This window comes from Ixodes scapularis, unplaced genomic scaffold, assembly GCF_016920785.2.
Source record: "Ixodes scapularis isolate PalLabHiFi unplaced genomic scaffold, ASM1692078v2 ptg000035l_1__unscaffolded, whole genome shotgun sequence".
Classification (NCBI taxonomy): domain Eukaryota; kingdom Metazoa; phylum Arthropoda; class Arachnida; order Ixodida; family Ixodidae; genus Ixodes; species Ixodes scapularis.
This window is the reverse complement of record NW_024609896.1, coordinates 641328-713416: the sequence shown is the minus strand read 5'-3', so window position 1 is coordinate 713416 and position 72089 is coordinate 641328. Positions and strand designations below refer to the sequence as shown.

Below are 72089 nucleotides of genomic sequence, written 5' to 3'. Positions count from 1 at the left end.
GTTAAACTAGTGTACCTCCGCTAGCCCCCGCAGCTCCGCTTTTTTTCTCCTAGCACCGGGCATGGGCAGTAGTGGAATTCCTCTAGGTGACAGTAACCAAGCCCTCAAGGTGCCGTCACCGCCTTTGAGCATGTTCGCGGCGGCAGCGGCGGTTCGACCGCCGCTGCTGCCGCGAACATTGGGTTATTGGTATACAACAGGATATTGGAGCACAATATCCCGATATAACTTGCGGTTATTGGTATACAACACGATATCGAAGCACAATATCCCGACAGAACTTAGGGTTATTGGAATAGAATACGACACCGCGTGCATATTGGTGACCGATATGGACATACTGTGCGGCCACACGATATATAAATATCGATCGTCGATCACGGGCCCAAAGGAAAATACAATATCGGCTGGATAAATCTCAGAACGAATTCCAAGTTACCAACATGAATTACGTCGGCATATACCGCGGACTAAGAGGATACGTAACACAGTATTGATCGCCCGTGAAGCAACATGTGGATATCGGTACACCCACATATACGACATCGCGTGAACGATATCGTAGAACAGCAGGAGTTACCATACGGCAATACGAGAGAGAACGATATTGGAGGTGGATACACACAGAGCACAAACGTTCCGCGTTGGAAACACATTCACATTGATCGAAAGCGCAAGTGTACGTACGGCACACAGTACACACAGCCTCGAGCGCTTGAAAAGCTAGACAACCACCAAGCCATTCAGAATAACTAGCTGGGACACCCGCGACCTACCTTTCAATGAGAAAGCCCAATAACGAGGTGCTCATTGGAGTGATCGTTTTCAAACAAATGTTTATTGCAGTTTTAATGCAACAAAAGTTAGGTTACCGATGTTGGAACCCAGATCGAACACGATACGTGACAATGTCAGTTCGCACGATAAAATAATGGGGATTAATGGGCTTGACAGGTCACGTGCTTCTTACCCGCACATTTATCGATATTGACCCACCTTTCTGGGTAATCCTACGTCGTACACAAAATTCACAACCACACACGAGCACATTTCACCCACCACTCTTCGTCGCCTGTTTCGCAAGGTTCACACACTGTAAAAAACGACGGGAAAAATACGTGCATTTGCGCCATCAAACGATACGTAACAGACTCGTTTTATGAGAAAAGTTTCCATCGTCATCCCGCCCGCGCGAAAGCTCGAGCGCTCGAGCTTCGGAGGCAGTTCGAACTCCGAAGGGAGGCGAGACGAGCGAGCCGCGAGTAGCCCCAGTAGCCCATCGAGACAGACGAGCGGCCGAGCGAGCCGCCGTGTGGCCGAATCCGCCGATCCAGCCAAGCCTAGCCGAGCCGCCGAGATTGCGCGATTGCGCCATTGCGCAGCGAGCGCGACTGCCGCGACCGCGCCAACCCGGCGAAACGGCAGCGATGGCGGGACCGACGGATGACAGCTCGTCAAGTTCGTCGCGCTCTTTGCTTGTGGGTTCCAAGTGAAACCAACGCATTTTCAATCTCTTCGAAAGGTACGTATTGACGACTTTATTACTTGCACCATTGAGTGCTTTGGTATACACAGATCAAAGTGAACACTGAAGGACAGAAGGGAGACATAATATTTTGAAATCGCAGCTTATTTGAACGCATGCGTCATCTGCTGAAAGCGTCTGGCTGTGCTCTGTTGCAGACGTCATTTCGACTGCGTGTACTCTGATGTAACGTCAGTCAGTGTTTACACTCGGCTAGCTTCGCTATCTTGTTATCTCTTGTGCGAAATAGACGTAGAAACCAGCGCCTCGTCTCTTTCGGATATTCAACCTCCAGCCCCCTGGCTCCCAGCGTGCTTACCGGCGCAAACCGTTCGACGTGTTGGATTCGTGGGCTCGTTGGAAGAGGCGTTGTTTAACGCTCACGTGTCGCCGAAGTGTTACCGGAGCTTCTCTTTACGAAAGTCGCGATCGGCGCTGGGCTCTGAGCTCGTACTTTTTTCTTCCCTGGTAGACTAAGAGTGCCGACCATTCATCTGTGGTGCCGACTGGCGCCGTACGAAGTTGAGAAAAGCTAGCGAGTCTGTCAGATTTTCGTGACGCCGAACAACTGCTCTGCTACCTGCTGCGCTCAACGAATAATGTAAAAAAAACACGTTTTCTAATTTTCAAAATTTTTTTTTTGCCATGTTTTCTTTTAGTCGCCGCAAAGTAAATCGCGGCCGTACGTCGGTTGACTCCCGATTACTGTCTCCACATCGTAGATTGTCTCACCACAATGGTGCCTCGTTGGTGTGATCTTATTCTGATATCGTTACATCTTGCTTTTTCATCTTGGCACACTTCTAGACGACCTTCTACACGTTGCACTCCTTGTCGACATGTCGCTGGTGTTAGAGACAAATCTGAAGTCGCTGTTTGCTCACTCCTTGGTGCACATATTTCATGTTCAACATCAGGTATCTGAAGGAGGCGCCATGAAACCCTGGAGTTTGTTTAGAGGTACCTCAACATACTGCATTCAAGTGTCGTTTTGTGTGTTATAGTTTCCTACAAAACCAAATTGCACTTTGTTCGTAATATACCCCATAACTGTTCACTACAATTAAAGTTGCTATGAAACATTGGCCACGAGAGGAGACTCGGCCAACGCAGCCTGAAAATTCCTCGCATAATTTTCTTCATGGGTCATTGTGGACGTTGACAAATTTTCTTGTGAATAATGAGTGTTATGCACATGTGTTCTACTTTTCGTACAGGTACTTCAGTTAGATAAACCCCAGCAAAGGCAGCAAGACAGTCTCATGGGGTCACACCAAGGATAACTGCATTCCTGCTCGAGTCCCGAGTCTTGTCACCAAACTTCACTGAACATAATGGTACATTGCGTTTCCTTAACTTTTTCTTCTGAAACGTGTTTTTTTTATTGTTGCTTTTTTTCTATTGAAAAAAGGGTAGTACAACGTTTAAACACCCAATGTTTCTTTTTTTTTTTCTTTTTGTAAAATGTGTATTACATCGTTTAAACACCCAAGCGTTCATAATTGGTCTCTGTACCAGACAATAGGGTGTCTTATACTCTGTTTCACACTTAGCGTGCAACGCTGTCAAAAGTACTAAAGTTGTGCGCATGAAAAAATAGAAAAAGTGTTACTCCGCGCGTTTCGTGGACGAGTGGTAGAAGGCGCTGCTCTGGCGATATTGACGTCTCGGTGGCCGGTGTTCGAACCCATTTTACCCGCAAAGTTTTTTTCTTTTCTTTTTTAGACATACTTTTTGTGCAAGATTGTGCGCATTGACGAAGTGCATAGTTCAGTTCCTCCTTCTTGATCTTTATTTGTAAGTCGCCGAGAGGCCAAATTTCTACCATCTGGTCTGCCGCTTTGCAAGTGTTATTGCCTCCAGCACCGAGTTTTATTTTTCTGTCGTGCAGCTTGGAATGAGGAATAGCCCTGATACCGGCCTTGTCCCAAAATTTATAATAAGACGTTAATCGACAATAGTTGTGGCCTGTACAGTTTATTTTGAAATAGCTGTCAAGGGTAGGAATCTCCCTCTCGGAGCATTTGCGATGCACCTTCAGGCGAATGGCGTTCTGTGTGAACTCCTCATGCTTGACGGTCCCCGTGCTCGAAACTTTCACGTTGCGAGGTCTTTGCTTCGGGGACGCCACCTTGCCAGATAGGCACTGCGCCTTGCACTTCGCGACAGTACAGGGCACACTCCAGTGTCGTTACTGGCCGTCTCCAGGACTTCACGACCGAATTCTCCGGGGAATCTGTTCTTATACTCCCGTACACATTGGCGATCATCTGCTTGCACTCTTTCAAGATTTTCGCACAACGAATCTTCGAAAACATCCGAGCAAGAGAGGTACTAGAGCTTGCTGCGTAAGACGCGATCTTCTCAAAACCAGCCAGTGCCACACAACCCGAAAACCCACAGCGGCTGCCACACGGATGAACACGAAAACAATTTAAGGTGGTTTACATTATCTTTTCCTTTTTCTTGAAAAACATTTGTGCTCCGTTGAAATCATAACGCCACGATCAGTTACTAGCCCCGAGGAGGCACATTTTCCGACTTTTTAAAATTTTTTTGCAGGGGACGCACTATCTTATGGGGCGAACGTAGGCACGGTCAGCAATGCAAACCGGTGCGCTAGCTTTGACCGCGTTGCACTCTATGTATGAAACAGAGTATAGGATCGCTTCAGACGGGGCAGCCTTTTAAGCAATTTTGGGGCTGCTGGCGGGTTGTTCCCTAGTTTTCCCTAGATCGACACGAATTGCTGAGATCGGGTCCGGCTCGAAGCGGGCGAGCAACTCTGACTACTCGGAGATGTTTGAAGCGGCAGCAGCCAATCAGGAATGCAATATTTTCACGTGACACCCCTGTGGTCATAATGATGAGAACTGAGGACTTAGTTCTGGTTTGAAATGGATCATTTTTGAAAATAAACTGTTTCAAAAAGACGAGTTAGTATTTGCAGCCCAATTTAAAGATATAAAAACATGTTTTTAGGATATAACTGTGTGTCTAAATACTGTAAGAAAATTAAAATATCATGATGATGATGGCAAGTCGTAGCAATTCGGTTGCTGCATGTGAACGCGGGCGGCCCGTGTTGCTGGTGTTGCGACATGAAGTTGCTGGGCGAAATTGTTCCGTCTGAAGCGGGCTTTAGGGAACTGAATTCAAGGGCCGTGGAGCTCTGGGGGCAAACCCACCTGGAAAAATTTTTTTTCTTTTTTTGCCTTTTTTTAATATTTAAATATATATATATATATATATACATATATACTTTTTTAAGTTTTAACATATAGATGCATAATTTACACACTAATTCATTTTCAGAAGCGCTTTCATTCACACTCAGTGGCTTTCTAGTGCTTGCAATAGCTTCTCGGTGAGCTAATGCCAGCTCTGCAAAGGGAGAGGGATCTTCCCACGCTTTGCAGGCTGTAAAGCTGTGGCTTGCACAGCTCTAGTGTGTCACACCTCGCTCACTGGCTCCATCGCGAAGCATAGCTGCTTCATGAGTCGCGCCGCACCGTAAGCCCCAAAAACGGTAGGGTGACAAACCTGGGACCATTTGTCACCGCACTCAGCTATGGTATGGTGGCATGGTCGGGGCATGAAGCAGGGGTACAGCTTGGAAATGCTGATCTTCATGACATTTTAAACACATTTTTCATTACTTTTGTGTCGAGTTGTCAGCATTTTAAAGGTGACAAAGCAAGCAGCAGCGACAGCAAGAAAAGAAAAATTTAAGACCGCTTTCACCAAGAATCAATTACGAGCACTAGAAAGGCATGGAGTGTAATTAAAACGCTTCTAAAGGTGAATTAGCATATAAATTAAGTACTTGTGCCTCAAAAATACAAAAAAAAAACAATGTAAATATGGTTATAAGGATAAAAATATACACCAGGCGGACTTAAACCAAAACTACAGTCTGTAAGTTTAAAATTTGACACCTTAAACCACTTGGCCACCACCCAATTTCATTTCCAGGTCGTTCATCGAGGTATATGAATTTTGTTTGCAGCTGTCGGCTGCAAGAGAGATTGCCTTCTTTTCATTTACTTTACTATTCCCACCAAATATGACAAGTGATAAAGAATAGAACCTCATTTGGTTCTATTCTTTATCTCGCTCGGAGTAACACTTTTAAACGCTCGGAGTAACACTTTTCTATTTTTGCATGTGCACCAATTTAGTACCTTTGACAGCGTTGCACGCTAAGTATGAAATAGAGTGTAAGACACCCTATTGTCTGGTACAGAGACCAATTATGAACGCTTGGGTGTTTAAACGATGTACTACACATTTTACAAAAAGAAAAAAAAAACATTGGGTGTTTAAACGTTGTACTACCCTTTTTTCTAGCAACTTTAATTGTAGTGAACAGTTACAGGGTATATTACGAACAAGTGCAATTTGGTTTTGTAGGAAACTATAACACACAAAACGACACTTGAATGCAGTATGTTGAGGTACCTCTAAACAAACTCCAGGGTTTCATGGCGCCTCCTTCAGATACCTCATGTTGAACATGAAATATGTGCACCAAGGAGTGAGCAAACAGCGACTTCAGATTTGTCTCTAACACCAGCGACATGTCGACAAGGAGTGCAACGTGTAGAAGGTCGTCTAGAAGTGTGCCAAGATGAAAAAGCAAGATGTAACGATATCAGAATAAGATCACACCAACGAGGCACCATTGTGGTGAGACAATCTACGATGTGGAGACAGTAATCGGGAGTCAACCGACGCATGGCCGCGATTTACTTTGCGGCGACTGAAATGAAACTTGGCAAAAAAAAAGAAATATTTAAAAATTAAAAACCGCGTTTTTTTTTTGTTGTTTTTTTACTTTATTTGTTGAGCGCAGCCGGTAGCAGAGCAGTTTGGCGGCGTCACGAAAATCTGACAGACTCGCTAGATTTTCTCAACTTCGTACGGCGCCAGTCGGCACCACAGATGAATGGTCGGCACTCTAAGTCTAGCAGGGAAGAAAAAAGTACGAGTAAGCACTTCTCTCGACTTTCGTAAAGAGAAGCTCCGGTAACACTTCGGCGACTCGTGAGCGTTAAGCAACGCCTCTTCGAACGAGCCCACGAATCCAACACGTCGAACAGTTTGCACCGGTAAGCACGCTGGGAGCCAGGGGGCTGGAGGTTGAATATCCGAAAGAGACAAGGCGCTGGTTTCTACGTCTATTTCGCACATGAGATAACAAGCCGAGTGATAGCTAGCCGAGTGTAAACACTGACTGACGTTACATCAGAGTACACGCAGTCGAAATGACGTCTGCAACAGAGCACAGCCAGACGCTTTCAGCAGGGGACGCATGCGTTCAAATAAGCTGCGATTTCAAAACATCATGTCTCCCTTCTGTCCTCCAGTGTTCACTTTGACCTGTGTATACCAAAGCACTCAATGTTGCAAGTAATAAAGTCGTCTATACGCACCTTTCGAAGCGATTGAAAGTGCGTTGGTTTCACTTGGAACCCACAAGCAAAGTGCGCGACGAACTTGACGAGCTGTTATCCGTCGGTCCCGCCATCGCCGCCGTCTCGCCGGGTTGGCGAGGTCGCGGTCGCTGCGCAATGGCGCAATCGCGCAATCTCGGCGGCTCGGCTAGGCTTGGCTGGATCGGCGGATTCGGCCACTCGGCGGCTCGCTCAGCCGCTCGTCTGGCTCGATGGGCTACTCGCGGCTCGCTCGGCTCGCCTCCCTTCGGAGTTCGAACTGCCTCCGAAGCTCGAGCGCTCGAGCTTTCGCGCGCGCGGGCTGACGATGGAAACTTGTCTCATAAAACGAGTCTGTAACGTATCGTTTGATGGCGCAAATGCACGTATTTTTCCCGTTGTTTTTTACAGCGTGTGAATCTCGCGAAACAGGCGACGAAGAGTGCTGGGTGAAATGTGCTCGTGTGTGGTTGTGGATTTTGTGTACGACGTAGGATTACCCAGAAAGGTGGGTCAATATCGATAAATGTGCGGGTAAGAAGCACGTGACCTGTCAAGCCCATTAATCCTCATTATTTTATCGTGCGAACTGACATTGTCACGTATGGCGTTCGATTTGGGTTCCAACATCGGTAACCTAACGTTTGTTGCATTAAAACTGCAATAAACATTTGTTTGAAAACGATCACTCCAATGAGCACGTCGTTATTGGGCTTTCTCATTGAAAGGTAGGTCGCGGGTGTCCCAGCTAGTTATTCTGAATGGTTTGGTGGTTGTCTAGCATTTTAAGCGCTCGAGGCTGTGTGTACTGTGTGCCGTACGTACACTTGCGCTTTCGATCAATGTGAATGTGTTTCCAACGCGGAACGTTTGTGCTCTGTGTGTATCCACCTCCAATATCGTTCTCTCTCGTATTGCCGTATGGTAACTCCTGCTGTTCTACGATATCATTCACGCGATGTCGTATATGTGGGTGTACCGATATCCACATGTTGCTTCACGGGCGATCAATACTGTGTTACGTATCCTCTTAGTCCGCGGTATATGCCGACGTAATTCATGTTGGTAACTTGGAATTCGTTCTGAGATTTATCCAGCCGATATTGTATTTTCCTTTGGGCCCGTGATCGACGATCGATATTTATATATCGTGTGGCCGCACAGTATGTCCATATCGGTCACCAATATGCACGCGGTGTCGTATTCTATTCCAATAACCCTAAGTTCTGCCGGGATATTGTGCTTCGATATCGTGTTGTATACCAATAACCGCAAGTTATATCGGGATATTGTGCTCCAATATCCTGTTGTATACCAATAACCGCATACTATATCGGGATATTGTGCTCCGATATGAATTTCCATCGTGCGTATTGGGTTAATCGGATAACAATAGGTTTTTATTGGTTTCCATTAACTTCATTGGAATACAATATTTCCAATAAGCCGAGTTCATATTGGCCTTTTTCAATAGGGTACCCAGGCAGCACACCAGTGTTGGACCCCCGTTGGCCCGATGTTGGCAAAAAATGGCTCCAATATTGGTCTGACGTTGGCATTTTCGAAAGCGCTACCCGATCCAATGGTGGTCCAACATTGGTGCCAATGTTGGACCACTGGTTTGCCAACGTTCTAGCCCACGTTGGACCAACCTGGTTTGCGCTTTTTTTATCCAATATTGGCATAGAGGTTTCACCGTTGGCTGAACCAACATTGGCACCCACCGCCCTACACACTGGCTCTTCCAACATTGGCTTAAATATTGGCATCCAGTTTTATACACTGGCTATTTTTTTGCATCCATTGTCTGTGCCATCATTGGATGCCATTTTTCAGCCAGTGGTCTAACCAGCGTCACAAAAACAGTGCAGAGAACCGAGCAAGTATCTTGCCCTTTTTAATCAAACACTGTTTTCTTTCTGATACTAAAATCTAATAAATGCAGCCATGTTACCGTATTTGGACACTTTAGAAATCATTAAAGCATGCAAATGAATTGTTCATAACGTTTGACAGTTCATAATTTATTTAAACCGAATAAAAAGATTTATAACATTCTGCAACCAGGGGGGCCTGGGCAGGCTCGGTGGCAGGGTCGGCGGCAGGCTCGGTAGTGGACAGGGCAGAGGGCTGGGCGAAGGTCTGGGCAAGGGGATTCCACGCAGGGGCCTGGCCACATGATTCTGAAAGAGACAGAAGCGGGGGTTCGGATTCAGGTGAAGAGTTCCAGAGGCTCTCAGTTCTCTCTTACGCTTGTTAATAATGAATATCAAAATAAAACATAGCTTCAATATTAATCGCGATTTAATTAACAATTCCATTAATCGGTTCAGTTGCTCCTCAAGTATAAAATCTCGAAAGGCCTACCGACTTTTTTATGTTTACTTTTCCATATTATGAACTTTCTTTTCCAGCGAATTATTTTTCGTTATTTTGAATGTAAAAAACTGAGTACTGCCTTCTAAAATAAACAAATGCGCAGGCAAGACACCGGGGCCGGCTTGCTGGAATCAGTGTCTCAGCTGAGACTGGGTGAAAGAAAGCACTGTAAAGGCTGGGACGCGCGAGCGTCTTGAGTTGAGGTTTGAGTCACGTTCAGCTTGCACGCTGGCTTAGACAGTGCTTTCTTTTCCCCCGTCTCAGCTGAGTCGCTGTTTCTAGCAAGACGGCCCAGGCGTTTACTATTGTTTTGCGCGTCCGACTTGTCCTTACTGAGAGCTCGATCGACCTAGATTAAAATATTCATAGTGATTTAAAAAATTAATCAAATAGTATGAAGGTTATTTTATACATTGCTTAGCTCTACTCTTATAATGTCATGGCGTCCCTTAACCTTTCATTTAGCTTTAAGAAGTCTTAGGAATTACAATCTCGGTATTTAAGTTCACACCGATATTTCTACCATGGTGTAATACGCCAAAACAACAGGGACAAAAACCGAAGAGAGATCTAGACAGGACGCAGCGTAGGACGCCGCGTCCTGTCTGGTTCTTCCTTCGTTTTTTGTCCCTGTTGTTCTGGCGTATGACACCATGATGCAAGACCAACTAGCCCAACTAGCCATCCTTATCCAAGATACTTCTACGTTGATTTAAAAAAAAAAAAAACCTTTTTTAAGATTTACGGTTTTTGCGGCACGGAATTACGTAGTTATAGATGTACACATATTGCCTCCATAATATGTACAATTTATAAATCCAACCGCTGGCCTCCCCCTTCGGCTCACCAGTGTCAAACGCAGTACTAAATTAACAGTTCAATAAATACCCCGTTATACGTAAGAACCTGACAGTTGAACAGAACTGGATGCTTGAATCAATCAAGAATTTAAAAAAAATCACGCACATAAAATAGCTTATCGTTCAAAGACAATTACTGGAAATTACACTCGCAGAGCGCGGTGACATAACCGACTCTCCGCTCGCACCCAACAAGCCGAACCTTGGCGAATAAGGACTACTCAACGCTCTGTGGTATTCGGCTTTGGACCTACTAGGAGGACTTTTTACTGCAGTACGCATCTACCGCCAAAACGACAGCCACATTTTAACAAGAAAAATTAGATAAAAATGACTTCGAACACAAAAACAACCAATCAGAACGTCTCTCACGGTCTATTAGAATAAAGAGCACTTACAAATAGCGCTGTACAGGGCCTTTCTGGCCGATCGCTGTGAATTACAAGCTGAACTCGTCGGAGATTCCTTGCACAGAATTCGACACGGTTAAAACTCATCGGATAGTGACAAAACGTACATTGCGTAGCAAGAATACCTATGATTCCCCATGGTCAGGAGGACCTCTCCTTGTCACTCACATGGAAGAGAGAGCGGTCCGCCGTGTCTTCGGTCCGTCGAAGCTCGTAATCACATGTATGCCCACAACGTAGGAAGATCACCGATGTGCAGGCGCTGTCGAAAGAATATCCATGGTCCTGGCAGTCCGCATGTTGAAGATCGCACTTGGCACTACGATGAAATGCGCTGCTGGTGATCGGAACTCTAGAACCATGGCGGAGATGCCGAGCCGCCTCGCCCGATAAAAACAGTCTGCTAAGCAGTCAAATGCACTCAGACAACTTAGAAACGGACACCACGGTGTCCTGATATCCGCATGATTATCTTGCCGTTCTAATGCCTTGGAGAAAAGAGCTATTTCTGCTACAAAAAACAAAAAAAAAGCGTGCATAAATTACGAAGCGCATCTGCCAACTTGCAGTTCGCGGATGCGCGTGTTGGAAATTGAGGAGACCGTCCCCCCCGTCTTCCAGTCGCTACCTTATCCTGTGGCCTTGATGCAAGCGATCCCACTTTTTGTGTGTGTGGCTGTGCGTGTGTGCGTGTGTTTCGCAGTTTAGACTTCATCACCCCTAAGCTGAGAGTGCAGAGGAAGCTAAGAAGCTCATTGAACTAATCGCAGGTCTATTTTTAATCACGTGATCACGCTCTTTCCCGTAACCACGCGCAGAGATCGGTGCAGGTGAAGACTGCTCCGGCCGGCGCGTAGCTTCCCCGGCACTGTCAGCTTAGGAATGCGGAGTGCCCTCCTTCCTCAAGGTCGCCGAGTCCTCTTCACTTACTAAGGGGAGATTTGGAGAGATTAGTGACGGCGTGGGGAAAATGGGAGGGGAAGCCGTTCCGAGGCCGTCGCGCGACCCCTCCCCTGCATACTTCTCTCTCTCGAATTCTTTCGTTTGTTACTGCTGGTATTCGCTATCCCGGTTTCCAAAAACCAAGGTAGTAGAGATTCCTTAGACATGATAACCCTACAGCAAGAGGACGAAACGGGACTGACAGACACGAAGCTCCAAAATCAGCTCGGAGCCTAATGTCAAAATTAAAAAGAGACAATGATAAATCAAATGCGGAAAAAAGGGGCTAGACTCTAAATCAAGACCAACATCCGGCTAGACAATCCGGCTATACTCTAAATCAAGTCCAACATTGTCGTTTGCTGTCAGTGCCTTGGCGCCTTGTAGGAGGCATTCGGGCTCTTATTGTGGCTGTCAAGATCATAGAGTCAACATGATAATCTATTATCTTGACTCTATAACCAGGACATCGTTTTTCTTTCTTTTTTTTCCATTTGGCGGTCCTGATGAGCCCATATCGCTGGCGACTCCTTAATATGCACAGTAAAGGAGCAAAACTTCGCCATTAAGTTCTGTACCTTGTTGCTGTCTAGTTTACTTTGTAGAAAAGCACCTGAATCGCGTTTTGAAGAAATAACATAAAATTTACAGCGCTCGAGGAATTTTAACTTGTTGAGGTAAAACGAACACGCCTAAACCAGCTTATTCCAACATGCTTCCACAATTAAGCCAATGGTATTGTCAGAGTAACACACACTGACCATTATATGCCACTGTGTTCTTGAAATGGCGATGAGCCAATGGTACCAACAGGACAACAGTAACCATCATAAGCTCGTGTTTATCCAACATTGCCAAGCCAACAGTGCCCATTTTATGGCAGTCCCCCGTCAAATATTGGAATGCGAACGGCACGGACAGACCAACGTTGACCATTTTATTCCAGTATTCATCCAATGTTAGCAAGCCAACGGTACTCAAAGGCCAACATTGTCCGGTTTACGCAAGTATTTGTCCAATATTCGCAAGCCAATGGAATGAGCAGGCCAAGATTGCCCATTTTATACCAGTGTTCATCCAATATTCGCAAGCCAATTGAACTGACAGGCCAACATTGCCCATTTTATGCCAGTGTTCATCTAATATTCGCAAGCCAATGGAACTGTCAGGCCAACATTGTCCATGTTTTGCCAGTGTTCACCCAATATTCGCAAGCGAATAAAAATGACAGGCCAAGGTTGCCCATTTTATGCCAATGTGCTTCCAATATTGGTTTGTCATTGGAGAAGCTGGGCCATCACTGAAGATTCTATATAATGGTATAACCAATATTGGAAGCAGATTGGCTAAAGTGGACCATCATTGGACCTTTTTTTGCCAATGCTCTTCCAATATTGGCCCAACACCTTGTGCTGCCTGGGTATATATACACATATATACTTTTTTTAAGTTTTAACATATAGATGCATAATTTACACACTAATTCATTTTCAGAAGTGCTTTTATTCACACTCTGTGGCTTTCTAGTGATTGCAATAGCTTCTCGGTGAGCTAATTTCAGCTCTGCAAAGGGAGAGGGATCTTCCCAGGCTTTGCAGGCTGTAAAGCTGTTGCTTGCACAGCTCTAGTGTGTCACACCTCGCTCAATGGCTCCATCGCGAAGCATAGGTGCTGCATGAGTCGCGCCACACCGAAAGCCCATATACGGTCGGGTGACAAACCGGGGACCATTTGTCACTGCACTCAGCTATGGTATGGTGGCATGGTCGGGGTATGAAGCAGGGGTACAGCTTGGAGATGCTGATCTTCATGACATTTTAAACACATTTTTCATTACTTTTGTGTCGAGTTGTCAGCATTCTAAAGGTGACAAAGCAAGCAGCAGCGACAGCAAGAAAAGAAAAATTTTAATACCGCTTTCACCAAGAATCGATTACGAGCACTAGAAAGGCATGGAGTGTAATTAAAACGCTTCTAAAGGTGAATTAGCGTATAAATTAATTGTGCCTCAAAAATACAAAAAAACTGTAAATATAGTTATAAGGATAAAAATATACACCAGGAGGGCTTAAACCAAAACTACAGTCTGTAAGTTTGAAATTTGACACCTTAAACCACTTGGCCACCACCCAATTTTATTTCCAGGTCGTTCATCGAGGTATATGAATTTTGTTTGCAGCTGTCGGCTGCAAGAGAGATTGCCTTATTTTCATTTACTTTACTATTCCCACCAAATATGACAAGTGATAAAGAATAGAACCTTAATCGGTTGGCCGAGGCACTGTGATTGCATCAAGGGAAACTAGCCTGTCTTGCTGGGTTCATATTTTGTTTCATCACCTGTTTAGGATTCTGTTGTCGCTCATCAAAAGAAGAAAAAAAAAAAAACTGACTAATTCTGACTTATTCTGGTGTGCAGGTACCCTTGGCAGTAAACTCTGCTAAATGGGGCAAAAAATAGATACTTTTTTTAGCAAAAATGCATCGTTTTAGCAAAATGAGCTACACTATTTGACTAACGTGAAACAGAACGAGCCTCTCCACTTGGGTCTTTTTTCATCTCTCACAGACACTATTTTCTGCTTTTTGTGGTTTGTATCAGACTTTGTATTCTGTCCGGTCAAAGCATCTGTGTTACACTAAGACTGGGTTCTTTAGGATATCTACAGGTATTCTTCGCAGCAAATGGCTTCCAATCAGGAATACGAGTTTGTTTTCGGCCACCGAGAGCAAGTATTTTCAAGGTGAGCTGTTGCCCGCTTATATGAGTTTTGTATTTCATTCCTCTTGAATGTCATAACCTATGTGTAGTGGTCTTGCATTAGTATTTTGTTGTCTCTCTTCTGCAAAAACACCCAAGTTTGACTAAGACCGGATTCTTTCTTATACATGCGGGTCTTGGTGGCAAGCACCAGCCAATCAAGGCCAGGAGTTTGCTCTTTGCCGCGCAAGGCAAGTGCTTTCAAGGTGAGTGATTGACGCCTATCTGAGTTGTGCGTTTCATTCCTCACAGACACCCTATTTCCTGTCTGTATAGTATAGTGTATAGTCCGGCCAAAGCATCTGTGTTAGACTAATCTTTAGGATATGTGCAGCAATTCTTGGCAGCAAGTGGCTGCCAATCAGGAACACGAGTTTGTTCTGGGCCAGCAAAAGCAAGTATTTTCAAGGCGAGCTATTGCCCGCCTATATGAATTTCAGCATTCATCAAGGAGCGCAAAATCAAAGCCCGGGGGTTGGCCATTGCAAAAATGTTGACTCGGAAGCGCATAGGGAGGAAGCTTTATAAAAGTATCCACCTGCTTCTACAAGACAAACCAAAACTAAGAATGTGGGTTCCATTTGAAAGAAAACAAAACAACATTGTCAGCCCGAATTAACTCGGGGGCGGCACTGAGCAAACAAGCCACGGTACGAGTATGCTTGGTTCAGGCGTTTGTAGGGGTGGTAGATGACTCGGTGTTTTCTAAAAAAAATATTTTTTTTCTAAAAGTGTGGTGGTCGAATATTCAGGGATGGGCATTGAGTCGGGATGTTAAGGTAAAAATTTCATCCACATGCCGGGATTCATGTGCCTTGTCCCCCTAGCGAGGGGGACAAGGCCTTCAAAATTTTGGGTTCGCAAAAGGGGTGCGTCAGTATTGACGTCTCACTTTACATCATTCTTCTTAATTTAAAACGCACTATAAATGACATGCCTGAGATTCGTTTGGGTGTACTTCCTCTCAGCAAGTATATGGTTCTGTCTCAAAAAGGTCTAATCTGATGTTCACCGCTCCTCAGGTCTCCACCGACGATTCATCAGGACGAGACCCAACCGGGACACTAGGGAGGAACGGCTTAAGCAAGGGAGGCTACATATACGACACCTTCTTGCGGACAAGAAACGAAAATAGATAGATGGTGGGTGTTTCATTTGCTATGCCTTTTGGCGCGCACATTATGTTTGTTATGTTTCAAGATTCCTGCAGAGTTCGGTTTCAACTATTGTAAAATACCGAGCATGCGCCCAGGTCGCAGAAGCGCCTACCTTCTGATTCTGAACGATCCGCAAATAAGCAAAGGGCATACCAGACACCCATCCACCTGTTTTGAGCCGTGCTCAAAATATTGAAAGAGGACATCAAGCGCCAGGTGCTCTGGCGTCTTTGCCACAATAGCGCCAGTCGCAGAGCTGACAGATCCGTGACTGGCGCAGGCCATGGCATGGCCTTTGGGAACCAGGGAATCGAGATTAAAGAAGTAGCGCAGAAATTGGAGGCGAGTGGTGAAGGTGAGCAGAGTTAACAGAAAACAACGACGAAGGGAGTTCCGTCGCATGAGGCATCTGTGCCCCGTGCATGTAATTTTTAGTGTGCTATAGTTGGCGACTCAAACAAATTGTTATTTGGACGTAACTAATCGCAAATCTCTCTTGCAGTTTCCATGGCCCACAAGCCAGCCGGCGCCAGTTCGTTCTCGTTCAAAGGTGAGGATTCTAGATTTTCTAGATTGCTCTTAAGCAGCAATACTGAAGCCAGACAAGCGGTACGGCATATTTAATTGACAGAACGACTGGGGACGCTTTCACTGAAGCTTGTTTGGCTGCTATACAGGTGTGTATTGCAGCAAAACAAGCTTCAGTGAAAGCGTCCCTACTCGTTCTGAGCTCCGTCAATTAAAGGTGCCGTACCGCTTGTCTGTCTGGCTTCAGTGAAGCTGTAGGCGACAAAACGTGTGCCCAGTTTTGTCACAAGAGGCATATTATGTCACGCACATGTAATTTTGAATTTATCCGGCTTAGTGTGCTGTAGGTGGCTGGTCAAAGAAATTGATACTTAGAAGCAGCTCATCGCAAACCTTTCTGGCAGTTGCCACAGCCTAAGAGCCAGCAGGTCCCAGTTTGCTTTTCTTCAAAGGTGAGAATTCCAGATTCCCGAAGCAGGAATACTGAAGCCATACGACCGGTACAGCATTTTTAATTGACGGAGCTCAGAACGACTGGGAGCTTCTGCATTGAACCTTATTTTTCTCTAATACAATCGGGCGACATTGACACGTGCCCAGTTACGTCGGAAGAGGATATCTATGTCCCGCGCATGTAATTTTGAATCTTTCAGACTTAGTGTACTTTACGTGGCTACTCAAAGTAACTGATACTTGGACGCAACTAACCGCAAATCTCTCTTCCAGTTTCCACAGCCTACAAGCAAGCAAGCACCAGTTCGTTTTTCCTCAAAGGTGAGCATTCCAGATACTCTAGTTAGGTGCGAAGCAGGAATAGTGAAGCCAGACGAGCGGATACGTATATTTAATTGACCGAGCTCAGAATGACCTGTGGCAGTGGCATTAAAGCTTATTTTTCCACAATCAAACGCAGACATAATTTTGAATCTTGGTGAAGGATTGCTACTTGTCGCAAACTAATCACAAATTTTTATTTTGCAGTTTCTATATGGCTACAGCTAGCAGGTGCTGTTTTCATTAAGGTGAGGATTTCACATTCTGTTTTCAAACATCAAGTTTTTGAATGAGAGTCCTAAACAATTAACTTTCTTTTGCAGTAAATGCCAGATCCTCCAGTTCAGGAATATGTTAAATATATTTGGTATGGATAAGTCCACTGTTTTGCTTCTTTATTCACAATTTGACAACCGCAACATTTTTTTAATTTATCACTCAGAAATACACACAAGAAGAGACTGCGTTGCAGAGAAATGTTGCGCTGAACGTGATATTCCAACTCGTATATAGTTTTATTGGTAGCCAATATAATATATTGGATTCCAATATCCATAATACGCTGACTATATTGGAATCGTAAACCCTTATTGGATCCCCATACGACACATGGGGATCCAATAAGGGTTTATATTGTATTGGATTCCAATATTTTCAGCGTATTATGGATATTGGAATCCCATAACAAATCCTTATTGTAATACAATACAATAAATGTAATGTTTTCCAATACACTGTCTATATTGTATTGTAATACAATAAAAATATATTGTTTACCAATATCCATAATACGCTGTTCATATTGGGGTTTTCCATTAGGGATATTATGGTTCTTTTTTATGGTTTCTTTCGCTGTGCATGTGATGCATTTGCAAACAAACAAATGATCGGCACAACTGACTATACACCAACTCATGTTTATAAACAAACCTGAGCGCCCCTAGCAGACGCCACCGGCGCCGCGCATGCGCAATGGAGTTTGGGCAAGAAGCTCGCCTTTGCCCATAAACAAACCATAGAAATGTGATGTTGCCGGCGTCTGTGTGACTCCCCTTGCATTTTTTTGCGTTTGAATTGTTGACTACGTTTTCCTGGCAATGTCTGAGTACTTGAGCAGCCTCAGCGAAATTAACGAGGCTCGTTACACCGCAAAACTTCACGTGAATAATGTGGCATGCGGCGATTCAATCCGCGTGGACGCCGCAGAATGTACGCTAAAGCCTGATTCGCAGGATGAGATTTCGCTAGCCATTTTCAGTCGCGACGTCACTCGGGCTGCAAAAGCGTCAATAGTAGCTGAGATGGTCGACGCCGATACTGAAAATCGCAAGCAGAATCGGATTAAGTGAATCAGGCGTAACAAGTCGGTGATGGCCACTGGCAACAATGATCAACATCTCCTAGTATCTACTGTTTACATCGAGCCTGATTACCAACCTTCAAACTAAAGTCGTTTGAGGCCCGCACTAACTTCTTATCGCAAGTACTGGGCCAGCATTTGGTCTACGGGCCGGTGTCGTCTAAAAGAGCAGACGACAAGCAGAAGCGTTTGAAAGAGCAGACGACAGTTTGAACGATCATGCGGCCGTTCGAACTTGAAGACGCACACACATAGTCCGTAGGTGGTCTGTACAACTTGACGGTTTTCCGGCGTTCATGTTGGAACAAAGCAAATAAATCTTATGATACAAGTATACGTAAAAAAAAGTGCTTTCCGCCTAAGGTATTGTGGTCTGACGGCGTCTAGTTTTCCATTTTGGCGGCACATATCCACGTTCTCGGACGAACTGAGCACATGAAAACTAACATTCAAACCTTTCTCGACTCTTTTGGTACAGTCCCAGTCGCGGCGTTTTTACGAGAAGGCAGGTTTTCGTCAGGTTCCTTTCAAAACAACGCAGGAATACACGTTTCACATGGGGGCTTCCACCCACAGCCCCAGACCCAGACCGGAAGTGCGCCCGACGCGCCACCACCGCGCCATAACGTAACAAAAATGAGTTTGTGTATAAGCACTACGGCGAAGTGAGCTTGTATTGTATGCCAAGTGCAGCACAGGTGCGGACGAACACTTTGCTCCGGAAGTAGGATGCACCATCCGTGATGAGCCCTACAGGGAAGTTGAATAAGGTGAAGAAAGCAAAAAGGCAATCCAGGATTATCTGCGAAAGAAGCTTCCATAAAAGGAACAATTCAAACCTGTTTGTTAAATGATCAGTCATGAGAAGAATATACTGATTACCGCACGGACTATGAATAAATGGTCCCATTACGTCACACGCAACAATCTGCCAAGAGCGGCCTACGACTGGCCGCTTGAATCCTGGTGGGTGATCTCCCCATGGCTTTGCCTTCTGACACGCTGTACAACTGCAAGCATTCTTCGGTACATCCTGCCAGATTCCTGGCCAAGTCTCAACACGATGTAAGTTTTCGTAACAAATATTGCCGCTGCTGTGACCCACTAAGGCTGAGTAATGGAAGTAGCTGATGAATGGCCTGCATAGTTTCTGAGGTATTGCGATCCTAAGAGGGGCTCAATCGGTGTCATCGTCTGCTTGGGGTATGTAGGGGAGAAGTCCATCGTCGCTCAGCAAGTATGAGTAGTACCCGTAGTCGCTCTCGGCGCGGCCTGCCCTTTGTCTGGAAGCTCCTCGCACAGGTGTTGACAGAGTGCGTCCACTCACTGTGCCTTGTAAATTTCTGCTCGGAACGTGACTCCGATGTGTCGGCCACAATGCCAGTTATTCCCATCATTGCTGATTCGCCTGGAGTGGGAAGGACCTGCAAGGGAACATGTGACAGCATGTCTGGCATGACGTTAGTAGCCCCTTTCTTGCATGCAGCGGTGTAGTCGTGTGCCTGTAGTGTCGGAGCCCATCGTGCAAGCCCCGCTTCATTCTGCAAATTCTTCAGCCAGGAAAGTGCTTGGTGATTAGTGTGGATCTGAAAGAATGTGCCATCAAGATACGTGTTTATTTTTAGGGCAGGATTTTGTCGAGTCAATCCTCTGTCGCAGAGCAGCTGCGTTCGGCCTCTGTCAGCGTGCGGCTGGCGAAGGCAACTGGCCGAAGAACACCGTTGTGATCCTGAGGCAGGACTGTGCCCAGGCCAGAATTGCAGGCACACTCTAAGAAAAAATGACGACCCGGAATAGTCAAAATGGCGTTTCGGAGCCATTGACTACCCCAAAGGCCCTGTTACTAGCCTTTTGGCAAATTGACGGCCCTAAGCCGCTGAGGAATGACCACATCCCTCCCAGTGACAACGGGTGGGGTGGTCACTTTAGCATTATATAATATTGTCCAGGCAGTCGTACAATAAAATCATTGACTTGAATAACCTCAAAAAGTTTGTAAAGTATTTTATTTTAAGTTTTTGTAATCACTGCACAAATTTGAAACCGCCAACAACAGTATGTGTCGCGTAATTCACGTAAGTTGGCGGAAGCACGGCAGCAACCTGGCAACACTGGTTGGCTTTCTCCCTTCTCGGCCGGTGCGGCCTGCGTGAGCGTCTCGCTGAATTTCTACGTGCGGAAAGGGGCGAGTTGTGGCTTGACGCTACCGACGCTGCGCTTGGTTTGACATGAATATTTGCTGAAATGAGGTAAGCATACTCTTTTCACTGTATTTAATTGTGAGGTAGGGTTATATTTGATTGTGTTGGGGACTGAGGACCGACAGGAGGAACGTGCAGAAGTAGATATGACTGTTTCTCGTTCTGCCTTTCCCCAGTCTGAGGCTTTGTTCAGTATGTTTAACCTTCACCAGCTCATCTGGGACCTTCCTTTTTGTCGACGGTATTTGAAAAGTGGTTTTTATTTGTTATGGTTGTACACCAGACAATATCTAAGCTTGAATATCTGGGGGACACATGCGCCGATGTTCATTCTGTATTGCGCTACTCAGCGCTCTAGTTATGCAACAATGCCGTGGAACGATATCATGACGTCTCCTGTCTTGCCCAGAGAATGACACACCCAAGATTGCCTCTGTTGGCTTGCGAGCTCCCAACCAACATCGCCAACAACACACCAATGGAGTACCGTTTCCCACTATTGAGGGCGCTCGGTAAAGGCTTTTCTGCGACCCAAACGTCACTCACAGACTGCATGTGCGCGATACTGCCTGTGACAAGTTTGAGGCGCATGCCCTGCCGTAGCGAGGCGCCAGCAAAAAGAACGAGGTCGTTTTCATTGTTGCTTAAAATAAATGTTTCTTTTTTCCTTTTTTTTTTTAGAAAAGGAAGCGCATGGACAGCTCTTACTGGTAACAGTTATCTTGAAAGTTTAATTTTGGGTTGCTAAAAGGTATGTTTCGCTAGTTTGTTGACACGCATCTTCGGTTTAAAACCGTGACAAGACAGGGACAAAGTTAAGACGAGGGGCAGCCGTGACAAGCCAGGGGAGAGGCCCTGGCTACGTGCACAGGCACGTAGCCAGGGCCCCTGGCTACGTGCCCCTGGCTACGTGCCTGTGCACACCACTGTCAAGTGCAGCCTGTCCTAAAACATATACCGGAAGTTCGCTGCGCTGGGCTTGTCAGCACAATGCTACACTTTTCTGTACCATGCTACACTTTTCGGTACTATGTGCTGAAAAGTGTAGAATTCATCTGCTAACGGCAAATGAATGTAAATGCTATCGTGGCGTACAAGGAAACAATCGAAAGCAGACGGTAACCCTTAAAAATGAAGGAACAATTCCATTTTGTGTCGAAAATGGTTTTTAGTATATTTGGATGAAGAAACACTCACAGAAAATATTTTGTTTATAGACATAAGAAACACACACTAGAGCAAACAGAAGCAGACAGCACCCCGTGCTTCTGATCCAAAAGTTAATTACACTACCAGTCCTAACGTGACAGCAGCAATGCTATCAATGAAACATTCAAACTTACTGTACTTCAGTTAGGGCAGCTAAAATACATTGAACATGATGGAGAGCCATAATTGGATGCCTGTGACATGTTCATGCTGTGCTTTCATTCTTTTCAACTAAATTGCATCGCTTTCCCGCTTAACTTGATCTGTATCTGTCTCATGCACTGAGTGCCTTTCTACAGCCTTCTGCATTTCGTATTAGTCATTAGGCTGTTACCATTCATTTGTAATAATAGATGCTAATTCCCCAAGTGTCATGTGCATCGAAGCGTTTTTGAACAAATATGGATTGAATGAAGAGTATAAAAGTATATTGGGCTTTTCTGTTATTGTGCAGGCTCTGTGGTGTCCGCAGCTCCAAGGCATGGCTATGATCATCTGAGAATGGTGCTGTTCCTATCTGTGCACTTCTGCTGTGATTCTCATTTCTGCAAGTACATTAAAAAATATTGGTAACATTTTTACAATCTTTTGAAATATTGTTCAATTCTGTAGAATCTCCCTTTCCTACAGCATGCCATATCAGGAGCTACTGTAAAATCCCGAGAGATGCCCCACCCCCGAAAGGTAACCCCCCCCCCCCCCTATTTTTCGCTTGATTGGCTATTCTTTTAAACATCGAAAGTAATCGTAGTGTGAGATATATGATGACCTCGGCGTAATTACATCTTGTTAGCTATAGCGAGATATAAGCGAACATTGCTGACTGGAAAATATAGTCATATTTGCTTCATTGCCCCTTGCTTCGATAACAAGTTTGGAAGAAAAACATAATCTAAAAATAGTTTATTATTTTTTCCAAGCTTTCTTGATCGCATGCTGAAAGTTGACCCACACTTCATTTTTAACAAATTCTTTCTCGATTTCAGGGGGTATGTTTCTCGGGATTTTGCGGTAATAGACTGTCATAGTCTATGTGCTGCATACAACTTTTTTTTTTAAACAGGCATTTGTGTGAAGGGAAGAGAGCAGTTGAATTTTTTGTAAACTCTCCATATATGCTGAAAACTTGCTTTTTAAGACTGACACAGCAGTTAAAATGGTTTGTTATCACAAACCGAGGGTGTCTAAAAGTTTTAAAGACATGGTGGGCTGCATCTATTTCCCCTTGGCTGTCATAAGCGGTCCGCGTGCCTCAGTTCAGAGCCGTATATTGGGAGAGTCTGGCCAGTGCTTGTGGCGACGAAGGCACTGGAGAGGAGAAAAGTGAAGGAAAAGGAGGAGAGTGCAAAGGAGCGAAAGAGAAAGAAGGGAACGAAGGGGAGACGACCACCATTTTGACGCAACGCTATTGGCTCGGAGCACTGTGGAGGCTACGCGTCATCTGCTACAGGCTTATTTCTTTTCTGCCTGAATCCAAGTTTACGTTCAGACATGCAGAAGCTTAATTCGTTTGCTTTTTAAGCCACGAAGGAATAACTCTGCATCATTTTCTTGCCAGAGCCTGCCAAATAAAAGGAAAGAATCAAAATTTAGATGTCGATCCCATGCTTCCGCCGGGCGAATGAATGAAAATGGCGGCCCTCCCCCCTCGGCTGGGGTCCACGCGCATGCGCTCACGCCTCTCGCTCTGCGCCGCGAGCTGATTGGCTCACTCGGGATGGGGACGTTACGGCGGCAAGATCATAGACTGACCGAACTTTCCCCATATTCGGCTCTGCCTCAGTTTACTTAGCCGTGGTTCAGACAAGTTTTTTTTTAGCGGCACTCGTTTTAATGCAGACATTGTCGAGATATACTATTAAGAAAGCAGTTTTATTAGTATGGAACTCAAACTAATTATGTAAGCATATACACAAGTTAAACAGATTTCGGCTGTTTAAAACAAGATGTCATGACGACAACATACAAGTCCATCACTGTACAAGTCGAGGTGCTGATGTGATACCTCGAGTTCGGGACCACATTCTGAGAGTTGAAGCAGTCCTGTATGGGCCACCTTGTAGGCACGCACATGTTGCTGAAAGCAGTTGGTTGTAAGCATTTCAAGTAACAAAAACACATCATTATGAGACACATAAATGTTGCGAATCTGTGCAAATGTGGGGAGCTCTCCTTTCACTACCACAAGAATGTCGTCTTCTCTGTAATCTCCTGCATCTAGAGAAACACTTTTCGCTTCCAAGAGGCTTACTTTGTGCTTCAAGCTTTGAGCAGCAGCTGGCAAATTATCTCTGTTGACCTCTCTTGCACGCAGCATTCTTGGACTTGATTTTGCTTCAAGGGAATTCATTTCAAAGCTCTGCAGCGACTGGTGCCGTGATGCAAGCGTCTTGCAGATGTTTCTGAAATTTTTTACCTTTGAAGCCGTGGCTTTAAAATACTGATGCTTTGCTTCAAAGTGAAGGCACCAGTATTGGCGCAAAGGTCCAAGGGCAGCTGTCATCCTTGCGTAGTGCACAATGTAGTGGATTTTTGGGAGGATCCTTGCCTCAGGGTACATCTCTGTGAATGCTTGGATGAAGTCTTCCACTAGAACTTCGAGGTATGCAAGCCAGTCCTCGAGAATCTCTTCAGAGAGCACCAAATCAACAATGCCGTGCAGCTGGAGGAGCACATTCCAGTGTCTGTTTCCTTCCGGAATGGATGTTCCGAATATCAGGGGATAGAGTCTGAACAGGCACCGTTTTTGAGAGGCCGTACCTTTGAGGCTTGCTCCTCCCTGAATAAATGCAGCTGTCAGTGGTTCTGGACGGTTTTTCCTGTCATTGAACCCGTAAGGAAAAGTCTCCACTCTCTTCAGATCCTCCAGGCTCAGTGTGCCTTCGTCCATTAGACCTTTTGTGACATGCTTAATGATGAATGCAAGCGCACCTTCAAAAAGATCGTGCATGACGTCAGGGGCCATTTGCATCGTGACATCAAAATAGGTCAACTGTGATATTGGGGATGGGCCGACAACACCATACAGCTTGCAATTGACCTGAGGGTTTATCTTAACTGCAGCTAAGTGGCTGTTGTGGCTATCTCTTGTCCTTATTTGGCAGTGCTCTTCACTTGTCACGGTACGAAGGTCGCGACTTCTCACCATGCAGTAGCGGCATACACGCCCTTGTGAAAAACACGCCGAAAACCCTCCTAACTTATGTTGGGAGAGATTGTCGCCACACACTGCCATCACAATGACCTTCACATTTTGTGGAACACCATTTATAGCTGCAGTGAGGCCAGTGCTGCTGAGTTCTTTCAAATCATCAAGTAGTGGTTTCAGGATGGCACAAAGCCCATGTTTTTCGACATCCTTAAATTTTGCTAGAATGACTAAGTAGACAGACCTGAGCCTTGATCTGTATCGTGGGTGGATGTTTAGCAGTGTGAAATACACTGTTGTCAGCTTGTGGACTCCACGTTTGGCCCCTAGGGGGTTGGCAATTTCCACCTCGTCCATGTACAGTAGCACAAAGAGCGTCATTACAGATGCGTCTGTCACAACATCTCGTAACCTCTCATACGCGGATCCATCCCTGAAGTCTTTATAGGTCTTGTACCCATCGTCTGTCAAAGTGGGGACATGCTCATCAATTAAGAGTTCTGGAGCTGCCTTCAACTGGAGGATGTTTGTAAGCACTTTTCCAATCGATACATATTGAGATGTGTCACCTTCATCTCCGACTTTCACTTCATCTGGACTCACAAAGGGAAACATGTTTCTTGCGAACTGCTCTCGTGCATGCTTTGACCTGACACAGCTGAAAATCTGTTCAACAAAGGTGCAATGAAGTAGAGTTGCTAGTTCTCTGGGCAGTGCGTCGTAACTGAATGGCAAGGCCTGTTTAACCTGTCCAGCAAATTGTTCTAATACAACCTGAAGCATGAACCGCATGTCTGCAAACACCAAGTCTGCTGCACTGTGAGGCACCTTGTGCTCTTCTGTCAACTTAAAGAAACACATGCAGACAGTCTTGGTCATGGTGGAAAGGAACTCGTCAAATGTCTGAGGCTTGGTGGTGCTGGTGGTTGGTGGATTGTCACGACTTCCACCTGGGAGAACTGGGTCATCCTGCGCACTTTCATCTGGGAGAACTGGGTCGTCCTGCGCACTTTCATCTGGGAGAACTGGGTCATCCTGTGCACTTTCACACTCCATGGGGCTTTCTAGTTGCGGAGGTTCAGGTGGCGAAATGGCATCCTTGTGCTTCCGGTATAGATGTTTTCTGTACGACTCGACGTGCCTGTATGACTTTCCACAACTGTCCACAGCACATGTGACAAGGAAGTTGTGCTCTCCACTGTGCACGACCCCGAGATGACTAACGATCACAGTTAATTTTTGATCAAAAAATGTGCAACGGGGGCACTGAAAGAAGTGAATTTTCTCCATGTTGTAACCGCCTGTCAACCGGCGTTAAGTGTTCTGACAAAGTTTTGCTTGCTTGCTTCGATCACATCACGCTAAAAGAGAAAGGGAAACTCCACGTTTTTCTGTGTTTTTCTTTTTAAAAAGACGCCAGCATCTCTCGTGCTAGCATCTCTCGCGAGTTCGGGGCCCCTGATTGGCCTATTCAACGTCCTACTCTTTCGGAAGCAGCAGACGGCTTTTTAGAGCAAACAGAGCAGTGAACTCTGCGTGTGGTAAAAGTGCGCGAATGTGGTGTTGACGCGAGGCACCATAACCGACCACCCTGAACGCGCGTTGAAGCACTCCTGAAGATGGCTGGTTCTGATAGAACCCGAAGACAATCTCCGAAGCGGCATCTCTTATTGTACGAAGCATACCTCCGAAGCGGCATCCTTTGTATACGAGTCGGCTGTTTACCTAGTTATAGGGTTCCCCTCTCTATCGCGTAAACCCTAGGATTTAGCGCGATGAACACTACGAGCTACCCGAGCCAATTCATAGCACGTGGCATGTCATGTGACTTCTCTGTTCTGGCGTCACTCCCCCTCCCCCAAGAGGACACGTGACATTCTCCGAGCTATGGACTGGCTCTAGTGGTTCGTAGCGTCCTTTGCGAACCATCGTAGAGGAACAAAGTATAGCTGCGCGCAGTCTTGCCAAAGGTACAGGGCTGAAAGTGTAACCAACTGAAACAACGTTGGGAGCTACGTGCCCACCGGACCAATAGCCAAGCAGGGGCACCGGATTTCCCCATCGCCCGGGCTTGCCTGCGAGCGTTTTAGTTTCGCCTCCACCTCTTGTTCTGTACGCACAGCAGCAAATCGCTGCTCTAGAGCTGAGAAGAAATGAGCGTTACTTGTATAGTGAAGTACAAGGAGTCCTGCAAAAAGCTGGTTGTAGGCGGCGAGAAGGCTGCGTGTGATGTGAGAACGACCCTTCTCACAAGCCCCTTTAAAGATGTCGTGGACAACATGTTGATACAGGTGAGTGATATGCGCGCACACGTTTTGTGTGGTACTTGCAGAGGCGCGAGAGCGGCTTTCAAGATTAGGTCACAGAGGTTTTCGATTTCGATAAAATAAATTCTGTTCCGCGTCATTCATGAACAATTTAGGCTATCGGTGACCCTCTGGAGGGAAACACCCGCTCTGAAAAGATGTCGGTGGTCGCTGCAGGAGCGGGTGGCGAGTAATTGCGAGCCGATCGGGCACCGATGCACTTTCTCCAGTGCTTCCAATAAAAAAAAAAAGCCACGTCTCCCCGTGTAGAATTTTTTTTTCGAGTAGGTTTTGTTTTGTTTTGATGACAGGTTGAGTCTACACATCTCTGATTAGGCTGCGTCGAATAAGGCCAACATTTATTTAAAAATTGGTGTGGTTTAACTATAAGTTTGGTTATTACTTGCCGCTTACGGCCTGCCCCCCCCCCCCCCCTTTTTTAATAATTGTTTTTCATTGAAGCTAGTTAACTAAGCCCATTGCCCTACATGTCTACAAACCTTTAAAAAAAAGTTTATTACTTTAGATGTGATATGCCGCGGGTGTTCCAATAAAGATCGATTTAAAAAAAAGTTCCTAAATTATGTTGTACGGGATAGACAGAACCTCTTTCTGGGAACAAATTGACAGCCGCAGTGGGCGTCCGTATTCCGAGAAAATATACTAATTAACAAACCAATTAAAAAAAATAAAAACATTATTTTTTAATCGGCGCAGTTTGGTAGCCACTGCGAGTTTGATGCCGCAGACAGAATGACCCCATATCCGTTTTTAAAACAGAAGTTTTCAAAAACTGTAGCGTGAGAAAATCGCGAGCTTTTTCCGAAGGAAACCGAAACAACACGAGAAGCGCAGGAAATCACGTGCAACGGTACCTTCAGCTGGTGACGTGCTGTGACGTCACCTAATCTTCGACGCGCAGTTCAAAACGTCTACGTCATTTTACCGTCGACCTCGGCACGCAGCACGCGCTTCTTGCCGCATCACTCATAAAAAAATAAATAAATAAAAAGTTTGCTAATGTTGAAGACCATGGAGCACGGAATGTCCCGCACGAACCACTCTGTGCATCATTCGCGCAATGTGTTTCAATCTGTTTATATATATATTTATTTGTTTTGAAATATATATATATATTTTTATTTTAGTGTTATTTTGTTTTTATTCTGATATATTTTATTGCATTACATTATTTTTGTGATTTTATTTTTATGTTATCGGAATTTCATTGTATATTATTTTTTAATCTTTTTTTATATTTGTTGTTGTGTATTTTTATTTGTTTTAGTTATTATTTTTACACAAAACATGCTGCTCTCACTGGCGCATTTGCTTTTAAATCAAAATTATTAATCCCTCAAGGCCAGCTGTGTGACTATGATATCCAACTGGCCGCCGCACCGACCTAGCTTCGAGCCTCGCCGAGGCTCGATCTTTATATATCAACTTTATATGAAAGCTTAACATCTGTAATGCTTCCATCATGTATTCAAGACGCTCGCTATGACTGCTATGATGATACCTGTTCATGCAATTTTCTTCTAGGAAATGCCCCATAAAACACATTCTGTGTTTAGAAGAAAAAAAAAATGGAACTGCTACTTGAAATGAAAATCTGTGCAGGTCTATCTCTCTTGCATGGAGTGATGCGGCCAATGCAAGTGGCCGCCGGATGCCGAGCTGGAGAAAAAATAATGCAGAAAATTTGAACCACGTGCCGTAATTGGGTGACGTTTTAACTCGTCAACAGCGGAAGTTTTCTTTGCACATAATTCTCTGTGCTTCTCATTCACTGTTTCGGTTTCCTGCAGAAAAAAAGCTAGAGATTTTGTCGCGCTGCAGTCCTTGTGAGAAGGGATTTTTCCGTTTTAGAAATGAATATGGGATCATTGTCTGCATCATCAAACTTGCAATTCATACTGCCCACCAAACTGCACTAATTTACAAATTAATCGGTAGATATTTGGTATGTTTCTGCAATCCCAGGCATCTACCGTGCTTAGTTGACAATTTGTTTTCAAAAAGAGTTTCTTTTTATCCCAAACAGCATAATATAGAATACCATGCATCCTCCCATTCCGCACTAAGCGCCCACTCCCAAAACTTTAAACATCTAAAAAAATGTGCACAGTACATATATATATATGTAAAATTGATGACCTCACATGCGCCCATCCCCTATTTTTTCTTGATTATCTTCAAAGTTTGAGTTGGCACTTGCTCGGTATTTTATGGTATTTTTTGAGATTTTTAAAGTCATTGTAGAAACACTCGGTATTAACTTACCTTTTCACGTGCAGCTAAGCTGATTTATATTTAATATTTGTTTCAGGTGAAGAACAAAGCACTCAATGAGTTCTTTGATATTGACGACACAACTGTTGTCACGAACGGTGACATTATAAGACTGGTCGAAAACCCATTCCTGGACCTATTCGCCAGAAGTGCACCCTTGGAGCTGTTAGTACATTTATGGCACACTTGATCTATTTGCTTGTTGTGTTGAGTGTGTAAACACTTTCACTTTCAGCACGTATAAGAGGATGACGATGACATTACTGCATATGTATAATTTGCTTCATAACCGGGACAGAGCCCTAGCATCTTTGATTTTGTCATGACAGAAATTGATGACACTGCTTTTTGTACATTGTTAAGAAACTTTCTTATGGTGGAAAGACTAAGGACAGAATACTTCTCCACTGCAGCGATCCTGATTTCGCATTGAGCCCGGAGAGTCCTGCTGTTCCCAGCCCTGTATCCGTACAATCAGCACCTGGACCACTATGGTACAAGTTTCCTGACTTCCCGATCAACATTGCTCAGGAAATTGAAAAGACGGAAGTGGGCAAGGTGATGCCGGATTTGAGGAGGAACATCATCAGACAGATTGTCTCATCTTTATGTATAGAGACTATGTGAGTATCAAACTGTATTTAACATTAGTTCTCCATTGTTTAATATTTAATTATTTTCCAGCTAGCAATCATGATGAGGCATTGGGAGGGCACACTTTCCAAACGCCAGATTGCCTCGGGCAATCTGGCATTTTCATGTGGAAAATTAGTTCAAGGCATTTGCAACAGATGTGCAGTCATGTCTCCACTTTTTGCAGGGTCTTACATAATTTGTAACGAAACATATGTCTTTTATATGCACTACCCATATCCTGAGTCCCATAAATGCTGCTCTATCTGATGTGTATCCTGATAGACGTGAACAATTTCTGCGTGATCAATTCTGGTAGTTCAGTTTTAATTTGGGGTGAAGGCTCAGTATTTTTTTGCTAGTGAGTTTCCTTTGATGTATGTGGCATCACCACAGTCGAGACTGCAAACTCAAACATTAGAAGAGGGGAAACGTTTGTGATTTAAGCTCCATCCTTTACTATCATTAGCATATTAATCTTCCTTTCTTCTTTAAAAAATGCTTCAAAAGAAAAAAAAGAAAGAAATTACATGTTCTGGTTTATACAGCATGAGGCTGCTTCAAGACAAATAGAGCCAAAATGTCCTAGTAGGTGCTGCTCAGGGAATTTTCGATTAATGTGATATGAGCTGAGCTAGTTGGTGCATGATACTAGGATAGGGCCAGCTTAAACAAATAAGAGAAAAAAAAAGTGAAATTACCGATAGAAAAATAGTGTTATAACTGAACTACCAGCTAGACTACATGAGAAATGCTTGGAACTCTGGCCATCGAAGAAAACAAAGCAATGCATGTCAGCGTGCCTTTTATCAAGCTAAACATGAAAAAATATATATATATTTGCGGTGTTTTACGTTTCACTGAAATGTGGGTCACATTTCAAACTAAATTCTATCTATTTATCTCTTAGAAGAAGAAAAAGAATCACATACCATATTTGCCGGACTATAAGTCGCACCCTTGTATAAGTCGCACCTCTTCGCACGGTTCAAGCGATGAGTTCTTTAGTTTACGTGCATCGGTATTGCAAAATCAGGGTTTTGCACAATCGGCTAGATCGCATGTACTATCGGGGAAAAATGAAATGCGAACAGAGGAGCGCGTGGCTCGCGGTACAGGCTACGCCGCCTGGAAGTGAACCTAGGGGCGAGGGTGCGTGGCCTACTCCGATGTGTTCACGCCCCTCGATTGGCGCTCCCCCAGCTTCGGCAGCGCGCCTCGCAGTGCGCTGAAAGCTGTCACCGCTATCTTTGCCTGCTCGGCGAGTGCGGCGAGCTTCTTTGCAGCGCACGCGCTGAGCCAGCAAAGATAGCGGTGATAGCTTTCAGCGCACTTAGTGGCGCACTGCTGAAGCTTGGGGAGCGCAGAGGGAGGGGCGTGAACACGTCGGAGTATTTATTTTATTTATTTATTTATTTATCAATACTGTAGGTCATTGAAGACCCATACAGAAGTGGACATTAGTACAAACAAGAAGCACTACAGCGGTATAAGACATTCGATAAAAAAAAAAGACACAAAAAGAAAAACGTATAGGCGGAATGTTATGCTAGAGCATAGAAGTGAGAGTCTCGGCAAAAGACTGCGCTGATGTACTATTTACGATTTCTTCTGGTAACTTATTCTAATCATCAATAACGCGGGGGAAAAAGGAATATTTAAACGTGTTGTTTTTGGCTGAATACGGCCTGATCGTCTTGTTATGGTTGGTTCGCTTTGAGTGCACAAAGGGGGCCTTGAGGTATTTTTCTTGTTCTATATTTATTTGTTGTTGGTACAGTGCGTACAAAAACTTTAGGCTAGCAATTTTTCTTTGATCTTTTAGGGTGTCCAACTTTGCGTTCGCAAGCATAGCGGTAACGCTAGCCCTCCATGAGTAATTAGAATAGATGAACCTTACTGCGATCCTTTGAACTTTTTCCAGCTTATTGTCAAGGTAATCCTGATACGGACTCCAGATAATACTGGCATATTCCAAAACTGGTCTGACCAGTGCCTTGTATGCTGACAGTTTAGTTGCAGACGTAGAGTTTTTTAATTTTCTTCTCAAGAAGCCCAACTTCTTAAATGCATTACTGCATACGTTTGTGACATGTGTCTCCCACTTAAGGTTACTGGATATTGTAACTCCCAGGTACTTTATTTCATTTACTTTATTAATAGTTTTATTATCTAACATATATGAGAAGTCTAACGGGTTTTTCTTGTTAGTGATAGTGATCACAGCAGTTTTGTCGTGATTGATTTTCATACCCCATCTCTTACACCAAAGGCTTATGTTTTGCAATGATTTGTTAAGAATTATCTGACTCTCAGGTCCAGCTATGGTTGTATATATGACGCAATCGTCGGCGAAGAGTCTCACTTTCACAGTTGGATCAACACAAGCCGGCAAATCATTTACATAAATCAAAAATAGCAATGGGCCAAGCACTGACCCCTGTGGCACTCCGGAAAGCACATCCAGCATCCCAGAAGTACTACCGTTCAGTGTAACATACTGTTTGCGTTTGACAAGGTAACCATAAATCCAGGAAATCAAAGCATGACTAATTCCAACTGACTGCAACTTACTTATTAATTTCTGATGGGGCACACGGTCAAAGGCTTTTGATAGGTCTATAAAAATGGCATCAGTTTGTTGTCTATCGTTAATAGTAAGCGCAAAATCGTGGGTAACCTCTAGGAGTTGCGTTACCGTAGACAATCTTGCCCGGAACCCGTGTTGATGTGAATAAAGAACATTGTTTTCTTCTATGTGTTTAGTTATCGCCTTGCATATTATGTGTTCAATTAACTTGCATGTCGTACTTGTCAGTGAAATGGGTCTGTAGTTAGTGATTAAGTGTTTATTTCCTGTCTTGTGAATCGGGACAATCTTAGCACAACGCCAATCATCCGGTAGCCGTGAGGATCGCAGTGACTCAACAAAAATTAGACATAGATAATGCGAGAGCCACTCTGCATATCTTCTTAAAATTGTGCCAGAGATTCCATCAGGTCCAGCAGACTTTTTTACGTTTAGATTCAGTAGTAACGATAGGATTCCGGGCTGAGTAATCTCCAAGTTTGGCATTACAGGCACTTCAATATTTTCTGGTTCACATTCATCTTCGAGGGCTCTAGAAAATACAGACTGAAAAAAATAATTTAAGCCTGAAGATATGGTTTCTGGGTCAACTGTGATAGCGCCATCAATTTCGAACTGTGAAACATGGCTTTCTCGTCTCGACAGATATCGCCAAAACTTTTGGGGGTCATGTATAAGAAAATTTGGTAGGGTAATATTGAAGTACCTTGCCCTAGCCGAGTTGATTTCTAATGTAAATTCTCGTGATAGTTCTTGTACCTCGAGCTTGTTTCTACGTCTCCGCTTCAGACGGCGTTTCATGTGTATAATATTTCGCGTTATCCACGGGTTCATGCGGTTTATCGTTTTCTTTCTGTTAGGAACGAAGTTCGTTTCACAGTATGTTATTATATCTTTAAACTTGCACCACATTTCATCAACGTCGCACATATGGCTGAATTGATCGAATTGGGTTTCTGGATAATCAAGGATACATACATCATTGGCCATCGCATAATTTTTTACCGTAACAGTAACACGCTTGTTTGGTTTAGTATTACACAATGGATAAGTACAGACTAGTAATTTGTGATCGGAAATTCCATCTTCGACCGTAACCTTGAACTCTTTTAGGCAATTGCTCACAAACAGCAGATCTAGAGTAGAACTCGTTGTTCCGGATATGCGGGTTGCTTCCAGCACCAATTGGTCTAGACAAAAGCTGAGTGCGCTTTGCAATAGCTGTTCCGAGCTTTCTTCATCTATCTTATCATTTGTTAACGTGGTCCAGTTGATGCCGGGTAAATTAAAATCACCTGTCAATATCAGTTTAGTTCTATCGTTAACTTCTGCACAAAGGTACTCATGTAAATCAATTAAGTACTGAAGAGGAGCCTTAGGCTGTCTATAAATTCCGCCAACCAAAATGCTCGTTCCAAACATATTTACTTTGCACCAGATGCTCTCGTGATTTGGTATTCCATCAAGTTGTACAAAGGATATTCCATTTTTTATTACCATTGCCACACCCCCGCCCCTTGCCTCTCGATCTTGACGAATTAATAGGTATGCCGGTGGGACTATTTCTGAATCATGAACCCCTGGATGGAGCCATGTCTCCGTTAGTACTACGATGTGGGGATTATACGTGAGTAAACACTCTTCCAGTCTATCAACCTTGTTCACGATGCTTCGCGCGTTGAGCGACACCAGACACAATCGTTTTTCTTTCGATAGTGGTCAATCTTGCTCTTGCGGAAACATTCTGTAGGGGGTGTTATCTTGCTTCAGGCCACATTTCACGCGTTCACATTTCACAGGGTCCCAACTGTACAAGTCATTGTTAATCTTCAATTTATCAAAAATAAGCGTAACCTTATCTCCATTCGCTTTATTAACAGCAGCGCTTTGCCAAAGGTTTTTGCGAATCGCGCGCACATTATGTGAAAAATCTTCGGAAATTGATATTACCGAACCTTTCAATTTGAAGCAGTTTCTCAGAACTCGCATTTTCTCGTTAAAGTCGTTGACGCGTAATATCACTGGTCTAGGGCGATTGCCAATCTTTCTACCGATCCTATGAATGCGTTCGATAGTTTTTACCTCCACCTGTAGTTTAGCACTAAAGATACCTTCCGTTACTGTTTGCTGCAATTCCCTCGGGTCTTCTTTCTCATCCTCATGCAAACCATATATTACGATGTTGTTTCTACGGCTAGCATTCTCCAAGTAATCTATTTTCCCATCGAGCTTAACGACGTGGCTTAGTAGATTACGTATCTGAGTTTCGTTCTCGTCAATTCTTTCTTTGTTCTTGTTTAAACTTTCAAAGTTAGTCTCGATAAGGGAAAGCCGTGTTTGGACTGCTCCTAGAGAGTTCTCGAGTAGCACTTGTTTAGACTGAATATTGTTAAGAGTGACGCTCATTGTTTGTTGGTTGTCAAGAATTTGTCTCAACATTTCTTCAGTCGGACCTGGGTTTAACTCCACATCCCCACTAAGTTGTAGAAGCAACAAAAGCACACCCCAACACTCAGAGCATGTAACAATCAGGGACCGTGGGCTCGGCAGCACTAACAGTGTAAGAGAATAGTCTTTGACAGTGCAGTAAGAGGTTTTGTTACCAACCTGTACAAAAAGTAGCAGTGGATCAGTCATTCCACTCTTTGCGGTGCCGCAGAGCCCACTGAGGCAAACGTCGGGGCGGTTCCACTCCTTATAGGGAGGCACAGGTGGCGTTGCAGTAGACGATGTCCCATGACGATGACTTGGTGTTCGCACGAATGAGTGTGCTGTCATGTCGAGTTGGCTGAGTTGCCCTTCACTGTTGTTGATTCCATCTTTCAGTAGCGGTCCCTCTTGCGATGACGTAAGCAGTACCACCGCCTGTACAAAAAGTAGCAGTGGATCAGTCATTCCACTCTTTGCGGTGCCGCAGAGCCCACTGAGGCAAACGTCGGGGCGGTTCCACTCCTTATAGGGAGGCACAGGTGGCGTTGCAGTAGACGATGTCCCATGACGATGACTTGGTGTTCGCACGAATGAGTGTGCTGTCATGTCGAGTTGGCTGAGTTGGCCTTCACTGTTGTTGATTCCATCTTTCAGTAGCGGTCCCTCTTGCGATGACGTAAGCAGTACCACCGCCTGTACAAAAAGTAGCAGTGGATCAGTCAATCCACTCTAGGCCACGCACCCTCGCTCCTAGGCTTACTTCCAGGTGGCGCAGCCTGTACCGCGCGCCACGCGCTCCTCTGTTCGCATTTCATTTTTCCCCGATAGTACCGTTTGATGTGCAACATTGACTTTTTGACTCGCAAGAAATGCCCACAGCACGGAGCTGTCTGGCGGGGGCAGTCAAGTGTTTGTCAGCAAAAAGACGTAAAATGCTAAAAAAAAGATGGTAGTCAGTTTTATTCGAGGTAACTCGTGCCGAGCGAACAAAAGTTTAACGAGCTAGACACTAGTGAACCAAGCTTTGGAGCACTAAGCCTAGCCTAGGCCAAGTCCCGGAGACGACGGGACTCGGCCTAGGCTTTCTGCGCAGGCAGAAAGGGAAACCTTGACATACTTTTTTTCGGTACCTCTAAGAGATCGGCTAGGCACAATTCTTTCTGTTACATGTAGCAACATAGATGGAGCATGGCAAAAAGAAACTGGTCATCAAACGGAAACTAAGAGAGACATGAGAAAATAGTCTGTAATGCGTGTATGCCAGCCCACTTACCTTACAGTGTTATTGAACTGAAGGAAGCAAAAGAATACTGAATGAAGCAAAAGAATGCCATGGCTGAATTAGGCAACGTCGATAACATGCTGTAAAAGCTTTATTCTCACTGCATTGCATATCCAAATTGAGCCGCTCTGGGGAAACCTTAAAATTTCTCGCTTTCTGAGTCAGTTATGAAAAGTGTAGAAGAGTGCGGTGACAGCAGTGCCTCCTGGAGGGGGCAACACCACCTATGATTACGTAGTTACGGTGCTCTACAAAAAATGGCGTTCGGTGCATTAAAAAAATGGCGTCGGACCGTGAAAACAAAATCTAAAAACTCGTGTAAGTTGCATTGTTGTATGAGACACACCAAGAAAAATGTTTGGAAAAAACCACAACTTATACACCGGAAATTACGGTAGTCAAGGTGCACAAAGAGGAAGAAGTTTTAAACCATAGCAGATAATCCAGCTACTATATCTCTGTCTCTTTTTGTATCTTTGTATTCTGACACTTACCTCTATTAATACTTCATTGTGTACATTGAGTGTAGTTTTCACATTTCTCAAGTTAGTCTCCCATGTCTGCAAGAAATTAAGTTAAGAAATTGAAGACAGGATGCAATATTTTAATTGTACAATCAACGTATTAATTTATGGCTTAATTATTTCTGTGCCCATAATGACAGTTAAGATCTGCCTAAAATAAATGATGCCAATTGTCAGTCTCATTTGTAAGTAACCAATCGCTCAAATGCTTCTCACCTGAAATATCTCCTAGGTACCCTGGTGAACACTACCTTACAGCTGCCCAAGAACTCGTCAGGAGGTACCCGCAACTGATGGATAAATCACGAACTCGCTGTGTGAGTATGCATTTATACATCAATGACCTGATCGTAACAACTAACTGTGACACCTTTGGTTGCCATTGTACCCAAAGGTGATAACTCTCGAGATTTCTCACAATCTGTTAGAGGCTGTCCAACTCATTTTGCTTTAGGGATTGAATTTGCAAATATACAAGTCATGAAGGCTCCATAATCTCCCCCTCCCTTTTCCTGCCTTTGACTGTCCTGCCTGTGCAGATCCGGATGAGCATTGTACCTGTGTGGGGTCGCATATGGCTACAGCATGATGCACGTTGAAGACCCCGGCTAGCAGTCATACTGCGCTGGCTATACCACATCTAGAGTACGAAGAAGTGTCGCCATACATCAAAGGCAGCCTGGCCTTACGCTGTATAAATACAAACGTTTATTTGAATTTTTTTTAATTTGATTGGTGTTATTTAAGTTGCAGATATGGTTGAGCAATTAAATCACATAGAATTGAGGTGATATGAACAATCTGTATCAGCATATTCTCCACCACCAAGGAGCCCTTACTACAAGGAGCCCATACTTCAGTTTGTTGTACCGCTGTCACAGCTGTGGCACTGATCGGCTGTAATGGTAGAGCGCATATTCAAGGATAAAACTGTACATTGCCTATTTCATGGGTTGCATGCTGGAAACAAATTTAGAAACGCTCAACAATATGCTGATAATGTTCACAGGCACTATACTCGGTGACAACTTTTCTTAGCATTTCTGAAGAGACGTGGAGAGTGCGTGCACAGCTCTAATCAGCGCTCAAAAGGGAAGATGGCATGCATGCCCATACTTTTGACAGCATTGCGAAGAGTTGTCTTCGAGTATAGTCACTTATTTGTTTTATGACAATTTTCCTAAAAAATCAATTACATTTGTGTAGACATGAGGCTGCAGGCCATCATTCGGCACCCCTGGGCAGTACAGTGTTTGTAAAATCATCAAATTAGTCAGTAAATTCAGCAGATAGGCAAAGTGGATACAATTTTCCCAAACATCACATATTGACTCTTGCTAGATAATAGTCTACTTTCATAAATCCCTCCCTGTAGCATGGCACATGCTCCAAACTAGGGACAGTTGGCAACTGAGAAGAATGGTGAAGCCAGCGGCGTAGACTTTCCATTTTCCTGGGGGGGGGGGGGGGGGGGGGGCAGGCTGAGAAGTTCTCCCCGGAGGGGGGGGGGGGGGGGGTGCGCTTTAACTGTTTGCCAGAACTGGAGATTGAAGCTAACGAAAGGCACGCTGGTACTTAATTTCCCATGTATTTTGTCAATAAAAGCAAAGTAGGCGTTATTTTGTTTACATGCCACTCCTAGGAGCTCGTTACATGGCACGTATACATATTAACGGCATTAGCGCACACGTATAAGGAAGAAAGAAGGGACAGAAAAGAGCGCTACTCACAACTGTATTTACAAAGATGAAGAAAAGAAAGAACGTCGTCCAGCTCCCCATAAAGATGAAAAAGGAAGAAGAGGAAGCAGAAATATAAAACAGGAATCTAAAACACAAAGTCGGGTGTTCCCTCGCGCGCACAGGCTGGATGCACTGGTTCTTTGAATAAACCCTAAAACCTTTGTTGGCTGTGCCTTCGTTGTCGTGGTGCAGGGTGTGTTTGCTTCAGTCTTCGCTCGCGCCTGGTCACCCGTGTCAGAGGGGAAGACGAGCACATCATCCATGGTCGGCTGCCGCTGGGTCGTCGTGTCTGATGTCTCGCGGCACCCGTGACTCATGCGAGTTCTGCATTGTCCGTGTTAAAAAGTCTGTCTCCTTGCCTGTTAAGGCCACCGATGGAACACTAATGCATTTAGTAGCTGCGGATTTGATGTAGAAGGCTTCTACCACTTCGCGGGTCATTTTATCCTTGTGCCTCTCTAGGGTTATTGTTTCCCCGAACAGCGGATTACAATTGCACTCTTTGCAATGTGTTGCAAGATGGCCTCCCACTGTGGCTCTCAAAGAATAATCATGCTCGCGAAGTCGGTCATTGAGGCACCTGCCTGTTTGACCTACGTAGATCTTGCCGCACGAGAGTGGAATCTTGTATACCACGCCTGAAGTGCACGGAACAAAAGGTTTAGCATGTTTTTTTGTGCACCTGTGTCTTGTGGCACCTTCGGCTTGCGAGTTGACTACGGAGCAAATTTTGCTCATTTTTTCCGGGGCTGAAAATACCACTCGGACCCCATACCGACTTGCCACGTTCTTTAAATTGTGTGACGTCTTGTGAAGGTACGGGATTACCACCGGTCTTGTCTTTCCTACATCTTGCTTGTTGGCTTGGAGGCCTTTTGCCCTTTTCAACAAGGTGTCCGCTACATTAGCCAGTAGTGGTAACGGATAGCTGGCTTTTCTGAGTCTTTCAACTTGCATCGAGAAGCTGGCTTCCATTGTGTGGCAACATGATTTCTTGAGCGCGGATCCCAAACATGTCAGAGCAATGCCCCTCTTGACGATCTTAGAGTGAGCCGAACTGAAATCCAAAATTCGTTTCTTGGAGCGTGGAGAGTACGTCCAGCACACATGCGTATCACCTAAGTGAAGCGAAAGGTCTAAAAACTGGAGAACGTTTTCTTGAGGGACCTCATACGTGAACCTGAGGCCCCCTCCATACTCAGTGAAGGTCGCCAAAATATCGGTCACCTGTGTGTGCACATCGGTGTTATCTTGAAGAACAACCAGGAAGTCATCCACATAGCGGGCTACCTTGTTAACTCCTCGACTTCCAAGCTCCCTTTCAATGGCACAGTCTACAGCTCCCAGATAAATGTCACTGAGGACTGGGGCTACACAGGAGCCAATACAAACTCCTGACTTTTGTACATAGCACCCATCTCGCCACCCAACAATCATGGACGTTAGATAAAAATATAAAAGCTCTAAAAAGCTCTCCGTTGAAATTCCACAGTAGCCTCTGAAGGAGAGCTCTCCATTGGCTTCAATACATGTCTTCACAGACTCCAATAATTGTGCATGTGGCAATGAGTAAAACAGGTTCTCCACATCTATACTGAAGGCCGTACCGATCTCATTGCTCTTTAACCGGAGAAATTCGACGATTTCCTCAGAATTCCCTACTTTGAAGGGGTCCTGTATTTTTAAAGATGACAGATGTTTTTGGAGATAGGTCGCGACTTGTCTTTGCCAGGAACCCTTTTCGGTGACAATCGCTCTAAATGGGCTTCCTTCTTTATGCGTCTTTACTGAGAAGAAGACTTCAAGATGAAACTTGTCAACCTTCCCGATTCTCGCTGCTAACTGAGTTAGAGACAGACGTTCACAAAGACGCTTTGCTGCATCCCGAGTTTTCTTGGTGTCCACTTCTACCCGTTTGAAATTTTTCGTGATTGCTGTTGAGGCTCGATCATTGTACATGTTTTCTGGTAGAACCACAAACTGTCCTTCTTTGTCTGATAGTAAGACACGCAGTCCATTGTCACCCATAAAATCCACCAGGGGCTTAAAATGCCCAACAGGTTTTTTCTTCTGCTGAGGGTGAAACTGTCAACTCACTCAGAGATGCACCGTGGTCTGTCCGTTTCCACTGTCCTATGGGCGATTTGCTTTGCTAGTGTAATCAGCTCCGGTGGGCTTACCACAGGTTCGAAACAGTACTTAGGGCCTATCCCTAGACGCTTGCCAATATCCGGTGGCATCCTTACCTCCCCCAGTGTTGTGTAGAGACCCACCGTGGAGGGCACCGGTTCATTTGCTTTTTTGGTCGGGAGATGTGGCCTGATCCTTTCCCAGAGAAACTCCGTAGAGTCTTTTGATGTGTTGTTCATTACATGGTAGAACCTTCTTTTTTGTCGTTCGTTGCCATTACCCGAAAAGCAGGCAACTCTCAGGCAGTCCCTCAGGAACCTCTCCTGACGCCAGTATTCGGATCGTAGGATACGGCAAATTCTTCTTGTATGCCCTATTGAAGGAACCAAGAAGCCACATAGTCCCCTGAGTTCCACAGGACATGTACCCCTTCGAATGTGCCAAGAGGCCACCCGAGCACTGCACACACTCTTGGCTATCAGGTCCACAAGGACACACGGAGGCAAAAAAGGAAGGTCAGAACTCAAAGGGGAAGGGCCCGATGCAAAAGAAATAAACTGTAAAAGGGTTGATAACTGGGCTAGTTGGTAGTTAGACATATTAACGGCATTAGCGCACACGTATGAGGAAGAAAGAAGGGACAGAAAAGAGCGCTACTCACAACTGTATTTACAAAGATGAAGAAAAGAAAGAACGTCGTCCAGCTCCCCATAAAGATGAAAAAGGAAGAACAGGAAGCAGAAATATAAAACAGGAATGTAAAACACACAGTCGGGTGTTCCCTCGCGCGCACAGGCTGGATGCACTGGTTCTTTGATTAAACCCTAAAACCTTTGTTGGCTGTGCCTTCGTTGTCGTGGTGCAGGGTGTGTTTGCTTCAGTCTTCGCTCGCGCCTGGTCACCCGTGTCAGAGGGGAAGACGAGCACATCATCCATGGTCGGCTGCCGCTGGGTCGTCGTGTCTGATGTCTCGCGGCTCCCGTGACTCATGCGAGTTCTGCATTGTCCGTGTTAAAAAGTCTGTCTCCTTGCCTGTTAAGGCCACCGATGGAACACTAATGCATTTAGTAGCTGCGGATATGATGTAGAAGGCTTCTACCACTTCGCGGGTCATTTTATCCTTGTGCCTCTCTAGGGTTATTGTTTCCCCGAACAGCGGATTACAATTGCACTCTTTGCAATGTGTTGCAAGATGGCCTCCCACTGTGGCTCTCAAAGAATAATCATGCTCGCGAAGTCGGTCATTGAGACACCTGCCTGTTTGACCTACGTAGATCTTGCCGCACGAGAGTGGAATCTTGTATACCACGCCTGAAGTGCACGGAACAAAAGGTTTAGCATGTTTTTTTGTGCACCTGTGTCTTGTGGCACCTTCGGCTTGCGAGTTGACTACGGAGCAAATTTTGCTCATTTTTTGCGGGGCTGAAAATACCACTCGGACCCCATACCGACTTGCCACGTTCTTTAAATTGTGTGACGTCTTGTGAAGGTACGGGATTACCACCGGTCTTGTCTTTCCTACATCTTGTTTGTTGGCTTGGAGGCCTTTTGCCCTTTTCAACAAGGTGTCCGCTGCATTAGCCAGTAGTGGTAACGGATAGCTGGCTTTTCTGAGTCTTTCAACTTGCATCGAGAAGCTGGCTTCCATTGTGTGGCAACATGATTTCTTGAGCGCGGATCCCAAACATGTCAGAGCAGTGCCCCTCTTGACGATCTTAGAGTGAGCCGAACTGAAATCCAAAATTCGTTTCTTGGAGCGTGGAGAGTACGTCCAGCACACATGCGTATCACCTAAGTGAAGCGAAAGGTCTAAAAACTGGAGAACGTTTTTTTGAGGGACCTCATACGTGAACCTGAGGCCCCCTCCATACTCAGTGAAGGTCGCCAAAATATCGGTCACCTGTGTGTGCACATCGGTGTTATCTTGAAGAACAACCAGGAAGTCATCCACATAGCGGGCTACCTTGTTAACTCCTCGACTTCCAAGCTCCCTTTCAATGGCACAGTCTACAGCTCCCAGATAAATGTCACTGAGGACTGGGGCTACACAGGAGCCAATACAAACTCCTGACTTTTGTACATAGCACCCGTCTCGCCACCCAACAATCATGGACGTTAGATAAAAATATAAAAGCTCTAAAAAGCTCTCCGTTGAAATTCCACAGTAGCCTCTGAAGGAGAGCTCTCCATTGGCTTCAATACATGTCTTCACAGACTCCAATAATTGTGCATGTGGCAATGAGTAAAACAGGTTCTCCACATCTATACTGAAGGCCGTACCGATCTCATTGCTCTTTAACCGGAGAAATTCGACGATTTCCTCAGAATTCACTACTTTGAAGGGGTCCTGTATTTTTAAAGATGACAGATGTTTTTGGAGATAGGTCGCGACTTGTCTTTGCCAGGAACCCTTTTCGGTGACAATCGCACTAAATGGGCTTCCTTCTTTATGCGTCTTTACTGAGAAGAAGACTTCAAGATGAAACTTGTCAACCTTCCCGATTCTCGCTGCTAACTGAGTTAGAGACAGACGTTCACAAAGACGCTTTGCTGCATCCCGAGTTTTCTTGGTATCCACTTCTACCCGTTTGAAATTTTTCGTGATTGCTGTTGAGGCTCGATCATTGTACATGTTTTCTGGTAGAACCACAAACTGTCCTTCTTTGTCTGATAGTAAGACACGCAGTCCATTGTCACCCATAAAATCCACCAGGGGCTTAAAATGCCCAACAGGTTTTTTCTTCTGCTGAGGGTGAAACTGTCAACGCACTCAGAGATGCACCGTGGTCTGTCCGTTTCCACTGTCCTATGGGCGATTTGCTTTGCTAGTGTAATCAGCTCCGGTGGGCTTACCACAGGTTCGAAACAGTACTTAGGGCCTACCCCTAGACGCTTGCCAATATCCGGTGGCATCCTTACCTCCCCCAGTGTTGTGTAGAGACCCACCGTGGAGGGCACCGGTTCATTTGCTTTTTTGGTCGGGAGATGTGGCCTGATCCTTTCCCAGAGAAACTCCGTAGAGTCTTTTGATGTGTTGTTCATTACATGGTAGAACCTTCTTTTTTGTCGTTCGTTGCCATTACCCGAAAAGCAGGCAACTCTCAGGCAGTCCCTCAGGAACCTCTCCTGACGCCAGTATTCGGATCGTAGGATACGGCAAATTCTTCTTGTATGCCCTATTGAAGGAACCAAGAAGCCACATAGTCCCCTGAGTTCCACAGGACATGTACCCCTTCGAATGTGCCAAGAGGCCACCCGAGCACTGCACACACTCTTGGCTATCAGGTCCACAAGGACACACGGAGGCAAAAAAGGAAGGTCAGAACTCAAAGGGGAAGGGCCCGATGCAAAAGAAATAAACTGTAAAAGGGTTGATAACTGGGCTAGTTGGTAGTTAGACATATTAACGGCATTAGCGCACACGTATGAGGAAGAAAGAAGGGACAGAAAAGAGCGCTACTCACAACTGTATTTACAAAGATGAAGAAAAGAAAGAACGTCGTCCAGCTCCCCATAAAGATGAAAAAGGAAGAACAGGAAGCAGAAATATAAAACAGGAATGTAAAACACACAGTCGGGTGTTCCCTCGCGCGCACAGGCTGGATGCACTGGTTCTTTGATTAAACCCTAAAACCTTTGTTGGCTGTGCCTTCGTTGTCGTGGTGCAGGGTGTGTTTGCTTCAGTCTTCGCTCGCGCCTGGTCACCCGTGTCAGAGGGGAAGACGAGCACATCATCCATGGTCGGCTGCCGCTGGGTCGTCGTGTCTGATGTCTCGCGGCTCCCGTGACTCATGCGAGTTCTGCATTGTCCGTGTTAAAAAGTCTGTCTCCTTGCCTGTTAAGGCCACCGATGGAACACTAATGCATTTAGTAGCTGCGGATATGATGTAGAAGGCTTCTACCACTTCGCGGGTCATTTTATCCTTGTGCCTCTCTAGGGTTATTGTTTCCCCGAACAGCGGATTACAATTGCACTCTTTGCAATGTGTTGCAAGATGGCCTCCCACTGTGGCTCTCAAAGAATAATCATGCTCGCGAAGTCGGTCATTGAGACACCTGCCTGTTTGACCTACGTAGATCTTGCCGCACGAGAGTGGAATCTTGTATACCACGCCTGAAGTGCACGGAACAAAAGGTTTAGCATGTTTTTTTGTGCACCTGTGTCTTGTGGCACCTTCGGCTTGCGAGTTGACTACGGAGCAAATTTTGCTCATTTTTTGCGGGGCTGAAAATACCACTCGGACCCCATACCGACTTGCCACGTTCTTTAAATTGTGTGACGTCTTGTGAAGGTACGGGATTACCACCGGTCTTGTCTTTCCTACATCTTGTTTGTTGGCTTGGAGGCCTTTTGCCCTTTTCAACAAGGTGTCCGCTACATTAGCCAGTAGTGGTAAAGGATAGCTGGCTTTTCTGAGTCTTTCAACTTGCATCGAGAAGCTGGCTTCCATTGTGTGGCAACATGATTTCTTGAGCGCGGATCCCAAACATGTCAGAGCAATGCCCCTCTTGACGATCTTAGAGTGAGCCGAACTGAAATCCAAAATTCGTTTCTTGGAGCGTGGAGAGTACGTCCAGCACACATGCGTATCACCTAAGTGAAGCGAAAGGTCTAAAAACTGGAGAACGTTTTTTTGAGGGACCTCATACGTGAACCTGAGGCCCCCTCCATACTCAGTGAAGGTCGCCAAAATATCGGTCACCTGTGTGTGCACATCGGTGTTATCTTGAAGAACAACCAGGAAGTCATCCACATAGCGGGCTACCTTGTTAACTCCTCGACTTCCAAGCTCCCTTTCAATGGCACAGTCTACAGCTCCCAGATAAATGTCACTGAGGACTGGGGCTACACAGGAGCCAATACAAACTCCTGACTTTTGTACATAGCACCCATCTCGCCACCCAACAATCATGGACGTTAGATAAAAATATAAAAGCTCTAAAAAGCTCTCCGTTGAAATTCCACAGTAGCCTCTGAAGGAGAGCTCTCCATTGGCTTCAATACATGTCTTCACAGACTCCAATAATTGTGCATGTGGCAATGAGTAAAACAGGTTCTCCACATCTATACTGAAGGCCGTACCGATCTCATTGCTCTTTAACCGGAGAAATTCGACGATTTCCTCAGAATTCACTACTTTGAAGGGGTCCTGTATTTTTAAAGATGACAGATGTTTTTGGAGATAGGTCGCGACTTGTCTTTGCCAGGAACCCTTTTCGGTGACAATCGCTCTAAATGGGCTTCCTTCTTTATGCGTCTTTACTGAGAAGAAGACTTCAAGATGAAACTTGTCAACCTTCCCGATTCTCGCTGCTAACTGAGTTAGAGACAGACGTTCACAAAGACGCTTTGCTGCATCCCGAGTTTTCTTGGTGTCCACTTCTACCCGTTCGAAATTTTTCGTGATTGCTGTTGAGGCTCGATCATTGTACATGTTTTCTGGTAGAACCACAAACTGTCCTTCTTTTTCTGATAGTAAGACACGCAGTCCATTGTCACCCATAAAATCCACCAGGGGCTTAAAATGCCCAACAGGTTTTTTCTTCTGCTGAGGGTGAAACTGTCAACGCACTCAGAGATGCACCGTGGTCTGTCCGTTTCCACTGTCCTATGGGCGATTTGCTTTGCTAGTGTAATCAGCTCCGGTGGGCTTACCACAGGTTCGATACAGTACTTAGGGCCTACCCCTAGACGCTTGCCAATATCCGGTGGCATCCTTACCTCCCCCAGTGTTGTGTAGAGACCCACCGTGGAGGGCACCGGTTCATTTGCTTTTTTGGTCGGGAGATGTGGCCTGATCCTTTCCCAGAGAAACTCCGTAGAGTCTTTTGATGTGTTGTTCATTACATGGTAGAACCTTCTTTTTTGTCGTTCGTTGCCATTACCCGAAAAGCAGGCAACTCTCAGGCAGTCCCTCAGGAACCTCTCCTGACGCCAGTATTCGGATCATAGGATACGGCAAATTCTTCTTGTATGCCCTATTGAAGGAACCAAGAAGCCACATAGTCCCCTGAGTTCCACAGGACATGTACCCCTTCGAATGTGCCAAGAGGCCACCCGAGCACTGCACACACTCTTGGCTATCAGGTCCACAAGGACACACGGAGGCAAAAAAGGAAGGTCAGAACTCAAAGGGGAAGGGCCCGATGCAAAAGAAATAAACTGTAAAAGGGTTGATAACTGGGCTAGTTGGTAGTTAGACATATTAACGGCATTAGCGCACACGTATGAGGAAGAAAGAAGGGACAGAAAAGAGCGCTACTCACAACTGTATTTACAAAGATGAAGAAAAGAAAGAACGTCGTCCAGCTCCCCATAAAGATGAAAAAGGAAGAACAGGAAGCAGAAATATAAAACAGGAATGTAAAACACAAAGTCGGGTGTTCCCTCGCGCGCACAGGCTGGATGCACTGGTTCTTTGATTAAACCCTAAAACCTTTGTTGGCTGTGCCTTCGTTGTCGTGGTGCAGGGTGTGTTTGCTTCAGTCTTCGCTCGCGCCTGGTCACCCGTGTCAGAGGGGAAGACGAGCACATCATCCATGGTCGGCTGCCGCTGGGTCGTCGTGTCTGATGTCTCGCGGCACCCGTGACTCATGCGAGTTCTGCATTGTCCGTGTTAAAAAGTCTGTCTCCTTGCCTGTTAAGGCCACCGATGGAACACTAATGCATTTAGTAGCTGCGGATATGATGTAGAAGGCTTCTACCACTTCGCGGGTCATTTTATCCTTGTGCCTCTCTAGGGTTATTGTTTCCCCGAACAGCGGATTACAATTGCACTCTTTGCAATGTGTTGCAAGATGGCCTCCCACTGTGGCTCTCAAAGAATAATCATGCTCGCGAAGTCGGTCATTGAGACACCTGCCTGTTTGACCTACGTAGATCTTGCCGCACGAGAGTGGAATCTTGTATACCACGCCTGAAGTGCACGGAACAAAAGGTTTAGCATGTTTTTTTGTGCACCTGTGTCTTGTGGCACCTTCGGCTTGCGAGTTGACTACGGAGCAAATTTTGCTCATTTTTTGCGGGGCTGAAAATACCACTCGGACCCCATACCGACTTGCCACGTTCTTTAAATTGTGTGACGTCTTGTGAAGGTACGGGATTACCACCGGTCTTGTCTTTCCTACATCTTGTTTGTTGGCTTGGAGGCCTTTTGCCCTTTTCAACAAGGTGTCCGCTACATTAGCCAGTAGTGGTAACGGATAGCTGGCTTTTCTGAGTCTTTCAACTTGCATCGAGAAGCTGGCTTCCATTGTGTGGCAACATGATTTCTTGAGCGCGGATCCCAAACATGTCAGAGCAATGCCCCTCTTGACGATCTTAGAGTGAGCCGAACTGAAATCCAAAATTCGTTTCTTGGAGCGTGGAGAGTACGTCCAGCACACATGCGTATCACCTAAGTGAAGCGAAAGGTCTAAAAACTGGAGAACGTTTTCTTGAGGGACCTCATACGTGAACCTGAGGCCCCCTCCATACTCAGTGAAGGTCGCCAAAATATCGGTCACCTGTGTGTGCACATCGGTCCCCTTCAAAGTAGTGAATTCTGAGGAAATCGTCGAATTTCTCCGGTTAAAGAGCAATGAGATCGGTACGGCCTTCAGTATAGATGTGGAGAACCTGTTTTACTCATTGCCACATGCACAATTATTGGAGTCTGTGAAGACATGTATTGAAGCCAATGGAGAGCTCTCCTTCAGAGGCTACTGTGGAATTTCAACGGAGAGCTTTTTAGAGCTTTTATATTTTTATCTAACGTCCATGATTGTTGGGTGGCGAGATGGGTGCTATGTACAAAAGTCAGGAGTTTGTATTGGCTCCTGTGTAGCCCCAGTCCTCAGTGACATTTATCTGGGAGCTGTAGACTGTGCCATTGAAAGGGAGCTTGGAAGTCGAGGAGTTAACAAGGTAGCCCGCTATGTGGATGACTTCCTGGTTGTTCTTCAAGATAACACCGATGTGCACACACAGGTGACCGATATTTTGGCGACCTTCACTGAGTATGGAGGGGGCCTCAGGTTCACGTATGAGGTCCCTCAAGAAAACGTTCTCCAGTTTTTAGACCTTTCGCTTCACTTAGGTGATGCGCATGTGTGCTGGACGTACACTTCACTCTCCAAGAAACGAATTTTGGATTTCAGTTCGGCTCACTCTAAGATCGTCAAGAGGGGCATTGCTCTGACATGTTTAGGATCCGCGCTCAAGAAATCATGTTGCCACACAATGGAAGCCAGCTTCTCGATGCAAGTTGAAAGACTCAGAAAAGCCAGCTATCCGTTACCACTACTGGCTAATGTAGCGGACACCTTGTTGAAAAGGGCAAAAGGCCTCCAAGCCAACAAACAAGATGTAGGAAAGACAAGACCGGTGGTAATCCCGTACCTTCACAAGACGTCACACAATTTAAAGAACGTGGCAAGTCGGTATGGGGTCCGAGTGGTATTTTCAGCCCCGCAAAAAATGAGCAAAATGTGCTCCGTAGTCAACTCGCAAGCCGAAGGTGCTTCAAGACACAGGTGCACAAAAAAACATGCTAAACCTTTTGTTCCGTGCACTTCAGGCGTGGTATACAAGATTCCACTCTCGTGCGGCAAGATCTACGTAGGTCAAACAGGCAGGTGTCTCAATGACCGACTTCGCGAGCATGATTATTCTTTGAGAGCCACAGTGGGAGGCCATCTTGCAACACATTGCAAAGAGTGCAATTGTAATCCGCTGTTCGGGGAAACAATAACCCTAGAGACGCACAAGGATAAAATGACCCGCGAAGTGGTAGAAGCCTTCTACATCATATCCGCAGCTACTAAATGCATTAGTGTTCCATCGGTGGCCTTAACAGGCAAGGAGACAGACTTTTTAACACGGACAATGCAGAACTCGCATGAGTCACGGGTGCCGCGAGACATCAGACACGACGACCCAGCGGCAGCCGACCATGGATGATGTGCTCGTCTTCCCCTCTGACACGGGTGACCAGGCGCGAGCGAAGACTGAAGCAAACACACCCTGCACCACGACAACAAAGGCACAGCCAACAAAGGTTTTAGGGTTTAATCAAAGAACCAGTGCATCCAGCCTGTGCGCGCGAGGGAACACCCGACTTTGTGTTTTACATTCCTGTTTTATATTTCTGCTTCCTCTTCTTCCTTTTTTATCTTTATGGGGAGCTGGACGACGTTCTTTCTTTTCTTCATCTTTGTAAATACAGTTGTGAGTAGCGCTCTTTTCTGTCCCTTCTTTCTTCCTCATACGTGTGCGCTAATGCCGTTAATATGTCTAACTACCAACTAGCCCAGTTATCAACCCTTTTACATGGCACGTAAACAGCGTCTCGGTAAGGATCATGGCCCGGGCCGGGGGGAGCTTGGATTTCACCAGGGGGGGGGGGGGGGGGGGGGCACAAGCCCTGATGCCACCCCGTAGTCTATGCCTATGGGTGAAGCCATATATTTTTTGGTTGGGATCAATGTATGAATGCATCGGCACTCCAAATACACATTAAAATGTTAAAAGAGAGCTGAGAAAAATAAGACAAAAACTGCTAAAGATCTGTGATGAGAGACTGAGACGACGAAACTATGCTCACAATCTACTGTTCCCAGAATCCACCGTGTCGCACCTCTCCACCAGGGCCATTTCAATTTTGGGAAAGGTCTATTGTCAATTACGTCATTAATCAGACTTTTTCTGATGTCACATTTTAGGCCTCCTGGCACGCAGGTATCAAGAACCGAGCCCGAAATGTTCGCAAAAGGATGCCAGCTGGACTCATGGAGGTGGATTCTGCAAGGGCAAAAGCCAAGGCTCGACAACAAAGCCGAAGGGTCGAACTTCCTGGCGACCACCACTCTGTGCCGAAGAAGGCAGTCAGAAACGTAAGCTCATGAGTAGATGAGGGTTAGAAACATTTCGTTTGAGCTGCCAAATTATGTAAATATTGAAGTACCTTATAAAAAATGCACTCTATTTCCACGGAAAAGGCTGGTCGAACAGCCTTGAGGCAATTGGTTTAATTTTTTACTTGCTTGTTCCACTATGTGAGTACTCTGTGGCATTGAAACTGGGGAGAAGGCGGGACGGGGGGAAGACCCCTAGGACATTTCTCGTAAAATAATCAGAGGAAGGGAAGAGAAATCCCGCCTTCCTCACCTCCATCTCTTAAACACTTCCCACACTCCTGGTGTGCTTGTAACATCCAAGGAAAGGAAAGGCCCATTTCTTTCATGGGGTATTGTTTACTTTCTTTGTCAAAGAGAAGCAGAAACAAAAATATTTTTATTTGTTCATGGTGCATGTGACAAAACTGATTTGTTCATGGTGCATGTGACAATTACTATAGAATTGTTAAATTCTTGTGCATGTCCCAGTGAAATCTCAGAAAGAGAAATCATGGAAGCAGGTTCTATCAGTCAGTCATAACACTCATCAGAAAAAACAAGAAAGGAAATGGGAACTAGGGATAGAGAAGAATTGTTAAAAGGGCAATGCAAATTTTTTTTTTTACTTTCGATAAGTATAGTTTAGAATTATTCCTGGATATTTGTAACATATGAAACACGCATTGCTTTTTTTTCTCCACACAATGGCAGTCACAAAAAAAGATTTGAAAAAAACGAAAACCAGATAAAGCAGCCACGTGATCTGGAGCCAAATTAAATGCCTCCAGTGTTTAACATAGCCACGCTCTGGGGCTGCAAAAGCACAGGGTGCTGCCTGAGTTCCGTACATTGTTCAAAAGTTCTGCTATTCCCGCCATCACAGCGATTTGACATGAGTCACTACCCAAATGCATCTCGATGCATTGAATGTCATGAGTCCTAATCGAATGCTGACGCAGTGCTTGTGTCCACTGTATGAGCTGTACTAAATATCATCACAGCGAAAATCTCGAAGCTTGGTGACAAAATCCTGGAGATCATATTGTTGGCGTTGTCCTTGCAACTTCGCCATCAAGTTTCGCGAAAAAGAGGCTGGAAGAAAACGCCCATTTTTATCTTTCTAAGTTCACTGCGACGAAGACGCTTCTTGGAAAGTGGCGTTGTGTTAGAATATTCTTGGGTCCCACTAGTGCCTGGAAGCTTGTGTTAAGTGAGAAACACTCCTACCAATCATTGTTGCACGGCCCCTTCAAAGGGGGTACGTAATAAGAATTTACAGAATGAAAACATACCAGGGACAGAAGACTGACACATACAGATCTTTTGAAACGTCTATGTCCGTCTTTTGCCCCTGCTGGGCGTTTATTTTTTTGTCTTTTACTACCAGGAAAATGGTCCTCTAAAAAGAATGAGATGCTCCAAGGTCTTGGAAGAGCAGTCACATTATTAGGCTTGTTCTATTTACCTGCACCTGCTGCATTAGTGCAGAAAAGTGTAGGGCGGTGTACTTCCGGTCATATCTCAATACACATACCGGAAGTACACTACACCTACACTTCTCTGCACCCGTGCAGGAGGTGCACGTAAATCGAACAAGCTTATTGAAGGATAAAAGGTTTATGCTGTCGAACATTGAACTCGAGTGCACTGATATTGTGAGTGTCTTTTTTATTCATTGAACAAAACAATAATATATAAATATATAGACATTGTATTCCTGAAATGATTTAAAAATACCATAGCAATGTTCTGACTGTTTCGGAATCGATGTAACACAGCATGCTTTGCATATGCTTGCCATTGTGAGTCATCCTCACATCTCTTGTTGGGCAATTGTTAGTTTGTTGGGTGTCTTGAAGGGGGTCCTCTATAGACCAACAGAGTCTTTACAAACAAGCCCGCTTTGCCCACACCAAGTGTGGGCACTGCGCTTGTGCAGCAACTGAATTCGGGAGGAATACGTAATGTGTTTGCGCATGCGCAGTACTGACAGGAGCGCCACCGCAGTGGCGTGACATCAGTGAGTTGAGCTGGTCTATATTATTCCTAAGAACACTGTTACAAAAAATGAAACATACAATCTTTATCTAAAAAAACAACATGAAAAGCATTGCTTTTAAATTGTTTTTACAATTTCAGATGGTTCAGGCTACAGACTGTGGCCCTGGAGAAGATGAGGAAACGATCAACGGGCAGATTGAGTTTATGAAGAAAGAGATGAAGAAGACGGTGTGGGACAAAAGGAAAGTGCAAGACGCTATGAACCGAACCTACAAAGCCAGGCGGGCATGGTTAAACGGAGCAAATTTGACAGTGACTGCTGTGACAGATCGCTACCCAGCCCTTACGCGGGCACAAGAAGCAAGTATTCATCCTAAACCTATTAGTTTAACTAGGCTACAGATTTCCTGGTGTTTAAGGATGAACAAAATATTTGCAGGCGTTTTTTTGGAGTTTATTTTATGTAACAAATTTTGTATTTCGACAATTTGGTTTGTGCAAATGCAAAAAAAGATTATTACTCACAAAAACAATTGCAGAAAAAAAACTTGTAAAAACTAAGAGCTTAAGTTTAATTGACATCTTGTTGACACCCTTATAATTCCTCTCACTCACAATTATGCAACAGCACTGGCAAACGACAGACAGCGAGTTGGAACCCAGTTCAAGGTGTGGGTACTTTGCAAGTAATGTAAACATCTGGAGCCTTTGGTTTTATTATTTCTTCACAGATTACCTGGCAGTGCCCAAAGGCATTATAACAAGTTAGGAAAATAATGTACTCATCATGACACCTGTAACAACCGGTTCCACTCTACAATGGTTTTAACCGAAAAAGAATTGGCATACATGCTCATCCTGTCACAGTGCTTCCTCAGTTTAAAAGTGTGTTTGTTGTGTAAAGGAACAAAATATGGTTACTTTAAGTAGACATCACTGTTAATTCAAGTTTGATTTTTTCTTTAATATTAAGAATAAAATGTTTAATCAAATATTCAGAATAAAAACCAACCTTGAAGTTATCCCACTACCCTTCTCCTTCATGTAATAGCAAAAATATAAGTGTTCTCAAGCAAAATGTTTCTGTTACAAGGAATGCAAGTAACAACGGCCAGTGTACTTTCGAGCAGTGTTGCCCAGCTCTGGCTTAAAAAGAACAAAAACTTTGGGACTATCCGTGGTGGCTGCCCGACTGACGGTAACTTTCATGCCACTGTCCTTTAAGGATAGTAATTCCAGTAAGAGTATGTGCATGACATATGTCTGAGGGAGGATTTATGAAAATAATACAGTCGCCGACTGATTATTCGGACTCGGAAGGGACCCGCCCCGAAATGGTCCGAGCAAGCAGTCCGAAAATTCGGTAGATGAAAAGCTTGCCTTTATTACGCCTAAGCAGGCTTTAAAAAGCCGTCAATAGTGGCTTGCTTCATCTTTTGCCTGCTTGCGATGATGTCTGCTTGCATTTGTGTGAGCGCCGTGTTCTCGTCGTACACATTCAACAGCAATGTTAATGCATTCATAATGTCTGCTGTCAATGGCTGCAGGCGGTAGTCGTCGTCGGAGTCTCATTTTCTGCTGATGCGAAAAACGAGACGAAAGGTGCAAACCCACAAACGCAAAATGCCTGCCGGCGACGCGAAAGTGGGGCGGAGGCGTGAAGGGATGGAAGGAAACAAAGCAAAATAATAATAATAATGATGATGATGATGACGTACAGCTAAATGGAAAAAAAAAGGGCTAGCGGTAGGACTCAGGAGTAAGTATACTCAAGTCGCGCTGCCAAACCAAACCAAGCCAATTCATTTGCAGCGAACATAGAATTCAAAATGGCCACTTCTCGGTGGTGTTTCCCGCTGATCGCTCGCGACGAGTTTGTCCGAATTATCAAACTTTCGTACTTCAAGCTGTCCGAAACATTGGTCGTGAATATACACTACGTCTTTGGGATAAGTCACGGTTCCTCCTTTAGGTCCGAACTATCGAACTTTTGTCCTAAGCATGTAAGTCACCGAAAAATTGGTCGGTGACTAACATGCTTAGAACAAGTTTCCGGAAATCAGTGGGTTTTTTTCGTTTTAAAGAAGTCTGAATTTCTGACACTGGAGAATGTCTCTTGGCATTTTTCGGTGAAAATCCGAAAGTCTGCTGCCTAATTATAACTAAAGAGTGTCAGCTATGATTTACAGTGCATGTGGTAGATCTTTGCATAATTTCATGCATTAGCTATGCTGTACAATTCTCTTGAACACTAAAAAAAATGTACAGTAAACTCTCACTTGAGCAAACCTCAAGGGACCCAAGGAACATTCACTAAACTGAATATATTCACTAGAATATGGAACAGCATAGGGCACAACATACATCGAGTCAAAAGTGTGAAATGCAATTTATGGAGTCACGTATATCAATATAATATACAAAGTGCATAACAGTTACCCTGCTGCTTTTTCATTTTGAAAAAAAAATTTTCATTTGCACCGGTGCTCTTAATGCGCAAGAAGTAGCAAAGCTGTCCAGAGAGTATCTTTTTTTGCACTTCCTCTGGCACAGCCTGTTGCTGTGACGAAGCCATACCGCAACGGCATCGTCCACTGGCTCAAAATATCCCGTGCCGAGTCGTTTCACGTTGGGATGCTCCTCCAAGCTTTGACTTTTGCTTCACTATCGTTGACAACGTCGACGGTGGAATCCTGTAGTCCTTCGCAACGTCCACTTGCCTTTAACCGTTGTCCAGGCGCTGAAGGATTTTGAGCTTGTCCGATAGAGACAGCCGCTTCTGTTGTACTCATAACGAAAGTGGGCGCACAAACTGCTGTCCTGCCGTTGTTACCCAAAACTAAGATGGCCGAACGGAAGTGGTGACAAAGAACAGACACACCATGTGGTTTGTTTTCGTCTACCACACCGCCGCTCTGCCTCGGCGGCACTGTAAACACCAGCGATGATACGCCGCCGCTGTAGAGACAGCGCCAGCGGGGCGGCAGGCATTAGCTATGCCAGCACTGCAGAGCACCCAACTTCGCTGAACTGATTGCAAAAATAATCCTGGGTCCACCGATCAAGTTTGTTGAACTGGAATACTCGCTATTCCGAAATTTGTTTTTCGTTGAACTGAAACATTTTTGCACAGAATGCATATGAAAACTGCCGGGAAGTTTTTTAAAGTTCGTTATTTTGAAATATTTGTTAAACCGACGTTCACTCAATTGAGAGTTTACTGTATACATATGCCAGTAAAACTTAAACCCGGCTGTTAAGGATTGAGGGATGAGTTCCAGACTATGAAAATTTTATTATTTAATGTTGACATGCAATTCAGCAATTTACATAGAATTGTCAACCTAGCCAGTAGTCAAGGTAAATGGGTTAAATACGGGGGGTGATCAAAAAGTTCCGGGACTGATTTTGTAGCGTAGAAAGTGAGGGCAGTACAGTGATGCGTGCGCAGCAGTCAAAGTAAAGAATCTTATGTCTCATTATACCAAAGGGCGTCTCTCTGTGAAAATTTGGAGCTGCGCTACACCAGTTTGTTTGACCACATGCACGAGCATGATGGCGATCTTTCCATACACTACAAACCAAAGCAAGAACGAACATCAATTTTATGTCAAGCTCAGCAAACGTAAAACAGAGACCTCTAAAATGGTTTAGAAAGCTAATGTAAAAAAAAAGTGAGGTGTGCGATGTGTTTTGAGTGGCACTCGCACCTCAAGAATGGCAGAACGTCACCAAAGTCAAGGAGAGGTCGGATAAAGTCGCCCTACTACTCTTCGTCTTTCAGCGATGTTCTGCCATTCCTGAATCGTGAGTGCCACTTAAAAAACTTCGCGAAATTCACTGCTTTTTCACACAAGCCTGCTGAATCATATCGATTGTCTCTGCTTTATATTTGTCGAGTTTGACGCAAAATTGATGTTCGCTCTTGCTCTGGTTTGTAGTCTATAGTAAAATAGCTATTGTGCCCATGCACGTAGTCACGAAAACTTGTGAAACGCAGCTGCAAATGTTCACAGAGCGGTGCCCTTTGGTATAACGAGACACAAAGGTCCCTTTCTTTGACTGCTGAGCGCGCATAGATATGTGCTGCCCTCTCTTTTTTTGCTACAAAATGAGTCCCGGAACTTTCTGATCACACCTCGTATAATGCAGACGAAAATATTAGCTAATAAGAACATGGTCTGTCTCATAGAGCAAAAGGCAGGAGTAGGCACCATCATGACCAAGTGACATAATCTGATTCTTTTTTAGTTTTATTATAGTGTTGACATCTCATTCATAAATTGATCACAATTTATTATTTACAGATTCGACAGGAGTTCAGACGGCTGACAGGTCGAGATGCCGAGGAGGGTCTTGATGCGTTCCTTGAAAGGAAAACTGAAGAACTCTACAAGCTCTTCCTTATGAAGGCTGCCTCCAAACGACAGGCAAAGGAAATTCTGGAGTACTCCAAGGGATGCTCTCAAGAAGAGAGTGCAAGTAAGTGCCAAAAGAAAATTGCTTTCCCCTCTGGCATGTTTTTGGAAGCTTTCTAAGGTAGCTAATTTGCTTGTAAGTGCCTACAAAACCAGCAATTATTATGCTGCAAGTCTTACGGCCAACAACATGAGCAGATATTTTGAAATCATAATTTTTAGAAAATAAATGATGCCATGGCTACAACAGTAACATACAGCTATGTAAAGTATAGGGAGAACATTTGAACGGTACTAGCGCACACGTATGAGGAAGAGAGAAGAGACAGAAAAGAGCGCTACTCGCAACTGTATTTACAAAGATGAAGAAAAGGAAGAACCTCGTCAAGATCCCCATAAAGATGAAAAAGGAAGAGGAAGCAGAAATATAAAACAGAAATATAAAACACAAAGTAGGGTGTTCCCTCTCGCGCACAGGCTTGAGACACTGGTTCTTTGATTAAACACCAAAACCTTTGTTGGCCTTTTCGTTGCCGTGGTGCAGGGTGTGTTTGCATCAGTCTTCGCTCACGCAGGGTCACCCTTGTCAGAGGGGAAGACGAACACCTCGTCCGTGGTCGGCTGCCGCTGGGTCGTCGTGCCTGATGTCTCGTGGCACCCGTGACCCATGCGAGTTCTGCATTGTCCGTGTTAAAAAGTCTGTTTCCTTGCTTGTTAAGGCTACCACCACCTCGCGGGTCATTTTATCATTGTGCCTCTCTAGGGTTATTGTTTCCCCGAACAGCGGATTGCAATTGCACTCTTTGCAATGTGTTGCGAGATGGCCTCCCACTGTGGCTCTCAGAGAATAATCATGCTCGCGAATCTGCAGCGTGTGGCATCGGTAGCCTTAGCAAGCAAGGAAACAGACTTTTTAACACGGACAATGCAGAACTCGCATGAGTCACGGGTGCCGCGAGACATCAGGCACGACGACCCAGCGGCAGCCCACCACGGATGAGGTGTTCGTCTTCCCCTCTGTCAAGGGTGACCCTGCGTGAGCGAAGACTGATGCAAACACACCCTGCACCACGGCAACGAAAATGCCAACAAAGGTTTTGGTGTTTAATCAAAGAACCAGTGTCTGAAGCCTGTGCGCGCGAGGGAACACACGACTTTGTGTTTTATATTCCTGTTTTATATTTCTGCTTCCTCTTCTTCCTTTTTCATCTTTATGGGGATCTTGACAAGGTTATTCCTTTTCTTCATCTTTGTAAATACAGTTGTGAATAGTGCTCTTTTCTGTCTCTTCTCTCTTCCTCATACGTGTGCGCTAATACCGTTCAAATGTCTAACTACCAAGTAGCCCAGTTATCAACCCTTTTAAAGGGAGAACATTTATTATGATTGTAATGCCATGCTAATATTTATTTGCAGGGAAGTATTGTGACTGTCTACATTTTTTAACTTTTTCTCAAGCGTTTCTTGGCAATGGCGCCCTGCTCCTGCTGCCATGCCTGATGAATGAAAAGAGTACCTCGATTCTTAAGAAATTGGTATGAGCAACTCATTATGCACATCTTAATTTTCATGCAAATAGCTTTTATTACTGGCAGTCAACCTCCATACAAATAATAATTATAGACAGCAGGGCGACAGATATAGTTTTCTTTGTTAATTAGAAATGTCTAAAAGGATGCACTAATATAATAGTACACAGCATGACACAAAGCGACCAAGTGATCTCTAGTGTTTTTTTCTTTTGTTGCACAGCTGAAGGACTGGGGTCAAAACTACTAGTATAGTGAACTGTGCTTATGCTGGGTGTCAACCTATACTCCGTTTCACAATAATTTGGTGAACTGTGAAGGTTGCAGCCAAAATGCGCCCCAGTAAGGGCGTCGGAGCAAGGCACATACAACCCTCCATGATTGAAGCCACAGAGGGCTTCAATTGCAATTGGACTCGCACGATTGCATCTGGCCACATCACATGGAAGAAATAGACGAAGACATGTTACGTTTGAACGATACTTAATTCGGATCAACTCTTTTCAAAGAACGACGTGGCTTTTGAACAATTTTTGAAGTTTGAACGATCGAAGCCCTGTAATCGACCACTTCCGCTCAAAACGTCGCCCTAGCTATAACACCCGCCACAGATTCGCGGGTACATTAGGCGTATGGTTGCCTTGTGAACTGACCCCGAAGAGCTCACTACTGAAGTGGACGGCATTGTCACAGTGATGGACGTTCATCCAAAGTTGTTTGGTTTCGCAGCAGACGACTTTAGGCTAGCATGCAGACAACAGTTGGTTCCTCCGTGCCTCGCATTTGCTGCAGCGATACAAACTCTGTAGTGACGTCGTGTCACTGCCTCGCTCCGACGCCCTTATTGAATCGCAGGGGCTATAGCCTCCACAATTTGCCAAGTTATCGTGAAACAGAGTATAGTAGGTACATCAATCCCTTTTAAAACCCCATTGAGTAACATTGGCAGTCACCATTTGTTGGACATCAAGGATGTGATTGGATTGGAGTCCTTTCTGGTCGATGACCTTACGCATTGTATAAACGAGCCGAGCCGAGTTAATGCAAAGCACTCGTACAGGTCACGCACCCTCATGTCTAATACATGCTCAGAATATGTAATGAAGCTATAGTGAACTCAGATACCCTTCCTCTCAAATTTTAGTGTGTATCAGAATGTCTAACAGACGTTTCTAAAAGATTGCCAGAAGTAGCCAAGTGTGAATATCCATGTGAGTACAGATGTGGGAGAATTGGAAAGTTAAGAGGAATTATTTAGCCTATGGGTGTTCAAAACTGTCCATGTACAACATGGTACCACCACCACTGTTCAACATTGCTTGCAACCAGGCTAGCAATGGCCATGGTGCTCACATCACAAACGTCCCAAGATGCCTATCTCTCACTTTGATTACTGCTTCATAGAAAAATATAGAGAGTCATTCAAGATAGATAGTGCACTTATTTTTAATTTGTCATTTATGCTTGCAGTTTCATTTCGGTATCCCTTTAAAAATGTCTGACAACTTGTGAACCTGGAAACATTGTGTTACCCTAGTGGAGGAAATTTAGTGTAGAAGTTCACCTGTCTGCTTCTGAATAAACAAATAGGTTCAGGGAATTTCTAGATGTTATACATGGCAGTATTCCTTTTCCTTTTTCTACAGGAGCCAGGCACCCAGCACATGAACCCATGTATTGTATACGTTGGGGAAGATGTCTTGACCTCTCCCATGTATGCAGTGAAAGTCGAAGAACTGAGCATTGACGTTCCAAGCCTCAAGCAAGCTTTCTCATTGCTAATAAGCCTATTCTGGGCCTTCGGCATTCACTATACTCCGGAGGCCAAGAATATGCTCACCATCCTGGAGCATGCCATTGGTGTTTCTCATACAAAAATGGGCACGGTTGCACTTCGGGTTTGGAGCTCATTGTGAGCTTCAGACCTGCAGATAGACGAGGCAATTTTTCCTGTTGTTCCAAAGATGCTGACAACTTTTCAGATGCTGCAACACAAAAAACAAACTACTCAATTACTTAGATTTAGAAACTTTTGAGGCAGCAGTTAGAAATTAAGAATGCAGCATTTCCACGCCATTCCTTGTGGGGTCAGGATGATCACCGACACAGGGATAGATTTTTTGCCGTGATTTTGTGAGCTAATGGTTTCAAGGGCATCAGCAGAGGACATAGAAACATGCTATTACTGCATAATTTGGTGTACATACAGTGTGAGAGTTGCATTTTAATCAGGATTACAACCAAAAGTAGCTCGTCGTTGTAACAGGAGACTGGAATTGCAGCTGTTGCGGCGCCACGATGTATTAGAGATGTCGGTTACATATCAAAATATTTCTAGGGGTAACTAATTTCTAGGGATAACATCTTGCATATTTCTATGCAAGATGGCGGTACGAACGGAACGGAACGTCGCCGCCTGCTTTGATTGGTCAGTGCTATGCCGCTGACCAATCGCAGCAGGCGGCGATGTCCCGGCCCCTTCGTCCCAGCTTGTCCCGCAGTCTTACATAGCCCCCCAGGAGGTCGAAAGTAATCTTAAGTTCCTCGTTGGAGTGTGCCAAATGGCCTTTGTTGGCATGTCAGACCCCCAAATTCACCTCCGTCTCGCAAAGTCAAGATGTCGAGAAAGTTTCCTCATGTCAAGCTGACATAAACACACCTCTTTCTTTGCTAGAGCGCAGCAAATTTGTCATGGTCAATGTGCTGAGAAACTGAGTGAGAGATAGGAGACAAGAACGTGCAGGGACGTTAGAACTCTGAGCTCTAGTTGGAACGATTAGTGCGTTGTAGACCTATAGCTAGCTGCCTTTGTCTCAATTGCAAACGTTGAATGCGTTTGAATGCGAGAGCCAAATGCCCGGTGCCAGCGTTCTGCATTCTAATGCATTCGACGAGCGCAGTGGAAACAAAGGCAGCTAGCTTTAGGTTTACCCACTAACCATTCGAACCAGAGCTCGGCGTTCCGGCATTCCCGCACGCTCTCATCTCCTCTCTCTCTCTCTCGGCACATTTGTTTTTCGCCAAAAGCTTACGTTCATGGAGATGCTATTACAAGAGTGATGCGAGAAAATCTCGGGTATTGCAGTATTCATCTACATTTTGTGTCACAACGACCAATAGTTTGTCAGCAACCCTAGAATCGCATGAAAAATTGCCTTCTCTGGAGTAAACCATGATCAACCAATTGCTATTTTTTTTAAACTGAGGGCAACTTTTTATATTTCTGGCATAGTGAATTATACTTATTGTTGAAACTGGGTTTTATGGGCTATGCCCACTATATATACTTGTATGGTTTAAACAATATACATCTTTGCAGATTATACATTTTCAGATGCTTTTCTAAGCAGTGAAATTACTAGTTCCGAGTGCTTTAATTATTTTGTTTGTAATGTTTTAAGTGACCTATTTATTTTGATGTAAGTTAATTGCTGTGTTTGATATTGTTCACAGGTGCCAATAGGAAGGCTGCAGGGCTGTTTCTGGCTTTTAACATAAAGTATAATTATTATAATAATTACAGTACATCCAATTGTTCAGTGTTATAAAAGACTTTTTTTTGTTTTTCATTTGCTTTCATTTACTTCAAGAAGTGAGTTGTTTTCAATGATTTTACTTTTTCAAGAAGGAAAAAAAAGTGTAAATCCCATGTAAAATAAAGGAAAAACTGCCACGTTTACTGTCTTCATTAGAAGCACTTTATACAATTCAAGGAGTAATTATATAATGCCCCAAGCTTTCTGCACTGCTTATGTTAAATGCCTCCATGCTTAGCAAGCACACTAAAATTTGGGCTTTAAAAATTCTGAGCTAGGAAGGTAAGGTTTCGAAAGCTGCGAAATGCCCAAATTTGATCAAAATGGTATGTATCGGGTCAATACGGTAAACAAACAAACAAACAAACAGGTGTATCTGTCCTCGCAGTAGAGCCCACTCTAGCAAAAACTCTGGAATCCTAGTTTTACTATTAGTATAATGTTTGTAATGCATACATAACAATGTTTTTTTTTTTTTTTTGGTTAAATGTTTCCTGCTTTCATGTAAGTTTTTTTGCTTTGCTTTATAATCGAAGGTGCCAATAAGAAAGCTGCAGGTTGTTGCTGGCTTCGGAAAGTGACATTACTATAATTATTATAGTTAGATAGTCCAGTACTGAAAAAAAGAATCCTTTTCAGATTTTCATTTCCACAATGTTTTAAGAGTTACCGACAAGGTTGTTTAAGAGGTTCATTTAAGTTTTAAAATAAACTATTTTTCGAAATAAAGTTGTATATATCAGACTTGGAAAGTAAGAGAATACAAACAATTGCCACTTGTAGTTTTTGTCTCCATTAGAGACATTTGGTTGTAATACTTTAACGTTTTGAACTTTCTACACTGCTTGCATGTTATTTCGTTTTATCTAATTGCACGTAACTTTTTTTTATTTTTAGTAACTGCTTGATATTTAATCTTGGGGGCTTTTAATGTGGAGCGAGTAGGGCAACTCATCGGCCACTCGACCAACACGGGAAAGCATCCGCCAGCGCTACAATTAACAGTCACCTATTATCAAGCACTGAATTAAAGGGAAAAGAGAACGAATTGAACAACGCATGACTAAGAATCATGTAACCTTTAGCCAATTACTGACCAGAAATGTAGAGAGACTTGTAACTTCTGCTACTATTACACGCGCGGAAGCTTATCCGCTGCGTGAAACTGAAACCGAAACTGATGGGGAGCATGCCGTGCGGTGTTCCTTTCGCCGATTACTTTCATATTATGTTGCCCTCCGAAGTGCTGGATTAAGAGAGGTGTCTAGCCTGCCCACCTAAATGCACAAAGCACTTGTATACCAATAATACATGTAAATACTCTTTGTATTCTTCTAGTAAACAGTGGCCCTCACTCGCCTAATCATTGCCAGAAAATGGTAGGGCATATATACGAATCGGGTCGATAGGGTGGTTAGAGTAGAGAGTCGCGCGGGTGTTGTTGTGTCGGAGTTGGTTGTGCCAGTGTTCGGTCTGTTGGTTGGTGTATGTACTGTGTATGTACCGTGTATGTACCGTGTATGTGCTGGTGTACTAGTGATAATGTGTGTGGTCACACGTAAACGAAACAAAATAAAAACGTATTTTTTAGCGCCATTTAGCGATTATTACCACACCCTCCAGGTGGCGCAAGCTGCCGCCTAATTCAAGGAACAAAGTGTTGCAGTTATGTATCTATCGGTTTACAAGCAGCTGGTTGGCCCAGGCTGGCCTGCCCGGCCCGGCTGGCCTTTTTACCTATTAAAACGATAACAGTCGTAATAATTGTGCCACTCAGCCACCTAAATGCTCGTTCTGTGTCCAAGAGCTGCGAAGTGCAAGCACAAACGCGCGCGAATGGATAACCACGTCAGAGAGGTAGGCACTAACAAAAAAAGATCGCAAAAAAAAAAAAAAAATTTAGCGGTAGTGTCAGTCCGAGCTTCGCCTCTCGTAGGTCTCGACCACGCTCGACGAAGGTGCCCAGCGGTTCATTGTCCCAGACTTCAAGCATACGTTGTGTTCAATAAAATCAGCATGTCCATTCCTCGCGTAATGATCCCTTTTTAAGCGTGCTCCGCCGGTGGTCAAAACACAGTCAATCTAGCGAGACGCTGTGGGCAGTGTCGGGGGCAATCGCCGCGATTCCGGCACACACACTGCCGTCCTTCCGGGATATAGGTACGGTACCGGTGTCTAGGGACCAAGGACTCAAACCGAAAAATATAACGTTTCGGTTACGGTTACGGTTACCGCTTCCTGTTGATAACGGTTTCGTTTCGGTTTTTTACGGTTTTAATTTTTACGGTTTCGGTTACCGGTTACACGTTCATAAAAACCGGTTTATTTCGGTTTTTCCAATAATTTGTCTAATTGAAATGCTAGACAGCCATTTTATAAAAAACTGTTTAAAGTAGTCTCAGATATCCAATAACGTGAAATACAAGGAACCTAGAAACGTCTTAATACTTCTAATTGGTCAGAAGTTGCACACGTTCCTAGCTCCAACTCTTGTTCACTACATCTACTTACATTATTTAGTTTTATGCCCGAGCATACATGTTACTTCTAGTACTCGGGGATCATCGCGTTCTATATAATAAAAATTAAAATAAACACCGCTACTCTGTTGTTTGGCACCATTTATAAAAAATTACCCTAAGAAAGTTCCCACTTGATGCTGGAAGAACCATTCGCACTTTCTCGTCGCTACAGTTGATTTCAACCTCATACATGCAGGCGAGTCTTCGCTTCACTGAAGGAAGGAACAGAACTGCAGCCATCCACTAGTAAAATACTGCTAAGTGGAATGAAGTAATAAAATTGAGAGCTGGGCTGGGCGGGCCGTGAGGCAAGAAGCCTTCGTGCAGCGAATGGAAAGTCCGCCGTAGTCGGGCGGCCCGTGAAAACTACTTGCCTCACTAAACACTGCCCAGTCGACTTCAGGTGCCTGCTGGGTCGAGTGGACTGGCGGTGTAGGTCCCGTCGCTTTTGACTTGTAGGCAGTGCTACCCAGGTCCGACTGAGAGTCTTCGACGACGCTTTGTTTGTCTGTAGTGTGTTCCTTTGTGTTGGTGTGGTTTTCCTCCTTGCCATCGTACGTGTCGAAGGAGCCGTCATCGGCGTGGGGCTCAATGACAGTGTCGGTCCTGCTGAGCCACTCCAGGATTCGCTCGGTGGCGGTGGTTGTCGAGTCGGGATCCATTGGGTCGTTTTCTTCGATCCAAGATCAAGCTCGGGCACGGTCGGCCGAGACGCCAGCCTCGCAAAGAGCATGGGCGAGAATGTCCTCGACAGGAAAAACGCACAGGAGCGTCAAGGAGACGACTGTGCCGTCGATGACGGCACTGGTGGGTTTCGAAGACTCAGCGTAGCTGCCGGACTCACGATTAGGGGGCCTCTTCGACTTGGTGTCTGGACGGTAGCTGGTGTGCGCGGGAGCACGAGGCGTGTGGCGTCCGCGTCGAGGCTGGTTGGGTAGCTGGTCGGGGAGCTCTCTGAAAACCTCAGACTCGAATCCTCGACGTCTGGGATAGGACTGCCGTCCTACAGTTCCCTCTCGCGACGACGTGGAAGAGTTCCAGTCTATCGAAAATGAGGTGCTGGTGTTCGGGGAGCATGTCATCCCAGTAGAACTGATGGCGGGGGGGGGGGGGGGGGATGCCTGATCTCATGGACATCTCTCGTGGAGAAACTTATGGTGTCCTGGGCGAGGTCGCTCAGAATGTCGTAGGCATGACGGACCCTCGCTCCGGCATGGGTGGTGGGGGCTCTATCAGAGGTAGTTGGATTGCTCTGGTGGCTCTGGTAGAAATGATTCTCGTAGAAGCCATACCTTCGGCGGTGGCAGGGGGAGGCCTCCGGCGATGCTGGAAGCGATCTCTCGGCGCGTCTGTGGATGTTCGAGCTCACCGTGCCGACGTTCGAATAGCTCGCGTTCACAGTTTTGCGAGAGAGACTGCTGAGACTGCTGGCCGTGTGGGGCGAGATTGGCCAGGCCATCGACGATTGGAAGCAAGGCAGCTCCCAAGGTTCAGGCGAAGGAGGCAGAAATTGCATCCCATGTCTGTTGGACGAGGGTGTCGTGTTGGCGCGTCTGACGAGGAGGCATCCTTCTCCTTGGCTTTTTCTTTTGTCATGTTGAGAAGCTGAGAGGCGTGGCAGTGCCGGCGACGGTAAAGCCCCTCTATCCTGGGAAAAGTGGCGCCGTTCATTGTTGTTAAATGCTCGAGGCACGTGCGACGCGCTACTTCTGGGAAATTCATGCCGTCTGAAATAGCTAGGCGTTGCGCTGTGCCGCCATGATCTTCCCAAGGGCTTCACGTTGCACGTGCCTTGTGCATCGACGAACATTGCGCTACTTTTGAAACATGAAGGGGCTTTAGGCGGCGGGTGCCACTCGGTTTGAAGAAGGGTCTCGGCGCGGGAAGGAAAAGAAAAAAACTCGGACACCCTTCTGACGTTTCCTCGCTCCTTCCACCACTCTCAGCCCGAGCATATATATATATATATATATATATATATATATATATATATATATATATATATATATTGTATATATAATACAAAACGCCAATGTCAAACTCGTGACTTTTTTTTTTCTTTCTGTGTTGTTTCAAAATCGTCACTCGCGACACGTTTCACACTAAATGAACAACATAAACATTATTAATGAACAGCAGGGCCCATTAAAGCCCCTTCATGTTTCAAAAGTAGCGCAAAGTGCGTCGATGACCGAGGCACCTGCAACGTGCCTCCCTTGGGAAGTTCATGGCGGCACAGCGCAGCACTGAGCTAGATTTCAGACGCCATGTTCTTTCCAGAAGTGGCGCGCTGAACGTGTCTCGCGCGTTTCCACAACAATGAAGGCGCCACTTTTCCCAGGATACAGGGGCTTTAGGGCCCGTTTGCTCGAAGCGCTAACCGCGGCTAAAGTTAGCCGCAGTACCTAGGAGAGGGATTCTGAGATCATGTGACAGGGATCGGTAGGGATGCGGGAAAACATGGCGGTGCCCCGCAAAGTGAGCGCCGCTCGCTTCGGAACTAATATGTCGTTGTAGCTGGAATATCGCGCGCGTTAGTCAGCAACTAATGGTGCAGGAGGCTTTCGCTTTGCCTTACCTCACTTAAATCGCAAAGCATGAGCAATGACCTCGCCGCATTTTTAGATAGTATTTCGATTCTGGCCATTCTTAAGCCTAAATGAACACGATAATTGTCGGCATGCATGGAAACGTCTTTGGAAAGTGGATTGCCTTGACTCAATCGGCCTTGTATTGATAGCACACAAATTTCCCAAGCACCGAGGTGCATGCTACGAGTGTAGTTGCAGGCATTGCGCGTGCTGGCGTAAAAAAGTCTAAAACAAACTTTGCCTTGCACGCGCGTTCGTCCAAGTCTTATAATGATTATTTACTTCGAATCTTTTATAAGAGGAAGGACAGCGAGCGCGGACCATAGAATTACACTTCCAGCGTTCTTCTCGATGCTTGGGTAATTTAGAAAAAGGTCTGTCGGGGCGGGACGCTGGTCTTCTTTTGTGTACTATTAATATCCGGTCGATTGAGTCAAGGCAATCCGCTTTCCAAAGACGTTGCCATGCCGACACTTATCGCGTTCATTTAGGCTTAGAAAGGCCAGAATCGAAAGACTATGCAACAAATGCCGCGAAGTCATTGCTCGTGCTTTGCGATTTAAGCGAGGTAAGGCAAAGCGAAAGCCTCCTGCACCATTCTTTGCTGACTAACGCGCCCGATAGTGCAGCTACAACGACATATTAGTTACAAAGCGAGCGGCGCTCACGCACCGGGGCGCCGCCATGCTTCCCGGCATCCCAGCCCCCAGTCACGTGATTTCAAACTCCCTCTCCTAGGTACTGCTGCTAACTTTAGCCGCGGTTAGCGCTTCGAGCAAACGGGCCCAGGTTTTCTTTTCCGCCAGCTCTGCATGATGGCCAATTTACCTCGTTTCTTTATACTGGCTAGTGGTTACTGCATGTCAGGAACATCGGTGGTTTTGATAGAACCGAGTTGGATGGACATCTGAGAATTCGGACTTATTAGTTAATACACTGAAAGCGACACGTACTGAATACATGTAGCGATGTAGGAGTGTGGCAGATTTAGAAATATAGAATTTTTTTAATTATAAGCTCGACCACTAATTCAATCTGAGCATTCTTAATCCTAAAGTCAGATTGAATGGAAATATGTAACCAGATGCACCACTCGCTGAAAGTAACTCTGTCAAATGGCCACAACAATTTAAGATCCCTCCTCCAGGTCATACTTCAGAAAAACTAATAGTTTATTTTTCGGTTAATATTGGTTAAAACCGGTTACCGGTGAATAATTTACGGTTCCGGTTACGGTTCCGGTTTTTATAAATATCAAATAACGGTTTCGTTCCGGTTACGGTTACAGAAAAAATTTCGTTCCTAAACGGTTTTCGGTTTCGGTTACGGTTACGGTTTGAGTCCCTGCTAGGGACGGATGTTTAGATTATCTGACGGCGCTTGGAAGACGTCGAATAGGCGTATGCGCCCTATTCTCTCACTCGAACGAAAAGCCGTGCTGTTCGCTAGGCCTTACCGGGGAATTTGAGCCTCGCTAACCGGCCGCCATGTTGCTTTTGGGGGTAGTCAAATTTGACTACCTGCTTTTTGACTACGTGTGAGGTCGTGATTTTTACCCTAGGGGTCGTTATATTTGGGACAACTTTTTACCACCCCAAAGGTAGTCACGTATGACTACCTTTTTTTTTAGAGTGCATTTATCTGAACAACAAACGGTTTGTTGGGATCTGCCAACTGCAATGAAGTGGTGTCGGTGATCGGATTCGAGAGTCAAGGGAAAACGTCCTGTTGCTCTCGTCCAAAATGCCACTTACAGTGATGTGATTGCTGCACCAATTGCGCCAAACTGCGCCAAGGGGCTAACCCTGCTACATTTTGCGAAAATATCGGTAATTTGCAACAAGCCCGCGCCGAAGGACAAATTTCGGCCGCCTTTCAAAACCAAAACTAAACTGAGAACCGTAATTGAGCATGCGCGACATAGGTGACGCAAGCGGTCACCCGACACAAAGTGCCCTGCATCAATCGTCCATCCGATCTTGCATGGTTTTTCCTACCGTCTCGCGTTTCGCGCTCTCGTCGTCTGGGAAATTTCGTCTCGCGTCTTTTTTTAAAATTTTTTCAACGATAGACGCAGGCGTGTGTGACGCACCGACGCTAGTGTGCCGGGTGCCAGCCATGCCGTCATGCTTTTGAAACAAAACCACGTTTTTGCGCGGTGGGAGTTACACTAAACCTCGTTATAACAAAGTTGAAGGAGTGATCGTAATTATTTCGTTATAACCATTAGTTTGTTATAGCCGATGTCCATTTCTTCCCACTATTAGCAAGCAAGGGGAATTATGATTGCTTTGTTATATCCATTCGTTTGTTCTATCCCATTTTGTTATAACGAGGTTTTACTGTACTTTGTGATCTGAAGCGCTCGTGCGCTTCAGATGTTGCCGTCCCACCGCCGCTGCAGATATGGCGCTTTCTAAACTTGTTCATTGACATTCCTGCCCTTGTTTAAATCATATGTTACTACAAAAATCATTCTTTAACTCTGACTGCTGTGTCGAAGTATTGATTACCTAGTTTTCTCTTGGCTTTTTTTCGAGAGGGACCCCGGTACGTGAAAATTCTGCCGTGAAAGATAGTTGGTGAAGATAAGTGAGCTAAAGCAAAGATGGCAATGTCTGCACGCTGAACCCGCAAATCGCACTTGTCTGTCTCAAGTTCGGTCGTTACACATTGCACTTCAAGAACTTTTTGAGCCATACTCACCGTGTCATGCATCGATGCGCTCAGGTTCTTTGTTACTGTATGTTTAGCTTGTACCTCGCCTGCCGGCCTGGCAAGCACGCGCCACTGGATTGTTTTTTGTCGTATGCTGGACAATTACATTTTGCATAACATTTTGGGAACCAATCGGCGACGGAGCAGAGTGGCATTGTTTCGGTTTCGATTGAACAGCTGTTGTCTCTGCTCGCATGCCGAAGCACGTACAACTGCAAGCCTGCTGATTGCACGACCAAGGCCCCAGGCGGGAGGCTTGCAATCCACTGTTTTAAGTTTGCTTACTTTTGACGCAAATCTGCCACGTCGGGAACCAATAAAACAATGGCAAGCGTTTTTTTTTTTTTCTTTTTCTTTTTCAGAATCGCTCGGCAACGTTTACAACACTGTGCACTTGTGGGATGTTTCAGCAGTGAAAACACAAGCAGCGAGTTCCGTCACAACACAACACAAAGTGCCCTTCGTTTGTCCGGCACTGAAAACGAATGTTATTATTTTTTTTTCTAAGAATATCTGCTCCAAAAGCCGCTTTTGCCGGTCCAAGACAGTGTCTTGGCTGCTCCAAAGCCCGATTTTGCTGGTTCAAAATGGCTTAGGCCAATCACATCACTGCAGTTATGTACTTTGTGCAAAAGCGAACGCAAAGGGTAGGCCCGAGAAATCATAGAAAGTTTCGCAAGCTCTTCACATTGTGTGGCCGCGGGCCACACAATGTGTGGCCCGCGGCCACACAATACGGACAATCTCGCAGAGGTTGTCCGTATTGCACCGGAGAACAAAATTAACCACTAAGTCGAGAAGGTTATTTCGCGGTGAAGCGAGTTGCATCTTTTTGGCGTACTACCGAATGTTCGAGGTGTACCTCGAACGACTGGGAAAAAACAATATCATCCAGTGTCGCAAATTTGTACTGTTTTTTAGAACAATGTGCTTTAGGCATTGAAAACTGGCGGGCGAATTCGAAAAACCAAGAAGGTGCGTGCTGTTTTCAGAATGTCATCTGGGCCTATCTCGATTTGCAGAAACTCTAGACTGCAGTCAAGCGTTGTGAACACTTCAGTGTCGCCGATCATGTACATGATCAAATTGATAGCGAGAAACGGGTACGAATGTCTCACCATTACAAAGTTGAGGCGGCAATAACTCACGCAGAGGCCTACTAAGCAGTTGAACTTCTCGGAGTCAGGGCAACAGGAGAAACCGTGGGAGTGGGACGCGCGAACAACTCTGGTGACGATCATCTTTTGTAGTGCTGCATCCAGGAGAGCTCGATTGTGGATGTCAAGGGTCCTTGGGATGCACCGCAGTAGTCAAGCACCACCAGTCTCGATGCGATGCAGTAGCACATTGGTCTTGCGCGGAACTTCCGTGAACCTCGGTGAGAATGACAGCAAGGTGGTCTCCAGCTGTTGCTTATGTACGAAGGATACTGGACACGTTTGCAAGGTGTCTCGGATGCCAGAAGGAAGGACAACAGCAGGCCTTGTTGCATAGTAAGCCAGGAGAGTTATGCTGCTAATGCAATCCTCTCGTTCGGTGAAGAGGGTTATGTTCGACTGGCCGCCATACGCAACAAAGTTGAGCGAAAGTTTTTTTTATGAAAAGCTTTAGCTAAGATAATAGCCACATTCAATCTTTGAAGACAAAGAAAGCGCTGATACCACTTCTTTACGTCGAAGGAAATGCAGAGCCTTGCAGCATATCATGCTTTTATCGGTGAGCCTGAAGCTAAATAAAGAAGCGTACCGAGGAACGAAGTTCAAATATTTTTGTTTTTTTGTTTTGCCCAGCTCAAAAATGACATCACCGATAACGTAAATTGTAGCTCCGCCATTGAGAAAGGTAGCAAAGGGAATGCCATAAAAACACCGTAATGCGAGGCTCTCTAGACTTACCCGTAAGTCGTACGCAACTCAAAGAAGAGAGAAATGCTGGCGACTCACTCATCCCAGGGCTCATAGTGGTCGTTAGCAGCGAGATCTCTAAGTACAGTGCCCAGTGCCTTGTTGGTTTCCCTGTTTTTTGTGACCCTGTGTGCTCCGGTACAGGCATTGGCTATGCAAGTGGCCATGGTGCCCCATGTTATAGCAGGAGTCGGGCTGCTGATGGTCTGCGTTCAATCCCACTTTGTCAGCTGCCTCTCGGCTCCGCTAATTCATGTTCTCGTTGCTAGCTGCACCTCAGCCTCGGCCGTTAGAGATCTCGAAGACGGTCAGGCAGCCAGCTTTTGCGGTGGGTTGACTGCAGCCGACCCCTCGTAAGGGTTTGCGGCATATG

At 45.0% G+C, this 72089-nt stretch overlaps 2 protein-coding genes across 2 annotated transcripts; one reads left to right on the top strand and one right to left on the bottom strand.

Annotated features, from left to right (window-relative positions):
- Positions 1-23800: 23800 nt before the first annotated feature.
- On the bottom strand, positions 23801-25979 carry LOC120850082. The gene is made up of 2 exons (XM_040222430.2): positions 23958-25979; positions 23801-23875 (listed from the first exon to the last, which is right to left on the bottom strand). The coding sequence occupies exons 1-2, from the start codon at positions 25977-25979 to the stop codon at positions 23801-23803; spliced, it is 2097 nt and encodes a 698-aa protein (XP_040078364.2).
- An 863-nt stretch (positions 25980-26842) lies between these two features.
- Positions 26843-60452, top strand: LOC121833909. Its single transcript, XM_042287616.1, has 8 exons — positions 26843-26980; positions 29328-29455; positions 29704-29913; positions 36982-37066; positions 50324-50494; positions 52637-52858; positions 56806-56980; positions 60092-60452. The coding sequence occupies exons 1-8, from the start codon at positions 26843-26845 to the stop codon at positions 60190-60192; spliced, it is 1230 nt and encodes a 409-aa protein (XP_042143550.1). The 3' UTR covers positions 60193-60452.
- Positions 60453-72089: the final 11637 nt, after the last annotated feature.

Bases quoted from the DNA above. Each gene is read 5' to 3' on its own strand.
- LOC120850082 (XM_040222430.2), bottom strand. From the start codon at position 25,979: ATGGAGAAAATTCACTTCTTTCAGTGCCCCCGTTGCACATTTTTTGAT. The intron at 23,876-23,957 runs GTAAAAAATTTC...ATTCCCTTGAAG, and splicing joins TTAAAGCCACGGCTTCAAAG to CAAAATCAAGTCCAAGAATG.
- LOC121833909 (XM_042287616.1), top strand. From the start codon at position 26,843: ATGAGCGTTACTTGTATAGTGAAGTACAAGGAGTCCTGCAAAAAGCTG. The intron at 29,456-29,703 runs GTTAGTACATTT...TCTCCACTGCAG, and splicing joins AGAAGTGCACCCTTGGAGCT to CGATCCTGATTTCGCATTGA. The intron at 50,495-52,636 runs GTAAGCTCATGA...TTACAATTTCAG, and splicing joins CGAAGAAGGCAGTCAGAAAC to ATGGTTCAGGCTACAGACTG.